The 64,175-nt window shown below is 35.3% G+C and overlaps 9 protein-coding genes, 1 long non-coding RNA gene and 1 other non-coding gene across 12 annotated transcripts; 8 read left to right on the top strand and 3 right to left on the bottom strand.

Moving 5' to 3' along the window:
* Nucleotides 1-4,114: 4,114 nt before the first annotated feature.
* LOC113762661 (AAA-ATPase At5g57480-like) lies at nt 4,115-6,177 on the top strand. Its single transcript, XM_027306210.1, has one exon. The coding sequence runs from the start codon at nt 4,448-4,450 to the stop codon at nt 6,032-6,034; it is 1,587 nt and encodes a 528-aa protein (XP_027162011.1). The 5' UTR covers nt 4,115-4,447; the 3' UTR covers nt 6,035-6,177.
* A 2,831-nt stretch (nt 6,178-9,008) lies between these two features.
* Nucleotides 9,009-9,807, top strand: LOC113761156. Its single transcript, XM_027304017.1, has one exon. The coding sequence runs from the start codon at nt 9,133-9,135 to the stop codon at nt 9,553-9,555; it is 423 nt and encodes a 140-aa protein (XP_027159818.1). The 5' UTR covers nt 9,009-9,132; the 3' UTR covers nt 9,556-9,807.
* Nucleotides 9,808-18,134: 8,327 nt separating this feature from the next.
* TRNAS-GCU lies at nt 18,135-18,216 on the bottom strand. Its single transcript has one exon. It is a non-coding gene; the product is annotated as a tRNA-Ser (tRNA).
* Nucleotides 18,217-19,388: 1,172 nt separating this feature from the next.
* On the top strand, nt 19,389-22,845 carry LOC113762127 (E3 ubiquitin-protein ligase RING1-like). Of its 2 annotated transcripts, none has more exons than XM_027305416.1 (2): nt 19,389-20,701; nt 21,508-22,502. In XM_027305416.1, exon 1 carries the CDS (start codon nt 19,555-19,557, stop codon nt 20,653-20,655), a length of 1,101 nt encoding a protein of 366 aa, XP_027161217.1. In that variant the 5' UTR covers nt 19,389-19,554; the 3' UTR covers nt 20,656-20,701; nt 21,508-22,502. The 2 variants fall into 2 exon arrangements, with proteins under 2 accessions (XP_027161217.1, XP_027161216.1); XM_027305415.1 differs by lacking the exon at nt 21,508-22,502 and adding an exon at nt 22,510-22,845 and having other exon boundaries at nt 19,390-20,701.
* Nucleotides 22,846-25,449: 2,604 nt separating this feature from the next.
* LOC113759433 lies at nt 25,450-25,716 on the top strand. The gene has a single exon (XM_027302009.1). It carries the CDS (start codon nt 25,450-25,452, stop codon nt 25,714-25,716), a length of 267 nt encoding a protein of 88 aa, XP_027157810.1.
* A 1,870-nt stretch (nt 25,717-27,586) lies between these two features.
* LOC113759434 (replication protein A 70 kDa DNA-binding subunit B-like) lies at nt 27,587-30,665 on the top strand. The gene is made up of 6 exons (XM_027302010.1): nt 27,587-27,665; nt 28,344-28,422; nt 28,508-28,640; nt 28,743-28,900; nt 28,976-29,096; nt 30,306-30,665. The coding sequence occupies exons 1-6, from the start codon at nt 27,587-27,589 to the stop codon at nt 30,663-30,665; spliced, it is 930 nt and encodes a 309-aa protein (XP_027157811.1).
* Nucleotides 30,666-32,652: 1,987 nt separating this feature from the next.
* Nucleotides 32,653-35,316, top strand: LOC113761660. Its single transcript, XM_027304738.1, has 3 exons — nt 32,653-32,936; nt 33,067-33,178; nt 33,697-35,316. Exon 3 carries the CDS (start codon nt 33,764-33,766, stop codon nt 34,907-34,909), a length of 1,146 nt encoding a protein of 381 aa, XP_027160539.1. The 5' UTR covers nt 32,653-32,936; nt 33,067-33,178; nt 33,697-33,763; the 3' UTR covers nt 34,910-35,316.
* Nucleotides 35,317-39,075: 3,759 nt separating this feature from the next.
* On the top strand, nt 39,076-39,752 carry LOC113763266. The gene has a single exon (XM_027307025.1). It carries the CDS (start codon nt 39,228-39,230, stop codon nt 39,489-39,491), a length of 264 nt encoding a protein of 87 aa, XP_027162826.1. The 5' UTR covers nt 39,076-39,227; the 3' UTR covers nt 39,492-39,752.
* Nucleotides 39,753-46,195: 6,443 nt separating this feature from the next.
* Nucleotides 46,196-46,708, top strand: LOC113759435 (VQ motif-containing protein 25-like). Its single transcript, XM_027302011.1, has one exon. It carries the CDS (start codon nt 46,196-46,198, stop codon nt 46,706-46,708), a length of 513 nt encoding a protein of 170 aa, XP_027157812.1.
* Nucleotides 46,709-52,292: 5,584 nt separating this feature from the next.
* On the bottom strand, nt 52,293-54,978 carry LOC113764069 (GTP 3',8-cyclase, mitochondrial-like). The gene is given in 7 exon segments (XM_027308116.1): nt 52,293-52,655; nt 53,505-53,602; nt 53,685-53,753; nt 53,854-54,045; nt 54,133-54,300; nt 54,484-54,695; nt 54,698-54,978. Coding segments are annotated over 6 exon segments (975 nt in total). The 5' UTR covers nt 54,948-54,978; the 3' UTR covers nt 52,293-52,655; nt 53,505-53,518.
* A 56-nt stretch (nt 54,979-55,034) lies between these two features.
* Nucleotides 55,035-58,341, bottom strand: LOC113764070. The gene is made up of 3 exons (XR_003467454.1): nt 58,142-58,341; nt 56,549-56,629; nt 55,035-55,098 (listed from the first exon to the last, which is right to left on the bottom strand). It is a non-coding gene; the product is annotated as an uncharacterized LOC113764070 (long non-coding RNA).
* Nucleotides 58,342-64,175: the final 5,834 nt, after the last annotated feature.

Below are 64,175 nucleotides of genomic sequence, written 5' to 3' on the forward strand. Positions count from 1 at the left end.
AAGATACTGTGAAGTTTCTGCTAATGTTTGCAGTCTCCTCTTAAAGAAAGAAAAAAAAAAAAAGAATCTACCAATGCAGGTAGTAAATCAAGTATACATAAGTATCTTCTAGTTATTATGCACACTGCAAAAAGAAAGTTGGCGCAGTGCAATCTCAATGAACAGTTCACGAATGGCCATGTTGAGGTTCATTATGGTACAAGGCTTGTAATTAATTACCCTAAACTTATATTGCTTCGGCCATCTCTCGCTATTAGCAGCCTATTCTGCGAACCACGACCGAATGGGTATCCATTTTCACATAGAAATAGACCAATGTGTGGGCTATAGGCTCAACATTTTCTCCTTGGGCTTTCCGGCAAGGGGCCTTTGTATTTCATGGAGGAATGCTAAAAGAGAGTATATGTTGTACTTGGCTCAACTGAAAATGATCCAAATGTATTCGAACTCGTTTGCTGCAATTTTTATTTTTTATTTTTTTAATTCTTCTCGAGTACCTATTCATTTATTTTAAGACATGAACTGGCAAATGCCTAAGAAAACTGTGAAAAAAAAAAAGTTGTAATACAACTATTTCATTCTAATAACAGAATTTTGCATCATTAAAAGGTGTCTTAAAGTAGAATGAGTTCAGCACTTTAATTTAGACTTTGCTCATGGGTGAAAATATTACAAGCCTTGTAAATCAGTCTCCTTTTGGAATTTCTCACTTACACTCCTTCTCCCGTACTACCCAACTCATTCCTCCCCTGTAACTCTTTCTCCTTAATGACCAAAATATAAAATTTTGGATTTTGCTTATTTTTCAGATTAGATAAGTGAAAACGCTAGTAGCATGATAAAGCTTTTGGCCTCTAACAACCCAAAAACAAGAAACAAGAGACTAAAACTGTAGATTTCACCTGATTCAAAACCAAAAAGGGGAAAAAAAAAAAAAGCAGATGAGCACACGCATACATAAATTGTCATTGAAAGAGAATCCAAAGCTTCATTTTGTAGGCCTTTGTTAATTGCTTTTGTCAAATGCTTTTTCTTTTCCTCTTTCATATAAAGCTATAATTCAGACAGAATTGATGCTTCTTTCTTTTGCCCACCCCTTACCCCATCTTTTGGCATCCACAACTAACTTGGTAAAGAAGACTCCTAAAGCCTTTGACTAGTAGCTCATAGAAAGATGGTAGCAACATGAGCTCAAGAAGGGAAAACCACAAAAAAAAGGTACACCATTTTATGTTTATGATTCATTGCTAACAGTAAAAAGCAGAATGATCATGAATATTTGTCAATGCTATAAGCAAGAAACAACAAAGAATCCATGTTACTTCATGATTGCACAGTCTTGGAAAAAGAATCACATTTAGAATTACAAAGGGTTTTCGACTTGAACAATGAAAAAAATGTCTTTTAATGAAGGTATTCTTGGGAGTGAGAATAATGTTTTCCATTGGCTAAAGTGTTAGGCCCAAAAAAGCAAAAGGCAAAACCTGATAAGTTAATAGTGAAGAAGATATGGATAGGACCAGTGGTAAATTAACCAGATGATTCATGGATGATTTGTAAAGGGATTGCAAGTAGAAGAAAAAAAATGTAGAAGACTACTTAGCTGTAATTAAGATTACCTTCACCAAAACAATAATCATATTAAGAATACCAAGCTAGATATTGCATTATAAACCCTCTTAATGGGTTTAATATCCTTTTACATTTCTCATCATCAAATAATCAAACCAACAATAGACATAAATTCCCATGGCAGAAGAATAAGATGTGGGATGCAACCTTTATGTCGTTATTGGTGACATAGATCAGGCACGATAATGGAAGAACACGAGGCATTTGAATTTTTGACATTCCACGTGAGTCTCCTTTTGTCTTTATTCTTATTCTCAAGAAATTTTGATTTCCCATTGGGCGGACCACCTCTAATTTTTTCACCTAAACCAACTATGCTTGTAGCTTTTGTTACATGTCAACAGAAAGCACTGTTCTTTTCTGTTGTGGGTATTAGAATTTCAACCATTTATAATGTAAAAGTGAAAGAGCTAAAAAGGAAAAAGAATATTTAATTTTTGGGCAATTCTTGCTGAAATGTTCCTTTCCAAACCATGTAAAAAAAATTCGATTGCAAAAGATATGTCTTTTTAGGTTAAGCAAATAAATACAACTTTGCTAGAAGGATTAGTAAAGATGAAAAAAAATAAAAAGCTAAAGATGGCTCTTCCTCCAACTGCAAGAAAAAGAGTGAAAAGAGGAAAGAAAATAAACGAATGTTGTAACTTTATTGGGAGGCGCATAACATTTTATAAAGCTTTGGCTGCAGGGAATTTCTTGGGACAATTAGTGCCTCATGTTTCTTCCAAATAATGGGCCATCCAAACAAATCACATATATTTGTTTTTCTTCCACTATTATTTCCTCCTACTTAATTAACTTTTACGCAACAAAATAGTTACTACCTACTTAATAGTTGATTAAACCTCAAAATCTTCGACAGCAATAAATGAAGAGATGAAAACTTATGATAAGTACTGCAGCCACTATTTTAACAACAAATAGTCCTGATGCATAAGGGTCGTCAGAAATATGATTAGGAGTGAGGAAGTAGTCAGTAGATTGTTCATTTTCTCATGATGACCAATTGATGAGTACTTTAGAAAATGAAGAATACCTGGAGACCCAAGATTCTGACTGCACAGTTGTCTTGCCTGTAAAGACTACCCGACGGATAAAGATAAGAATAAGAAACAAAAGCATTTATCGAAAGCAAAAGGTGCCCAGCTGCTTATGTCCCATTGCGGGAGCGGTTATCTCCTCACACACAGACACAGACACATAGACATTGTTAAACCAAACACTACTGCAGTGTAAGATTAGGTTTGATAGAATAAGATTAAGGGTTTGTTTGATAACATAAAAGATTACGATAAATAAATCTAAATAAAACACTTCCTGGTGAGGTCATGGTTGAGCATTGAAGCTACATCATTTCATTTATCAAATGTTTAGAGGGCAAGTACTAAAATCAAATTTATTTCATGGTTGAAATGAAGCTACGCCACAGCTCTTTGCAGACTGACTCAAATTTGTTTCATTGAGGGATGAAAGAGTTGAATAGATTTGAATCTTATACCACTTTTTCTACATCAAAAATTTCATGCACGACAATATTGAACCCTTTTCTAGTTGTGCGTACTCACAGAAGAAATGGTTGACAAGCAAGTTGTAAAAATGCTCAAACTACTTTCTCAAAAATCCAAGATTTGTGCAGCAATTGATGTGAAATCAAGAATAACGCACGTATACAACATGTGTTTGAATTTGTCCACCGATCTGACAAAAGGTAAAGCATTATCTAGACAATTTAGAGTGCACGTATATTTCCAGACCCAAGAGAACAAGTGAGTAATTATCCACATGTCTCGAACATTGCATGTCTCTCCTCACCTTCTTCAGTTCTTTGAGCAAATCTTCATTAATTTAGTGTTTGTCGTGAAGCAAATCCCCTCAGCTGCTGTAACGTCCAAGATGGGCTCCTCATTTTCCTGGCAAATTTCATGTCTGTCATTCCTGTTGGGACTAATGATCGTACATTAGATAAGGACTAAAACGGATAAGACGTGGTGGTGTCCATCATTCATGCTTTTTACTAAACTCAACACACCTTATGCCCAAGGCTGCTTAGCTTAGTTCGACCAATAAGTAGCTGAGAAACAGTCTTAAAAATTTAAGGAGTGTGCCATATTTCAATGTTGTGATAAGTGGAAAAGGTATTCTAAAATGCCACCAAAAGTCTTTCCTAAAGAGACAATTAGTGCAGAAAACTTGCCATTGAGATTGAAATCAACATCTATGATGTCACGCGTCAACAATAGTCACAAATTACCATAGAGTTTCATTTTAGGTGACCAAGCACTACAAAAAAAATTCCGCTTGAGGATGACGAAATAAGAGACTAGTAAACAAATGCCAACAACCACAATATTAATTTTGCAAATCAAAGGTGAAGAAACCTAATTAATTATAGGCATGATATAGTGAGCTGAAACAGCAACTATAACTTCAGTTGTTTACTAAACAAAGTTGGACTTAAGAGTCATTCCACTTTTTGTATCTATTCACTCAACAAAAAGACATTCAAGGGCACAAAGTATGGTGTGACTCCAATTCAGCTTCAGCTACATGAAAGAAAAGAAAAGACGCAGACCATTCTGCTTTCTTTTTTGCTTTATCTTTACTGCTGCTTTTCTCAACCCTTAAACAGTGTCTTTCAGACTTCTGTCTTTGGCTCCATCCCACCATATCCTAATCCATTCCGCCACAAACAATCCCTCTACGATATCATGCAAACTCCAGCGCTTTTCTTTGTCTTTTCTCTTTGCATATAAAACCCGCCATCCAACTCCATCAACAAACAAAGACAAAACCTCAATTCCATCAGAAAATTAATATGGAGATATTGTCACAGTTGTGGTCTCTGCTAGGCCTTCTGACAGTCCTCCAAAACATTCTTCCAACCCAACTCCTCTCGTTCCTGCACTCATTCTATGAATCTCTCCAAGATTTCTTCAGCCCACATGCCTACTTTGAAATCCCAGAATTCAATGGCTATTGTGGAGTTGACGTTAATGATCTCTACCGCCATGTTAACCTTTATCTAAACTCTGTTTACTCCTCTTCCTCTTGTCGCCGTCTAAGCCTTTCAAGATCAAAATCTTCCAACCGCATTGCCTTTACTGTTGCACCAAATCATACAGTCCACGACTCTTTCGACGGCCACCATCTCTCTTGGACTCACCATGTCGAGACCATCCAAGATTCCCTCGAAGAAAAGAGAAGCTTCACTCTCCAGCTTCCCAAGCGCCATCGCCTCACTCTCCTTTCCCCCTACCTCCAGCACGTCACCACAAAAGCTGAGGAGTTCGAAAGAGTTTCAAGAGAGCGGAGACTCTTTACCAACAATGGACATGGCTCGTATGAATCCGGCTGGTCATCCGTTCCCTTTCGCCACCCCTCCACATTTGAGACACTAGCACTCGAGCCAGAGCTAAAAGATCAACTCATGGATGACCTAAAAGCATTTTCTGAAGGAAAGGAGTTCTATCAGAAAATTGGACGTGCATGGAAACGCGGCTACTTGTTACACGGTCCTCCAGGGTCCGGAAAATCCAGCCTCATTGCAGCGATGGCAAATTTCTTATGCTATGATGTGTATGATCTTGAACTTAGCAAAGTCTCAGACAACTCTGAGCTGAGGGCTTTGCTCATTCAAACAACCAATCGTTCAATAATCGTCATTGAAGACATAGACTGCTCGATTGACCTCACCGGTGACCGGCTAGCAAAGACTAGGGGAGAATCATCCATCCACAACCACAAAAAGGGTCCTCCTAGCAGACATGATCATCGCGGCTGCAGTGACAGTGGAGGTGGAGATGACGGGCGGGTGACTTTATCAGGACTCTTGAACTTCACGGATGGACTGTGGTCTTGTTGCGGAGAAGAGAAAGTGATTGTTTTCACCACAAACCACAGGGACAACGTCGATCCGGCGCTTGTTAGATGTGGGCGCATGGACGTGCATGTTAGCCTTGGCACGTGCGGCATGCATGCGTTCAAGGCCTTGGTGAAGAACTATCTGGGGGTGGACTCAAATGCGTCCTTTGATGTTGCGGAGAGCTGTATAAGATCAGGTGGGGCCCTCACGCCAGCTCAGATTGCTGAAATCTTGTTGAGGAATAGGAGGGATGCTGACGTGGCGGTCAAAGCTGCGATATCTGCCATGCAAGCAAAGATTTTGGGTGTTGAAGGAGCAGGAGATCACCATGGGGGTGGTGAATATGATGACCTGGCAAAATCACTGGAAAGTTTTGACCGGAGGCTGATGGGTTCGCCGGATAACTGGGAGGGCTCACCGGAAAAGCTTGTAGGGAAGAAGAGGAAAGATGGATATAGTTGTTCTTGGGAGAGGAAGGTCAACTTGCTTGTGAGACTTAAATCTTTGACTAAATCTGATTCTGGAAGAAGGGGTGTATGAACTTGTAATTTGGCTATGTGCTGACTGATTCGCTGCATCATTCCTGAGCTGAATATCGTTTTTGTTTAATTAGTTGTACTTTTGAGGCTTATTTTATGTTCTTGAAAAGTTCGACTAGTCTTATGTACGTGGGACTGAATTCCTTTTCTTGGCTTACTTTTACTACAATTTTTTGGTTGTCACACGCACGCATATATATATATATGTGTACATATATTGAGGCATATTTTATGTTCTTGAAAATTTTGGACTTTTATATTTAAGAAAAAAAAAAAGATGACTATTATTAGAGATTGCTAGAAATCATCCGGCACGAATTGCTCTATAAAATCTGGTGGAGAATCCGATGAAAAATCCATAACGTTAGATGTTTTAACATGAAAAACTAATTCTTGTTTGCAGTCCTGGGAACCCATTTTAGCATGGAAAGCTAATCCTAGGAATCTTTTGGACTTTTTAATCCAAAATCATTGTTTAATCAAATTCGTGAGTTAGGCTTGCAACTCGTGCAAATTCGTGAGATAGTAAAATTTGAAGGAAACAAAAGAAATCCGTCTGTGTTATATGTAACAGGTTGTTGTACTGAAAGACTGGGGTCATGTTTCAATTCAGAGTGATTCCAACGTTGGAGTGCAACTCATTTTGCAATGTTTAGGTTCGAATCCGTGAAAGACTTTCGAAAATGGACGGACTATTATAAAGTTCAAATCGCATGAATCATCATATATGTAAGAACAAGAATTTCAGTTGATGAGGAATTGAATTGAAAGAGACGTATGTTAAATCACCAGAGTTGATGCTTCGTCATCTCCTTGTGGAATCAATTGAGAATTGAGGATGTTATGGTGTGCACTTGCTTCTTAATTTGTTAATATATAAAATGGTCAGTGATCAAATACAATCGTATGTGGTTAGACTTTAACATATTCCCTTATTATTAAGAAGGGAACTGAAATCTTCTTGTTTGGATCGTAAGTTTCTGATCTTTTTGTAGAAAGATATGTTATAACGATGATGTAATGTAATATCTGTGACATAAAAAAAATGTGTCGAAGAAATTGTTACGTAAAATCTATCATCAGTTTATTGCACTTTTGCACAGGTGGTGGATAAAATTCTAATCAACGAAATTGAACTCTGTCTGGACATCACTTTTGAGTCTTGCAGCAAACTATTGATGATGTCTTATTTCGATGACATAAATATTCTTTCATATATACTTTCCGCATAAGAAAAGTAACCAAAAGAAGAATCTAGTAAATTATCACCAGCTGCAATACTGCATTTGCATCCAATTCTATCTGCATCAATGCTCGATCGCCCTCCTCCTTCTCCCTCAAACCTTCTTCCCTTATTATTCTTTTATTTTGCAATTTCTTGGTGATGTGACTTTCAATTTGTTGTATACCGCTGTTGCTATTCCACTTTAGATTTAGTCAAATGAATAATTTTGAAGAGTTGGAATAATAAAAAATCTAGTGACTCAAGCAACTTTTTGGACCTACCCATCCCCTGTACAAGCCCAGTTATAGGAGTAGCGTAAATTATTGCCCTTAGACACAAAAAAAAAAAAACCATGACCTAAAGTGTTTCAGCAGCTGATTTGGAACTTCATTGAAACAGATTGTGGCTTTTAGTCATAGCTAGAGGAGCATGTTAATCTGGCCAAGAACTGTCAAAAACCTTTTGAATATGGTGTCCAGTTAGCGTAAGAATTCCTCTAGATATTGTCAAATACAAGCAATCGAGGGACACTCAGAAAAGACGTCCATAGATTCATATTCTACAAGTGGCCTCATCAACGTAACCCCGGTTTCTTAGTCTTCCGTGATGCACGGTAGGTACGTACATGGCATCTTCCAGCTTAATAGTGTTATAGACTCGAAGGAAGAAACCAATTATAGGGTCAACTTTTGTTAGTCAGTCCATAATTCATTCAGAACCCTTTGTTTTAAGCAAGAGCCCAAGTAGAATTGTTTATGTCGATATAAATCTCTATGTTAATTTATCAATTTTCAACGAATCGGTGAAGAACGCTAGTGGGACAGTTACGGCAGCCCATATCGTTTTCGAGAAGCCAACCGTTATTTCAATGCACTGATGAAGAAGAACCGCAACCAAATGGAATTTTTATTGTTCACCCCGCTTGCCATCTCCTTGTATTCTCTTTCTTTTGTCCATGCCATAATGAAGGAGAGTGCGGGGCAAGAACGATTATCAGATCAATTGTACCCGAATCCTGTGACATTTTTTTAACGTTTTGTGATTTTAATTAAATTGCTTGAGTGTTCTTATTCCTTATAATAATAATAGAGGTGTGATATTTTGTTACTATTTATGTGAATTCCATGCATAATAATTATGTGTCTAGTTCACATAAAATTAAACTCCGTATAAAAAATGTTACAATGTTCAAAATAATTGTCAGAGTGCCCCTGATCCCAGTGAAGAACACTTACGGGACAATTAGGGCACATCCCTAATAGTTACCCTTCTTTGTATTCTCTTTCTTCTGGAAGACAATAGGGGAGTATCCCTCTCCCGGATGATGGCACTAAAGTGATTTTATTTTATTTTTAACGAATTGCATTGTTCATTATACCCCAAAAAAAAAATCATTTCCATCACAAATATAATTCAAATTTAAATGTAAAATTTAAATTATATATATATATCATATATTCAATCATAATAATATATACATCGTAAATTAGTGTATATAAGATTTACTCCCGTAAGAGTCCCTTCAACAAATAAGTAGAGGAAAAAAAAAGTTTGGAAGACAGACAATTGGCAAGTAACATAGCAATGGAACATGTCCTGTTTTGACCAACAATTGACAAGAAGCTCCCACCAAACAAAACCACGTGCCCGAAACGTCGGTCCGTGAAGCAAAGACGTGGTTCGAAATCAAATGCGTCTCCTTTTCAACAGTCTCGCGAAAATATCTCGATTCAATTAAACAAAAATGATTTAAAAAATTCCTCTTTGTTTCTCCCAATTATAAATCCGGCTCCCACAACTCACCGCTTCACACAAGAACACGCACTAACACACGCGAGAAAACACACACTTGGCCTCACAGAGAGAACCGAGAGATGGGGGTGGTGATAATCGACGGCTCAACAGTCCGAGACTTCGTCACCAACGAAGCCGAGTTCAACAAGAGCGCCGACGAGAAATTCGCGGCCTTAGACTTGAACAACGACGGCGTTTTATCCCGCTCAGAGTTGCGGAAAGCCTTCGAGTCATTTCGGCTCCTGGAAACCCACTTCGGAGTCGACGTGGCCACGCCGCCGGAGGAGCTGACTAAGCTGTACGAATCGATTTTTGAGAAGTTCGATTGCGATAACAGCGGGACGATCGATCGGGAAGAGTTTAGGAACGAAATGAAGAAAATTATGTTGGCCATAGCTGATGGGCTCGGCACCTGCCCTATTCAGATGGCTCTTGAAGATGACGATGATAGCTTCCTCAAACAAGCTGCTGATCTCGAGGCGTCCAAGGTTAATTCTGGTTGATGTAATACGGGTACTTCATCGAACAGAAGAAATAAGAAGGCGAGGCCCGTTGGGATTTTCTTGGCCTTGCTGCTTGTATATTTTGTCTCAAATTAAGTGTAAATTCTGTACGATGTAATAAGGCAGCAATACAACCTTGTAACATGGATTTATGCGCTATACTTTGAGCATAAGATTGAACAATGTGTGGAGCATTTGAGAACCCGATATATGATTTATAAACATTTTGAGAGTTCATTGTTGAGTTCTTAATACTAGGATGCATTCAAATTATGTGTCCATATTAGTCATATGCTTGAAGGGTAGATGATTTGCGGTACTAGTTCATCTCCGTCCTCAACTGTGTATTGCGTCCTATGAGTTGATGCAGTAGGCTTGTATGCAAAGGTTCAATCAGGAATTTGTCTACAAGAGCCACTGCAAAGCTTTAACCTGAAAATTGAAGGCATGAACCATCCATGTGCATTAACATGAGATCTTTAGCAAAACATTAAACCTGATAGGTTATCCAACGCAGAATTACAATGTCGATTTTTTTAACTGTCACAAGTCCTAACAGAATCCACATTCGGCTCAATCTGAGACTTTCGCAGAACAATGATCTGAAACTGGATATCTGAATGATTAAGATGATACATCAACTTCATTTAGTACATGGAGATCACAGACTATTCAGTTGTGGCCCTGTGGAACAATCAGAGATTAGCTATAGAGTCTAGGAAGCAATCATTTAAAACAGGAAACTAAGCAAGAATGCCATATGCACCTCATCAGTTCAATTTGCAGGGTGACCATAAAACATCTTCAAGTGCAAAATCCTTCAACAGAGTCAATTTAACGAATTACACAATAACGAAGGGCAGGAAGTAGTAAGACTTTGGCATTTGCATAACTCCCCATGCATTACTCTCCTTTATCCATAGTTTTACCTCAAATAGCAAATACCCAGCTGACGCATTGATCATCGGGTATTCGCAAGGAACTACACAATTAATAAATGCAGAGAATCCAACTATACTGAAGACAATTTAATAATTCAGCAACCAAACGACAGCAATCCTTTCCACAAACAAGCAAATTTGATGTACAAATAGTAAAACAGATGGCAAATGATGAACCTGAACGTGTTCACACTCTCAGTGTGAACACGTGTGAGATCAACGGCTTTTATGCATCTTAAAATTGCTGTTGGAATATTCATATGCTTGATATGAAATCAATCTCTACCTTACGATCAAGATATTTCCAAAACACAACTGAAACATGACACAGAAGATCATTTAATAAATTCATTTGAGCACTCCATTCTTTATAAAATGTTAAAGCTTAACAAGCTAGGGTTTCAAGGACAACACAGTGCTTGTCAAGCATGATGTAGCACCAAAATATAAATTAGAAGACAAAGTGACCAAATTCTAAATCGAGAGTTTAGCCATCCAACACTTCCCATAAACCAAAACCATGGCGCCACCTGCTCCATGTGTTGGTAAAGATGGCCATTGAAATGCATGCTACCCATCAGAACTTTCCTCCTATAAGCACCCATGAAATATCACTTGGCACAGCCAAGGTGTAACCTACTTCCAAGTTCCAACCAGGCACCTAAGTTTTAAAGGTATTTTGGATGTAAGATAGCCCTTGTCCATTCCAAAGGACAAGGAACCAAGCTTTTTCTGAATAATCTAAAATAATCAGTTTTGCATTCAGAACATTCCAAGACCCTAATGGCAACAAGCATCAAACTTTGTGTAATAAATACCTAAAATTAGTCTTCTTAACCTGCATGTGCATTCAATCAGAACCAGCTATGGAAAACTGTTTCAATCTACCTGAACAAGGTTGAGAAAATTGAAAAGATTACAATGTTGGGACATCTGAATGCATAAGCCTGAAAAAAATCAATAGCCCATGCCAGAATCTCCGCCCCATTTTCGTTATCGGCAACGTACAGCACTGAAAACGCTATCAAGAAAGCGATTCAGAGACTCTAATTTGTTGCCTCTTCATTCCCAAACAACAACCATTTTCCACGAAAAAAAATACAGAAAGAAATTAAAACAAAAAACTAGTGCATCAATCTTGGAATGTTTTACTCATTTACTCCAAGGAAACCCAATTTTCTTAACCAATAATGGTTCTACCTAACATCCAAACTCAATTACTGGAACAAATTCATAAAAATTGTGAAAGATCCAAAGAAAAGCAATTGCAGAAAACATTTAAAAGCTCATGACCGATGAACTAAAATACGTATCTGATCGTCGGAAATTGCTTCCGATGCGAGCGTGAAGATCTGGAAATGAACTTTGCGAAGGGTTTTAAACTTGGGAGAACTGAGGAATTACGCTGCCTTGGCAAATCTAGGCGCTCGGCTGGCCTCCAAAAGAAAACCCTACTGGGCCTACTCATGTATTCCTGTAGGCCGTGTTTGGCCCAATTCATAAAATGAGAAAGCAGAGGATATCTTACCAGAACTTCAACTCCAAGTGGCAGGGGATTAGTCGGCCCGGACACTCCTGTGTCTGTGCCGACAAAATATATACTCCCTCCGTCCCGTTTTATTAGTCTTGTTTTCCTTTTTCGTCTGTCCCAAATTGTAGTCCACTTTCTCATTAAGAAATGTAGTAATCTTTCAAATTGTCTAAAATACCCTTATTAAATATCTTGTTATTAATACATTGTTATTAAATACTAACCCACTACATTGAATACATTGAGCTTTTCCAATACATAGATAAAGGGAAAATACCGGTTTTCATCCCCAAACTTTGGGCACAAGACACATTTCGTCCCTCATCTTTCGGGCTTGACACATTTGGTGTCTGAATTAACAATTTTTGACCAAATGTCATCCTCAGACGGCAATTTAGCCAACCTTTAACGGACCGTTAAGTAAATGTGACTATTTGAAGCAAAATCAGGTGAAAAATGACGTTGTCTTCACTTTCCCTTTTTCTTTCACTTCAACAACTTCCTCTGCAAATTTCCAAGACTAAGCTCCTACTGCAAATTTCTCTGAGAGTAAACCCCCTCTTCCAATTATAAATATATAATTATAATTATATAATACATATAAATATTACTTATACTAATATTTTATATAATTATAATGTATATTAGATATTAAATCTAATCATTATATAAATTTATATTCATAATAATAAATATAATTATAATTATCTAATTTATTAATATTATATACACATATATATTATAAGGGATAATTTCAGAAACCTCCCCTAAATTAGCTTATGGAAAAATGGGAAAATGGATAATTTATGGAGAAAAGTCGTAAAGGGCTGGTGTTTTATTGGAGAACTGGTTTATTTTTATTTTATTCGATAAATAAATTTGTTTATGAAAAAATGGGTACTCTGTTCTTATAATAGAGGAAAGCCATAAAGAGCTGAAGTTTTATTCGAAAACGAGTTTATTTTTATTTTATTCGATAAATAAATTTATTTATGAAAAAATGGGTACTCTGTTCTTATAATGGAGGAAAACCCTAAAGAGCTAGTCTTTTATGGAAAAGTGATACTTTATAGAAAGTGACCGCGATTTGGTTTATGAAATTATCCAAAAAAAAATTAGAATGAATTTGTTTATTTAATTAAATAATTATTATATATATATTTATATAATGCATTATATAATTATACTAATATTATTATAAAATATATAATTATAACTATATTATATATAAATATTAATTATACTAATATATTATATGATTATAAAGTATATTATATATTAATTATAATTTTTAGTATATATTAGAATATTTATAATAATAAATATAAATATAATTATATAATATATTATTACTATACACACATATATATTATAAATATATGCACATACAATATATATTTATAAATATATATATATAAAAATATATTATAGTTATTACCCTAAATATATTAGAGTTATTAGGGTATAGTTATTATAGTTATTATAGTTATTACCCTAAATATATTATAGTTATTAGGGTATATACCCTAATAATATATTTATATATATTTATAAATGTATATTATATGTGCATATATTTTAATATATATGTGTATATAGTAATAATATATTATATAATTATATTTATATTTATTATGATAAATATACTAAAAATTATAATTAATATATAATATACTTTATACTCATAAAATATATTAGTATAATTATATAATGCATTATGTAAATATATATAATAATTATTTAATTAAATAAACAAATTCATTCTAAATTGTTTTTTCGGATAATTTCATAAACCAAATCGCGGTCACTTTCTGTAAAGTATCGCTTTCCCATAAAAGACTAGCTCTTTAGGGCTTTCCTCTATTATAAGAACAGAGTACCCATTTTTTCATAAATAAATTTATTTATCGAATAAAATAAAAATAAACTCGTTTTCCAATAAAACTTTAGCTCTTTATGGTTTTCCTCTATTATAAGAACAGAGTACCCATTTTTTCATAAACAAATTTATTTATCAGATAAAATAAAAATAAACCAGTTCTCCAATAAAACACCAGTTCTTTATGACTTTTCTCCATAAATTATCCATTTTCCCATTTTTCCATAAGCTAATTTAGGGGAGGTTTATGAAATTATCCCTTATAATATATATGTGTATATAATATCAATAAATTATATAATTATAATTATATTTATTATTATGAATATAAGGTTATATAATGATTAAATTTAATATCTAATATACATTATAATTATATAAAATATTAGTATAAGTAATATTTATATGTATTATATAATTATAATTATATATTTATAATTGGAAGAGGGGGTTTACTCTCAGAGAAATTTGCAGTAGGAGCTTAGTCTTGGAAATTTGCAGAGGAAATGAACACAACGTCATTTCCCACTTGATTTTGCTTCGGTTAGCCACATTTACTTAACGGTCCGTTAAATGTTGGTTAAATTACCGTTTGAGGATGACATTTGATCAAAATTTGTTAATTCAGACACCAAATGTGTCATGCCCAAAAGATGAGGGACGAAATGTGTCTAGTGCCTAAAGTTTGGGGATGAAAACCGGTATTTTCCCCATAGATAAATGAAAAGTCTATCTTAGCATAAGGGTATTTTAGGAAATTATTAATCTAAATTTATGTTTCCAACCAAATTAATTACACTTTCTTAATCTGTGTGAAAAAAAAATCAAGACTAACAAAACGGGACGGAGGGAGTATATATATAGATGGGAGAGTTAATAGAAAGTTACCCAACCAAATAATTGGATGAGGTGTAGGGACTTAGATGAGCTCAATCAAGTCCAACATTCTAATGTTAAAACTTGTTTGGTTATTTTAACCAAATTGAAATTTGTTCAAACTCAACTTGTTTATTCGTTGAATCGAGTTTGAATGAGTTTTTTTTTTTATTGAATTTGAATATTATTCAATATAAAATGTTGTTCAAACTTAGTTTGATTAGTTGGCGAACCAAATTAGAACAAATTCTTATCAAGTCGAGTTCAATTCAAATATCAAGTAGTTTGGTTCATCCTTTAGTAGCTTGGTAAGATTGAAATATGCTAGCTGGAATTGACCGAGTAATTAAAGGAATACAAACCCTTTTAATTCTGAAAGTTGTTATGGCAAGGGATAAAGGAATCAATTTATGAATTATGTTGAAAATTTTGTTGCTTTTGAAATTCATTTGATTTCTCAATTTGTATAATGATGATTTTGGGATCGCAAAACCTTATCAATTGTTCCACTAATTTCTAGGTGTAACTTTAGAATGAGAGGGTCTGGAATTAGTCCCACTTAAAGAGTTGTATGGGTCTATATCCCTTTACATGGTTACCCTCAAACTTACAAAAAATGAAGATATTTATTTAATGGACGAAGATGATTTAGAATTTGACTGTTAAGAGAAGAAAGGAAATTTTGGGCGATTAAATAATCTTTCCTTTTTTCCCCTACCACTAAAGCACTTAAAACTTGAAAGGAATAATATCTTTCTTTTAATACCTAAAGATTTAGCATACATCTTAAAAGCTTGGAGACTTGAATCACTGTCTAAATTTTTTTTTTTTTTTTTGGGACTCCCATATATCAGAAATTGAAGTTATTTTTCTTCTTTTTAGGGATTATTTGGGTCAAAGTTTGAAGTTTAACCTAAGAATCATTTCTTGTAAGGCACCATTAACTAGTCATTTTGCCAATTTACTCAATTAATATGTGAGTCTTCCACTACCAGATTGGGTCAAATCAAGGAGAAGGACAACCGCAACACCTCTGCCTGGCCGAGGCAAAGAAGCCTGCCAATTCAGACCCAGTTTCGCTCAAGTTAGGTAACTTGTTGTATCATGTAATTATGAATCAGTTGGGTTATAGCCCAGATGGCCAGGAGTTATCCTTAAGCTGCTCTCGCTGTTAAAATTAGGATTTCAAATTGGTTGTTGTTTTCACTGTTTATATGCGGTTTGAATTAGCTGTTTTTGAAATATTTTGCTATTACATTTTATTGTAGATATTTTTTGTGCTGTTTTTGAAGGGGTTTTTGGAATATATTTTAAGGTATCTTTTAAAATTTAAAAGAATTTTAAAGTCTTTTTTAAAAATTAATACTATGGCTTACAACCACACTACCCCCTCCCTCTTCCCCCTCCTCCCTCTTTCTTCTCTCTCTCCTTCATCCTCCCCTCCCCTCTTCCTCGTTGCAATCTAGTCGAGGCCAGATAGGGTAGGAGGAGAAGAGAGGGGGTAGGGATGGTAGAAAAGGGAAAGAGAGGAGGAAAAGGGAAGGAGAAGAAAGAAGAAGGAAGGAGAGGGAGAAAGGAAGAGGAAGGACTATGGTGGCAGTGGCAGTGACGTTGGGGGGTAGTGGGCGGTTGTAATAGGTGAAAGATGTTGTAAAATTTATATGTTTTTAAATTCTTTTTTATATATTTGTGAGTTGCTTTTGATATATTTTATGGATGAGTTGTATTTGGAGTTGCTTTTATATGTGTATTATTATAGCATTGTATTTGAAAACTAATTTTTGAAAAATAGCTCAATCCAAACGCAACACCATGGGTTATTTGTAGTATTATTTTGATGCACTTCATTTGTACTCATCCTAACATTGTGGATTTTGGTTGGATTTGATTACAGGTTTATTTCTCCACTTTTTGACTACCATGGATCCATTAGACTTGTATAGATGGAGGGACCTTGGTATTAGTCTTATCCCCAGCACCAAACTATACACGTCAATGTCAGTACAAGTTGGCTCAATTGACAAGGATGAATCACTTCTTCATAAGAGTTTGTTTGGATAGAAAGATTTGCAAAAAAAAAAAAAATTCAAATTTTGTTCTACTTACATCATCAACACAATTTCCAATCATCTTTTTATCTTACATATATCACATCAAAAAAAATGTTACAGTAATTATTTCAAATAACCTCCTATCCAAACAAGTGTGTTTTAGTTCCGTTATCGGTGTAAAAGTTGCATTGGTCGGTTATCTGTAGGAACCTATGTAAGCAGCTTATGATATCGAAAACATGTTTTTTGTCTTATAATAGTGATTGTAACGGAATCCATACGTACTTCTTCCTGCCAAAAGAAAAAGAAAATACACATCAATAATTTCTTGTTAAACTTCAACACCGAGGAGCTATACAATGCTTCAACTTTAAAACCACTCAATCAAAATCAAAAGTTAAGAAGCTGTTTGAAAAAAAAAATCAAATCTATGATTATGAGTTAGAAATTTTAGAGAAAAGAATGTTATTCCAAAAAGACCTCTAGGCCTTATACGAAGAATGAAATATATTTTAACCGTAAAAAGCTTTTTTTTTTTTTTTTTTTTTAGCTTAACGGCACATCTAGCCTAACCTAACCTACTCCTACTCCTAAGGGGAGGGGAAACCTACTCTATGGGATGGTCCAACTGAGCCGGGGGAACCTAATGGGGACTGAACCACCATCAAACCAGACGGGTGCACCACACACCCGTATGGATTTAGAACAAACCTCATATTGAGGGACATTGATGGGAGGCAAGGTTTGAACCCTTGACCTCCCACCCCACAATTAATGTGGTGGCCAACTCCACTAAAGGAAGTTGGTTAACTGTAAAAAGCTTAAGAACACCTAAAATTAGGCTTCAAATCAAATACTCAAAATTATTTTGGATTTTATAAAACTTCATTTAACTTAACTTTTGTCGTGCAATTGCAAAAGTCACTGTCATCCACAGTCCACACAGAGACACAGCTCTTACGATTTGTATATGACTTGTGCAAAAACTTTACTCAAAAGCATGAAAGTAATGTAAAACTACTTTTTATCCCATGATAGTGATTCATGGCCAATTATACAGGATGATGATAACACTTTCCAACTATCTGTGTCTACTATTTCCCAAAAGAACCAGGACCTCAATTTCATGCATCAAAACGTAATACTCCTCATTCCGTAATTATGCTTTAACTCAATTTATTTGATCAGCATCCTGCAGATTCTTCCATTAGCTATTAACTTTCTACTAAACAAACAAAATCCCACCAAAAATAAAAGTAGATTCACTTTTGTGTACACTGCAAAAAGTGGGAAAAAGAAATCGTCGCCTGAGAGATTCGAACTCTCGCGGGGAAACCCCATGTACTTAGCAGGCACACGCCTTAACCACTCGGCCAAAGCGACGCTGTTTATCTTTCTTTTCATTGTTATTTACTTCTCTAAAACAGATTGTTTTTCAGTGTCGAACTGTCAACTCATGAAGTTGACTCGTCCAACCAAAATAACCTACAGTACAGCGCACGACAAACTGATGGACCCCACTTTCCAAAATATAGTGATGGACCCTACCTTTGTCACATGTTTCAGTCCGCTCTTCTTTAATCGGATTGTTTGAGCGGTCACTAATTAAAATTCTCAAAAAATGTTGGACACATTTGTGGAAATTATTCTTGGTTAAAGTCTTTACCGTGGAATACTTGAATTTTGTAGGTAAAGATTGAAAGTTGGGAAAAGAAATAAGTGACACTTAATGTGATACACAGTGTATTACACACTCAAATGTATTAAATCTGTCATTTAACAATTCAGGGCTCGTTTGATAAACTGCAAATTAAAGCCTGAAATCTGAAAATTAGTGTTGAAAGTATTAAGTTACTAAATTGTTCAAGTTATACATGTTTGATAACTAATTGGATTATGACACTGAATTGAAATATTGCACAAATATTATGTTTCTATTTTTAAAAAAATTGCCTTTATTTGTGTATGTGGAGAAAAAAATGTATGCGTGTGTGAGAAAGAGAATAATGAAATAATAAAAAATGGTGTTTAAGTGCGTATATTTGTATAGAAGAGGCTGTGTGTGCATGCATTTATGTCTGTGTGTGTATTATGTATATGAAAGGTGTAGTATGTGTAATCAATTTAAAAGATTAAGTGAAAAATTTTCACTTAAAATTATATATACTAATTAATTAGTGCTTATATGCCCCAACGGGTAGTTTGATGGTAACCTCTTTGGGTCTTTAGTCAGAGGTTATCAGTTTGACTCCCGCTGGTTATCGTGTGGTACATTTTTTGGATGAACTCTGTATTATCGTAGGAGGAATAGTCCAGCGTAAGTTAGATATCTTTTGTGTCAAAAAAAAAATTAGTGCTTAATATATCAAAGGGTAAAACATTTTATTATGAATCCAAAAAAGCTACGTGTGAATTAATTTTCAGCAATAGACTTATCAGACGGACCCTAAAACCAGATGTACAGGCAAATGGCTCAAGGGGGAAGAGACCCCCTTATGAATGAATTAATTTTCAGCAATGAGTTATCAAACGGACCCTAGATCTAAGAACAAATGGCTCATGAGGGAAGAGACCCCTTTACTTGTTTTTTCCGTTTTATATCTTTAACTTGGTTTCACCGCTTCCCTCTCACTTGAGAATAAAGTACCAAAAAATTCCTTTACCCGGTAAAATAAATCCTCCTGAATTTTTTTAATTCCCCGCGACTCACGCCAAAAAAAAATGTCAATATCCCCACCCACCACCACCACCACCAATAACAACAGCACTGCCGCCACCGTCGCCGGAGCTACCAACTCCACCACCGTCCACCACCAGACTTACTGGTGCCATGAATGTGACATGAGTGTCCTCCTCGAACCTCTCTGCTCCTCCACCCCTTCCACCACCTCCACCACCACTTTTCCACCTATCTGCCCTCACTGCCGCCATGACTTTCTTGAACAAATGGACTCCTTCACCCCTTCTCCCCATCCCAACCCCACCAATCTCTACCCAAATCCCCTATCATTCTTTGAACCCTTTTCCCCAATGGATCCCATAAGCCCCTCCGAAGACACCTTCCTCCTGGAAAGCCCATATCTCCACCGCCTCATCCACCACCTCATGACCAACGCCAACAACATCCCCAACCAAACCAACCCCACCCCACCTCAATTCAACTCCCCAGCTTCCAAACATGCTATAGAATCCCTCAGCCATGTAATTGTAGACTCTGCATTTCTTGATTTAGATCCCTCTTTAGTCTGCCCAGTCTGTAAAGACCAGTTTCATGTATCTTCTGAGGCAAAAGTATTGCCTTGTAATCATACTTATCATGCTGATTGCATTGTCCCCTGGCTCGAGATGAATAATTCGTGCCCGGTTTGTAGGTATAGGCTCCCTAGCGAGTCTGATGAGAGGAAAAAGAATGAGGCAGTACGGGGGAGGGAGACTTTTATTGGGGCGGCGAGGTTGGATGAGTTGTTGGATGATGAGCAAGATTTATTCGGGTTTACTAGTATTTTGAGGAATGTTGTGAGGAGGCAACAGTATAACAATGGAAATGATGATGAGGAGTATAGTAGCAGTTGGAATAGGAGGGTTCAGTGGGATAATGACGTTTTGTTATCGCCAACGCAGATTGGGGAGGCTGAGGGTGTTGGTGTGGGTGGTGGAATTGGGGCTCATGTAGAGAGGGCTAATAGTGCGGAGACAGTGTCCAGTTGGCCGAGGTGGCCAACGGAGGGCGGTGCTAGCGGGAGTGGAAGTGGAGATGGGGAGATTGGTGTTGGTGTGGCTGGTGGAGAGGCAGTGATAAAGGGGGATGCTGTGAGGTCTTGAGTTTTGGGAAGTCTTTATTCAAGCCATTCTGCATAGAAGATTAGAGGTAAAATTGATTCTTTTGTTGGGTGCTCAAACGTAAATTGGTGATTTGTGTTTAAATGTGTTAAGTGATGTTGGTGATATGTGTTTAAATGAGTTAAATGTGTTAAGTGATGTTGGTGATATGTGTTTAAATGTGTTAAGTGATGTTGATTCCTGGATTTTTTGTCCTGTCAGGTATTATTGTTAATGGAAACATTGCCTGGTATTAAGTGACTGTGGACGTTTTATTCGTGTGAATTGCCAAAATGGATAGACTGTTGAATTCAAGTCAATGTCGAAATTGGTTCATTTCTTCATTTAAAGCTTTAGATCTGTTTCATATATTTTTTTGAGGTTTTGGCCTCTGTTTTGTCATGGCATTATTGGGAAGTCTTTTGTACAGATTATCACATGTGCCAATTATCTGGCCACTAGAATACATACTCCAAAACCCATTGTCTTCGATTATGTGAAAGGAGAAAAGTAAACATTATTCTAGGCTATCATCAAGCTTCAAATTTACCAGTAGCAACTGATGTTACTGCTTACGATTGCAATGTTGCTTAGGATGAAGATGATTGATGCCCACTTAAATGACTAGGAGTCAAGAGCATACTGTTGCTTGTATTGGAGTGGCCTTGTAATTATGCAGCTTTATCATATAATTGGATTTTGCATGTTAGATTAATTACTAATGCTTTTGTTTGTGCTTGGGACTTTGTGGTCTTAGTAAAAACATTCCCAGACAGCACTCATTGTGTTTCTGCTTATAACTTTCCCGTTGTTCACTTGGTAATTCTCTAATTATGGCTGTCTTGAACTTGGTAGATAAGCTTAAAAAAGACAAATGATCAAAATCTGAAATTTTTTCGTGTGTCAGCCCCATTTGCAGGTACTGCGCTCTTCAACATGTCCTGTGCTTATAGAACTAGGGATAACTTTTTTACTCTACAATTATAAGCTTGAATTTTGCTATTATGTAGTAGTAAATTCTGGTTGTGTTTGCAGCATTTCTCTTTAACATGTTGTCTTTGTTGAAAGTAAGGCACTCTTTGACCTTTTGATTTGGATAACATGATTCTGCATGGCACATAAGTTGCAAGCACATAGTAGTAAATTCTAAATGCACATAGTATATTGTTTCCGGGGTGCTGCATTTAGGAGTTGTAATCTGGCTCTGGCTGAATTTATGGATGAGAAACTATTTTCTTTTTCTTTTTGTAACTTTCCTCTTTACAACTGTCTCCAAGCAGTGTTGTTTGGTATGTCTGGGTCACAGGTTGAGTTGCTTGCAGCCAATCAGGTTTTAATCCCGTTTTATCTGTTACAATTTCGGCATTTATACTTAGTTTCTCTTGATATTTTTTTTATGACACTGCTTGTAAAATTCCATGAGCTGCGGGTATCGTCCACATTATACTGGCAACAAGTTTTATGCCTGTGTACGGCTTCATTGTACTGTGGTGAAGGACTTGATGCATTAGCTTTGGTACCAGCACCTCATCATAACTTTATTGCTACTTTAGGGTGTATTGATGCTTCTGCAAATATGGAAGATTCCTGCGATGATCAGTTACTCTAACGATCTAATTATTCTTTAGTTCTGGTGGTCTATGTGGATGCTTTCATGTTTACTTGAAATCAGTTTGCTCCCAGAAAAGCAATAATGTGATCTTGGGAAGGTCTTTGACATGCGTGCATTGCTACCAGTGAGCCACAAACTTTGTGTTTGTGGAATTTGTTTTTATCTATCTAATTTTCATGTTTTTGCAGATTGTTTCAAGCAGCAATAAGGCTTCCCTTCTAACATAATTTGAATTTTATCTGCAGATTATGTATAGGCTATAGCTCTTAGGTGCCGGCATGTAAATTGCCTCGCCATGTCTAAATGACATTGAAGGATGAGGCTTCTTTGCAATAATGTGATGTCAAGTGTATAGAGCTCCTCTTATTTTCACCTCCTGATACAGAGTTGACAGGAGTCAAAGTATTGGTTGTAATAAACTTGTATGCACCAATTATTCCTGAAACTTTGATTTATTTTCTTTCAAACCGAGATAGAGCAGGATTTGATGTTAAAATTTAGGACAGTTACATTTCATCATTTAAAAAGCTATTCAAGTTTTGGTTGGTAAGGCTATGGTGACCTTTCTATCCCTCTCCCTATTTCCTCTTGCCTTAGTTCTTCACCATGGCCAAATGTCATCTCCAGAATGCTTGCGATTGCCAAGTATGACGCTTACCTGCACATTTTAAATTTGTTATCTTTCTGGGTAGCCCTTGTTCTTAAGCATGTTTTGGCAGTTGCTTTATCTGTTTCACTCTTATAACTTGGCATTATCCCCTCCTAGTGTGGAATGAATCACAGGTTTTAACCATGGTATAACTTGATGGCTACATTGCTTATACCTAGAAGAGCATGTCAATGATGCATGTGGTTTTAAAGATCAAAGGTTGGCTCCTGCCTTAAACTCTGTCCTTATTGGACCAGAATTTGACTCACTTCTGGCATTTGCAGCACATATTCCCCTTTCCAAAAGAGAATATCTGATGTTTTAAGCTTTGTGATTTGTCCATCATGACGTGGAAAATATGAAGAATTGGATCCTATGACAGCAAAAAAATCTTGCATTCTTGATTTGCTGCTTGCCTTTCCCTTTCGTGCAGCATTGGATTTCACAAATCTTTTCGTTTATCTCATCTCGTTTGTTGGTTGCGTGAAGAAGCCTTTCAACATCTTGGTTCTTCTTTTGTTATGTAAGATTCTTTGACATGGCATATGTATGTTGGACATATCTTTCAGGATGCCATTGCAACGATGAAATAGATGTATTATAATCCTGCTTAAGAACAAAACGGAAAATTTTATTATGGTTTTCAATACATATTCAAGGGACCTCTTTTCTGAACTCAAATTTACTGCAAAAAAGTGGAACAACTTTGAACTGATTGCGTTGGCCAAAAGTAATTCAGACCTGACATGATTTGCTCTCCTAACTAAACTATGTTAAGATCTCAAATAGTTCGTGTTGGAAAAAATGTCAATTTAGTTCACTTCCCCAAGCAAATGAGTTGAGGAAAATGTAACGTTTAACTAATGCAAAAAGCAAAAAAGTGTAAATAGTTTGTTACCCTAAACAAACTGGTGTGTAAAGGATGCAATACAATCTAATACAAAGTAAATTGTACTGGATACAAAAGAATAAAGTTCTAACAGAGACATCTTTGATACAAAGCCTACCACATTTTTTCAATTTTTGGTAGGAAAAAGTTTGAATATATTTGGCTCTAATCACCGCCGTGAGTCAGGATTTGCCCTTTGTACCATATATTGTTTACAAGGGTTGGGTGGGTTTGGCATCAGGGCATATCTTTGGGATTGTAAGCCCCTTATAACGGTTTTATAGATTGCTTACCAATACAGTTTTCATATTGACAACGACATTCAAACACTCGATCTTTTGTGATGAAGTGCTTCATCCTTATTAACTGGATCAACTTGTGTTGGCTATCATTTTGCTAATTGCGAGTTGTGCCTGTAATTAATTCAGTTGATACAAGAGTAAGAGGTAGAAATTATAACGTAAAATTGCAGCAAAAGCCCCATAATTAACATGGTTCTGTTTTGTTAACTTTAGGAGGAAAAGCATGAAAACCTTTACCATCTAAGGTGAATCATGGACGCTATCTTTAATTTAATTTCTAGAAGAACTATTTTAACATGACACCTAGAACTATCAACCCAAGTCGCTAAAATTGCAAAGAAAGGAATGAGAACACAAATAAAAATAATCATAAACTGAGATATCAAAAAGGAAATTAAACTATCCACTACACAAGCCGCCTTGAATAATTCTGACTAGTCTGAACTTACATAATTTTTTAGCCATTTTAAATTTATACCCCTTTTTATACTCATGATTTGAGCAATGACGTTTCACCAAATCCTTCTCTTTTTTTTTTTTCAAAGAAAGAACTAAGAGAAAAGGGGAATGAGTAATGGTGTCCCTAACTTGCGAGTTTGCCGTCATTGTCAGGGCTTTTTACGTGTTGCCTTGAAAATTATTCAATACACACAACACGTAATATTGACATTTGACCATATTCTGAAACTTTATTATTTTATGCCCTATAATTGCAGTCAATCTTTTAGCACGAGAGTTTCTCAATAAACGTATTATTCATTAGGCAAATCAGAGTTAAAAAAAAAAAAAAAGAGAGAGAGGGAAAATGGTTAAACATGTAAAGTCGTTTGGATTGTTATTTTCTAAGACAAAATTTTAATGCTCTCCGTAAATATATTTTTCAATTACTTTTTGCACTTCATATACATCAAATCCCTGTAGTACACTTTTATCTACTAAAACTTCAACAAAAAAAAAAAAAAGAAATCCAAATTCTCACAAATTCTAGCTCTTAATCATTAAAAGCCAGTCATAATGATACACTTAAATCGATCAGGAATTTATACAACAAATGTACAAGGATAAGTGGTCAATGCCTCTGGTTGATTATCTCCAATATTAGCAAGTCCTACAAGTCACAACTAGGGTGCATATTACCAGGCAGACAGGAAAGTTCCTGTCTCCTGTGTCCCGGCCTCTAGTCAAAGAGGTACTACGCCACTTCATTTTTCTTCCTCGACGCTGCATGTATAAAAGGAGGTTTTGCATGAGGCTCATCTCAACTTATTTAACAATATTCTTTCTTTCGATCATAAGTCGTTTACACTTCTGATCAAAACCCTTTTCTTCTCGATCATTTTTAGCCATGGAAATCGTAGAAAACTTGGGAGATGTATTGTTTAAAGTGGGCTTGTTTGTTTTAGTTCAAGCTCTAGTGTATCTTATTTTATCCCAGTCTTCCAACGTCTTCTCCAACACACAAAGGTCCTTTAGTTTCAAGCCTGCGCGGTCGATCAGCATTCGGCGGATGGCGGCAGCTTTGGCGGATATCCCGGCCGGAGGAGAGTCGTCTCCTACTGCTAATTATGGAAGATCTCTCACCAGACAGAAGTCAACCTTGCAGGAATATTAGTCTGATTGATTATTCTGGAGGAGTAGAATAGTTTTCCATAAAACTTTATGCCTAGATTTTGGGGGTGATTTCACGATTATTATTATTAGTATTTTGATTTTGGTGTTTTTAGCCTTCTAGGTTTTGCTTTGTTCCTTGAGAGTAGTTGAAACACAACTCTTTTGATTCTTTTGTAAATATGGATTTCTGTTGGTCTCAACAATAAATAATTTGCTTTTCTTTTTTGGGACTTTGAAGTTTACTGTTATTGGATTTAAAGTAACAGAAAAGGTTTTTGGCTACTTCAATATATATTTTTTTGGTGGAAATATCATGTTACTGAGGGATCGATTTTAAAAGATGGATTAGTTATTTGATATTTTGATCATTGGTGAAAGTCATACATTGCCATATTTGCTTGGATACAAAATTATCTGAAATATTTACATTATAAATATATTTTTCAATTCCCTTTTTTGTATTTCAATTACGTTTTTATTTCACATATATCATATCATAAAAAGTGCTACAGTAATTATTCTAAATAATATTTCAAATAATATCCTATCCAAAGGCATAGATTTTCACAATTTAAGAGGGGTAGACCAAACAATACTATATAATAAGGCAAAATGGTTTAACTTTGTTCGGATAGAGTATTATTCCAAATAATTATTTAGAATAATTACTGTAATATTTTTTGTGATATGATGTATGTGAGATAAAAAGATGATTCAGAATATAAAAAGGTAGATTGGGAAATGTGTTTATGATGCAAGCGAAATTTTTTTTTGAAAAAATTATCTATCAAATAATTTGTTTCCGATCACCATTCTATAATTGATGAAACTTTTAGGCAATCCTAAACTGATCCAAAAGTTGACAAGGTTTGCCTAACTTGATAGAGGAGGAGTTGGTGCTTAGTTTACAGAAAAATTGCGTAATATGGTCCAATATAATATCTACCTTGTTTATAAGAAGGAGCAAGGTTTAGTGTTTTCCTTTCCTTATGCCATGTGGCTTCTTAATTATCTGACAAGTGGCAACGTACAATGTTTCTTGCAAATTGTCTAAAGCTTTCTCTTGTCCGAAGCCTTATATTTCTTTCTTTTGGCATTGAACCGTTCCTTTCTCAATTCTCGTTAGTGCTCCCCTTATCTTTTGCTATAGGCTTCTTAATTCTCTAACAAGTGGCAAAGTCAAATATTCCTTGCAACTTGACCGAAGCTTTTTCCTTCTGTGCATTGCACTGTTTCTTTCTCAGTCAGATTGCCGTTGAAACCTTTTCCTCCTTTCTCTCTACCACATGGCTATTCTGAGCAAAAATTCGGCGCACCTATTCTGAGCAAGTCCAATTCCTAACGCCTATACTATCAAACCCAGCAGGTCAGCAACCCTCTCAAGCATGTAAAAAGTTTGGATTTTTTCATGATTTGGGAGATGGGCTTTGTGAGTTCCTTCTTCAAGCCAGTGGGTCAATTGCTACTCCTGCAGACGTTTGATTTGCTGATCACTCACATGGTGTTTGTACTTCAGAGGAGGAAAATTGGGAGCAAGTGAACTACTTAACCCATTTCTGTATCAATTTCATGTTGCCCAATTGTTGGACACTCACGTGATAATTGTACTTTAAAGGAGTGAAATTGGGGATTTTTTGTTAGATTAGGTATGGCATTCTATTCTCATTAGCTTTGCTATTCAATTTTCCGCTCAAATCATGCTTTTTATTCAATTCTCATCAGCCGTACGATTATAATGAGAAATATCTGTTTAGATGTGATTTTCCCCTTATTCCAGTTATGATAAGAAATAGGTTTCCTATTCACTTAGCCTGTACCTTTTCCAGTGACTTATGAAATCAAAAAAATGGAATAGACGTATTTATCAGTGCATGGTGCTGGCTCCTCTGCCTTATGAACTGCAAGAAGAAGCCTCCGAGTCTTTACATCTTGTTCTCTGGAGTCTCTTTGGTGAGAAAAAATCTTCCCCTTTTTTTTGGCAAATTTTCCACGTATAAATAATACATAGATTAATAAATTCTAATATACATATATGCTTCAATTGATAGGTTCCTTTTGCTGCGGTTCCTCTAAGGAATCCTTTAACTTGAAGGTCAGTTTGTTGTCTTTCTTAAATCTATGAATAGCTTTTCTTCATTTATGTGACTATATTTTCATAAGTAAAATTTCACTTTTCCCTTTTCTTTTTAGTAGTTTTTTTTTCAGTTTCTGCTTCATTTATTTTAAGTTTATTGGTGCTATTTGTTTTGTGTGATCTTTTGTGAAACAAATGATTGCTTATTTGAGAAGGTGATTTTGTTAATATTGACAGTTATACTTTTTCTGCAAATAAAGCACAATAAATAAAGGAGAAAATTGGTAAAACCTTAAAGCTTGATGCAAACATTCTTCATCATCCACTCCAAACTCCAGTGATTGATGACATTTTTAAGAGTCCAATGAGCCTGTTGATGACTACAACCCTTTGGTAATCTTCTTTTGTGTCCTGTTGCAACCCTTTGACAATTGTGCGGCTGCAACCCATTCAGCTACCCATTCACCTAAAAAAATAAGCCAAAAATGAAGATACCAATCATTGGCTTTTAAATTGCTCTATTACTTAATGAAAACTATCGCTTTTATTATTAGACTTATCTCTGACAACCAAGCCTGGGAGTGACCTTCTGATTAATCCTCCCACTTCTGAAGCAAATGCACTCAAAGAATGGTACGTATGTTCTTTGATCATTTAAGTTAAACTTTTCTAGATCCCTTTGATAAATTATAGTCTGTTACATTAATTTTTTGGATAGGTATAATGCAAATAAAGAAGAAATTGCAGAGTTGATACAACAAATGACATACAAAGATTCATCTAAGCTGTTGCCACCTCCAAGTGCTAATGACATGATTAGTGTAGCCAATGCACTTAACACACTCAAAGATGTATCTTCCCTTTTCATTTATATCCTGATTTATATCTTTTAGGCATCCAAAATAATGCAAGACTCAGGTGTTCTTCTTTCTGTTCACAAAAACATCTATTAGGTGAAAACAGCTTGGATAACAGGAAAAATCAGTTTGATCCCTGGGCAACAAAAATTCTGGTTTGAAGCATGTGAGAACTGCCAAAAGGCTATCAATGTTGACGTAGGATGGGTTATGAGATGCTCATCTTGCAAAGAAGAGAGTAAAGTTGTAGCAAGGTAATTACCAAATTAAGTTTCCTTCTCTTGTAATGAAAAATTAGAATATAATATTTTATTTCCAATGTGTAATAGGACCCGAATTGGGATTACTGTGGATGATGGTACAGGCTCCATAAACATTGTTATCTTTGACCTTGATGCTGAAAAGCTTATCCCATTTACAGCTCTTCAATTCTGGGAAGCTCATAATGAGGTAAGCTAACAATCTTGGCAACAAAAATTTTTGCTACAAGTTTAACTCTTGCATGATAATATAACTACTAGCTTAATACATCTTACTTAATGTTGTCGATTCTTTTTCCCTTCATAGATTTCTTCATTTTTCCCTTCAACTACCATGAACTTCATGTGCCTATATTTCTGCTGCCCATTATAGTTTTCTATATTTCTGCTGACTTGAAAGTTTCCTATATCATGTGGACTATATTTCTGGTGGAATTGCCAGTTTCATTTTTGTTTTTCATTTTTTGGTTGTTTTTATGTGTGATACTCAGCCAGTTGGTTTGCCTGCTAATTTGAACTTTCATGCTTGTAGCCTTTTCTATTAGTTACTGAGGCCACAAACTGTCAAATTCTTACTATTGTATGAGGATAATTTATTAGTAATTTAGTTGTAAGAAACCTATAAAGCAAAAGAAGGGTGGTGGTATTCAGGGGAAAACAATGATAGCTGTCAATGGGTACATTTTTCTGGATAAGGTTCTGAGATTTGAGTCCAATTGAGCTATCCTGTAAATGGGATATCGAGTTACCTCTTCCAGCCCCTTCTTTGTCAGATTTGATTAGTTTTAAGTAAATAAGTAAATAGAAATTTTGTGCACAATTGAAACTGTATATTTGATACTAATAAAGTTTGTGCACGATTGGACAATTAGAGCATTGGACATTCTTCGCATGACAGATCCAATCTCAATCGAATTGGAACTGCATGTCCAAAATGAGTCAAATAATTTCAACAGACTCAGAATAGTCTGATGAGTAGGCACAAGTAATGACTACCGAATAATCTGATTTTTATGCTTCTTTTCTTGGGTATAAATACTGCTCTCACCATGTAAAAGTGTAATGATTGTAGGAAACAAAAGATTATTTGTCTTTGCCATCATTCACAGTAATTCCATAATGTCTTGGGTACAATATGTTTTGTTTCCTTCCATAACTTATGATTGGGATCTAATTCTTTTTACACAACATGAAGTTATTCAGAATTTGAATATCATTGCCCAAGTCAAAATCTACAATAAGAACTTCTACTTCCAAACAAATAGCTAATATTTCAGGATACACTTGCTAATTATTTATACTTTAAAACAAAAAATTGCAGGAGCTTAACTTTCTGCTGAACTAACATCTGCAATCGGAAAGCATTCGATTGTGTGTTTCATTCGCTACTATGAGGTAGATTATCAAGGCCAAGAAAGAAGGCAAGTATAATATTGTCAAGGCATACACTACTGAGGAATCAGTTCACATTCCAATGGCAATCACGACTGTAGAAACGAATGAAAAAATTCCAGACCTTCATGCTACTGTCCTGCAGTCTGCTAAAAAAAATGAAATTTTCAGTCCATCAACCAAAAAATTGCTTGATACCATCGCTAAATCTTCTGCTACTGCAAACAAAGTGCCACCCCCAGTGACCATAGCAAAAAGGACCTTGGTTTTTGGAACTGTGCCTTTTGAAATTGGTTTGAATTCTGCTGAAGCTAATACATCTACCTCGCTGCCCACCAATGCACCTGGAAGTCCCTTGAAGAAGTAGCGTGATAATGAACTCTGAACTTCCTTGAAGCCTTTTAAATTGCTAATTTTGCTAATGTTGAAGCACTTTACAGCTAAATTACTAATCTTGCATCTTTTGACATAATATTGAAATCTATTAAGAAATTGTTCTTTTGTGCACCTTAATGGATCTCAATATGTGATCTTTTGTAATTGCAACCTATCATTGCACTTTATATTAAGCATTCAGCAAGTCATCTCCTATCTCTGTAAGACTAACTTGCACTCGAAGATATCAAACTGTTTGTAACACTACTTGCCAATCTTTTGTCATCTTCTCTTATCTTTTGCAATGCTAATGGTTTTTTGGTTTTGTTTAGTCGTATATTGTTAGATGCATGCTTGATTGGTAATTTATAATTTTAAGAATGCTATTTCATAAACATTACTGTTAATCTTATTTTATACGAAAATATATGACAATAGATTATAGGGGGCCTAGGTTGTGCTTAGCATAACCGATAACCTCCTAGTAACCAAAGAAAGCGTTGCATCCGGCCAAATCGGCATTGGCAGCTGCCATATTGCACATTTATCAGCGCCTCAACTCCAACAGCCCTAGTCTGCCATATTCCAAAAAACTAATTATTAACTAAAGCGGGCTAGTCTTGATTGGGGAACGAGGTTCGTCTACCCTTCGATTGAAGTCTTTTGAAGAGAATAATCAGGAGATTAATTTTTTTATTCAAAAATTGTAATCCTCATAATATTTGATATAATACATTTGATATTTATCAAGTTTTCTTGTCTTTTATTTTAGATAATGAAATTTGTGCTTATACTATTAGTTTTGAATAAATGACCACTATATAAAATTTAAGTTTGCACATGTATCATGAATGTAACAGTAATAGTATATACATTGTTAATATACTTATATACTCATAAAAAAGGGATAATTTCAGAAACCTCCCTTGAGATTTTCAACAATTTCATTGACCACCTTTAAGGTTTACAAAATTACACTAATCTCCCATAAGGCTAAGGTTTTGGCAACAAAATCAGTCCAAGTCAGAAAAAATACCATTAAGAAAGTACTTTGAGAAGAGAGATAAAATTTTTATTCCATAAATGTCCTTTATACTTGTGTACAACTTGTATTGTAAATACATAAAAATATATTAATAAAAGTGAGGAACCAAAAATAAGTAACAATTGGCTTTCTCTACAAAGTTTGACCAACAGCTAGTGCATTGTATTACAACGGCTATTTTTCTTGTATTTGCCATTTTGCATGTGGCAATAAGAAGTATTAAGATGGATCTCATTTTCACTTGATGCAGCAAAAATTGAGGTGGAAAAATATTGATTTTGTGTGGATTTCACAAGTTGAAGGTGAAGTATAGGTGCAGAAACTATAGCTTTGTCAAGTTACAAGGGGGAAATCATGAAATTTACCTATATCCTTTAGCACCAATAATAAATATTGCAAGTGTAATTGCAAGGCAATTATGAAGATTTTTTAGAGTGAAAAAATCCAAACAAATATCAATTTGGTGTATCAATTTCTGAGAGTGAACAAATTTTTGAGACATCAATTGACACCATTTTGTAAGTGCAGGTTACTATTTATAATTAAAAAAAATTTCAACAGTTATTTTCGTGAATTAGTTACTAACAATTAACTAGTGTCCTAATTACTTAATTGTCAAATATTAACTTTCAATAAGACATAATATCTTAGCGTATATGAGTAATTTTCTCCTATGTGGTGTAAGCAATTGGACCCACAATGCTGCCAAGTGAGGTTAGTGTTATTTTGTAAATCTCAGGAGACGAATGAAATTGTTAGAAATCTCATGAGAGATTTTTGAAATGGGATTTCTGAAATTATCCCTAAAGAAAATTACCTAAGTTATTTGTGTTTTATCTTTTCTAGCAACTTTTTTTTTGTTCTGGGACAATTTGGTCATTTCAGTGCGCGGTGGTGTCTCTCTGTTCAGCCTCTCAGCAATTGGCGTTTGTCAAGTACTCCATATCCCTTGTGTATCCCAACCTCCTCCTGCGGCTTCTCCTCGTCCTTCCGCCGCTGCCTCCTCCTACTCCTCTTTAATCCCTTATTCCCCACCCGAATCCGCCTGGCGTCAGGCCTTTCTCTCGCTGTTTTTGTCTCCGTTGCTTTCTTCCCTCTCCTCTGTTTCACTATTTCTCTCTCCCTCCTGTGATGCTGAAATCGGTTGATCTATAGCATATATTTGATCATTGGTTGTGACGAAAATATTCTGTCAGAGATATGAATCAAAGGAACCAGGTAAGCACATACTAAAGCCTTCCTTTTCTTGTACTTCTAATCATCTGTACCTTGCTTTATCTCCAAAATTTTTGGTCGGTTTACTGATTAAGATACAATTTTTATTAACCTATTTAAATCTTTGGTGCAGCCATGATGGGAACCCAGACAAACCAAAACCAATTACCAGGCAGCTGTGTTTTTGTGACCGACAAATAAACGCAGAAAAACCCCCCGTTAGCAGAATCACAGGACCGATTCAGGTACCATCATCAGTTGAACTGGAAGTTCAATAAATGGCTACAAACATATTGTAGAATATTGGGTGGAATTTCTAGGCTTAATGGAGTGAAAAATTTGTTAACTTTTATACCGTGTTACAGAATATTATTGAGTTGCTTTTGAATCCACTTCACCTAATAGCAGAAGTAATCACCAGTTGAAAGTAATGATTAATGTTATGAATGACTGTTCAATTTTATGGGTGAAAGTAGCAACCTAGAAGTTCTGATTGTATTAAGCATATTATGGAATTTTGTGCTTTCCGAATGTATCAGCTTCTTTAGTACTAGTTTATGTGTTTTGCCTTTGAATTCTTGCCTATAAAGATCATATTTTCTGAAAACTAATTCCTCTCTTGTTTGCATTGTCATAGCTTAGTTTAGCTGAGTTTGAGAGTAAGCATGTTTATGGAGGGTTAATTCTTCGCTAGAAGTAGGTGAAATTGATTTTTTTTTCTTGTATAGCACCTGATGAAATGTTTCAATGAATTTCTCATCAGAGTTCATTTCTTTCGCAACACATCCTACCACTTGGCAAGATAATCGTAGGAGAAGATTTCAATCATTATGATGCCCAAAATCTCCATTGTCCTCCTCCGACTTCTCTCAGGCACCTGTGCAGCCACTCTTGTCAGATTCCTCATCCTTGGCTCTATCTTTTTTGTGGGTCCTACTTCTGCTCGTAAACCTCACATCGTCAATTTCCAATCACATAATCTTTTCCCTGAGTCATTCAAGTGGGACCCGAGAGCCCAACACTTCATAGTCGGATCCCTCCGCCACCCAACCCTCCTCTCAGTATCTGATGCTGGCGTGGCTGAAACCATCATCTCAGATTCTTTCCTCCCTCCTAACTCCTCCTTTGTGGGCCTCTCTCTTGACCGCCAGCGCTACCGCATCCTCGTTTGTGTCCACCGCCCCTCCTCCCCTGCCTACAATGCCCTCGCTGCCTACGACCTCTCTTCTGGCCGCCGCCTCTTCCTAACCCCTCTCCTCAGCGATCCAGACGTGAAATCTGACTCAGATGAATCCTCCGACGTTGCAAATGACGTTGCCGTTGATTTCTCTGGGAATGCTTATGTCACCAACTCTGGGGCTGACATCATTTGGAAAGTCAATGTCGACGGGGAAGCTTCCGTGTTTTCGCGGTCTAATGTCTTCAAATCTTATCCAGTGGACCTTACCACATCCTATCACAAGTGTGGTTTAAATGGTGTGGTTTTCAACTCGAAGGGGTATTTATTAGTGGTTCAATCAAATAGTGGTAAATTGTATAAAGTTGACATTGACGACGGAAGTGCATGGAGGGTGATTTTGAACAAGGACTTAATGGGAGGTGATGGACTTGCAGTTAGAAGTGACGGGGTTTTGTTGGTGGTTAGTCAAGAGAAGCTGTACTTTGTCAAGAGTGAAGATAGTTGGGGTGAAGGAGTACTGTTTGATGAAACTGGCCTTGAGGTTGAGAAGCAGGCCAGTGCAGTTACAGTGGGAGAGGAGGATAGGGTATATGTGTTATATGGGCATGTTAATGATGGTTTGATGGGAAGTGTGGAGAGGGATGAGTTTAGTATAGTGGAGGTTGAGTCAGAAAAGGAAAGTAAAGAAGAGAAAATTTGGTTGTATGTGCTGATCGGTTTGGGATTGGCTTATTTCATGTTTTGGAGATTCCAAATGAAACAGCTTGTCCAAAACATGAACAAGAAAACCAATTGAATTTTGTGGTTTTCTAACACACCCCCGCTTTCTCTTTCTGGTGGTTGTGACTAATGTGATTTCTGAATTTTGTAAAACTATGCAATTTTGAATGGGCAGACGAATACCACGGTTTTCATCACACTGACGCAGCAACCATTATTCTTACTTCAGACAGAGAAAAAACAAGATTTGATATTTAATCTTAGGTGATTTCAAGGCATTGTATAAAAAGCTGTAGAAGTTTTGTTGATATGGCTATTTCTGATCCTTTTCCCTATTTCCTCTTACCTTAGTTCTCCACTATCGGCAAATGGCATCAGACAGAAGTTTTGCCATTGTCAAATATGACCTACCAGCTTGCATATAATTGTTTTCTGGCTTGTTGGTAGTTATTTCTTATGAAGCATGTCTTGCCTGTTGCTTTATTGATTTTACTTTTGTAGCTTGTGACCGTCTCCTCCTAGTATATATGGAATGAAGCGCAGGTTGTAACGCTGGTACAACTCTATGTTTAAAATCGTTGGCTCTAGATGTGAAGTCATTTTTTTTGGGGGCCAGAATTTGACTTCTGGCATTTGCATCACATATTCTCCTCTCAAGAAAATAAGATAGCAGATGTTTTAAGCTCTTGTGACTTGGACATCAACTCTTTGACACCACGCCAAGAATTGAATCCTGTGACAGCAGGAACCTTGCATGCTCAAGTTTGCCTGTTTGCCTTCCCCTTGGTGCAAAGGGGGCTCTGCTTTCGTTATCCAGAATTCGAAGACATGGCATTTACAAGTTGGGCTGACCCTTTCAGCATTCCTATGAAGAAATAGATCGACTATAGTTTCTTATTTGAAATGAAAAAAGAAAAATTACCCTATGGGTTCTAGTACATGTTCTAGGGAGCTATTTTCTAAAACTCAATTGACTGCGTAGCATGGGAACAACTTCGGATTGCATGTGTTGACTCAAACAACACTAGCATAATTACATGCTTTACAAATTTTTCTACAATTACTACAGTAAGTTGCAATAAAATTTTAAACAAATATCCAAAAAAACTCATTTGTCAAACTGAGCCATAGTTCGTACGTATAAGAGCATAAACAGCTTGTTTTTTTGTTGGATAATTTTCGTTAGCTTATTTCCAATAAATATTTTGTTGCCAAAAACATGACCGGTAATTAATGCGAAAAACAAAAGATTAGAAACCTGTTTTGTTGGGGTTTGCCTTCATTAAAAAAAAAAAAAAAAAAAAAACCCTGTTTTGTTGTACGAAAAGTGGAGTGTGACGGATGTAAAAGAATAAAAGTTGCAAGGCAAAAGATAAAGCATAGAGTTGGAGGAAAAATAGAAGTTCTAACAGATAAACTGTTGGAAAATTGGCATTATACATCCTTTCAGTTTTCCATTCGTGCACGTATTGCGTTTCCCGAAGGAGTCAGTTCACACTTTGCTCGAATTAAGGGAGAGAGAGCACGCGTACGGCGTACACTACAACAAAAATCGCCTTGTTGACATGGTTCACTTTGTCGGCTAATAAAACTTTATCGTTTACTTTTGGAAGAAAAACGTGAGAATAAAATATGTTTCTTACACACAAAAAACTTTTAAAGCTTCTCATTCTCAACTATGGAATTCTGTAGCTCATAAGGTTCTCGAATTAGAGAGAATTGTAATTTTGGTCCTAAATGTTTGGGGTATGAGCGTTTTCAATCCCTAAAGTTTGGATGAAAGCAAATCTAGTCCCAGGTGTTTTAATTTTTATGTATCTTTAGTCCCAGTCACTACTGATTTTTACTAATTACTACTAGAATCATGTCATCCGCTAGCAATTAATTTTTGAAACAAATTAAAAATTTTTTATGGAATATCGTTGACCATAATCTATGATAAAAGATGACTAGTTAGTTACTCATGTGTGGTCACGTCAATAATTAGTCTTTAACATAATTTTTTTTATTAACCAAATTTTTGCTTTTGTGGGCTAGAGACTAATTACTCACGTATTGGCATGTCAGTAATTAGTCCTATTGGCATGTCAGTAATTAGTCCTGTTGTAGTACAAATTATGGACAGCAACACTTTTTCAAGTTTTTAAATTCTTTATAAAAAATCAATTGCCAATATGTAACAACACATGACCGGTTTTCGGTAGCAATTCATAAAAATCATTTAATAAGACTAAATGTGCTTAGAGATTAAAACATTTGGAACTATATTTGATTTTTTCAAAATTTTAGGGACTAAAAGCGCACATGCCCGGAATATTTGGAATAAAAAAAATGTAATTCTCTCATTCAAATTATGTCAGTAAACATTTTTTTTTTTTTCTATTAAAGGAGGAGCAGAATTTCAAATGTAAGGAGAGGGGTAAGGGATTAGAACCCGGACCTCTAATTCTTGAGGTCTCCACTTTTACCATTAAACCAAAGTCTCGTAAACTTAATCAGTAAAAGTATTACCTAAACAATTTACATACTACCATTGACCTTTTTGGTGATACTACAGTAGGACATTCTTGGCAAACTAACAGGTTCCACGACAAGAAACCTAAAATGAAGGGATGCTAAGTTGCCACGAACAGTGCTGCAATATGAACTTTCAACTTTTTTGCCATTTTAAATTGAAGGGATATTTTCAAAAACCTTTCTTGAGATTTCTCACTTTAAAAATTACAATTACCTCCTTAATTTGACACTTTGGTAATTAAAACTTAACATAGGGTAAAAAATTTAATAAATGTGCTAAAATGCCCTTGTCTTATAAAGTTCAATTTATTCTCCTAAACAATTGTAAAGTAATTTGGCACAATTATGAAAGGAATGGGTATCAAAATTTTCATGTTATTATTTTTTATTTGATAACCAATTATAATAATAAATCTATTGCTAAATTAGGCTACTTTTCATTGTGGTTTAAAATAGAGAAGAAAGTGCTATCTTGATTTTTTAAAAAGTTGTGGTCTAGTTCAATGGTGGAACTAGTTTGATAATGATTTTGGGCCATTTGTTTTCAGTTATTATTGATTTATTCTTGATTTTGATACAAAAAAATAAAAGTTGCAAAAAAATTGAATGATATCAAAAGTTAGGATTAATCTTTTATGTTAGTAAAAATGGGATGATATTAAAAGTTAAGATTAATCTTTTATGCACTAACAATACAGTGATTTTTTTACACTAGCAGCCTTGAATGTATGCCACACATGTGTGATTTAAATTTCAATTTTGAATTCATGTTATATGGCATAGATCTAAATTTATTTGTGTAAAAAAAAATATTTACATTAACAGTGTATAAAAATTATCGTAAAAGTTATCAAAAAAGTGTTACTAATTTAACGTTTGATCAGGATAGTGGTTAGGGACAATAATGATAGTTCTTCGGATTTTCTAATGAAATATAAGAGAAATGGATAACAAGAAAAATGGGAAAAAAATTGTAAAACCCATTTTTTTAGTATAAATATGGCAACAACGGAGTTTTATTAAAATATTAAGATTAATATTGTCATTTTAAATAGACAAATTAAGTAGGTATAATTTTTGAAACTTCAGAGGATGCTAAGTGAAATTATTAGAAAACTCGGGAGAGGTTTCTACAATTATCCCTAAATTGAAATCCTCTTTTATGCTTATGATACGAGCGACGATGCCTCTAAAGTCTCCGTCAATATCAAGCTGCTTACGTTACGTGTTGCCTTTGAACCATGTCAAGCTGACAATTATTCAAATCATCGATGGTGCAGGACACGTATGAATGACATTTGACCATATCCCAAACTCAAAATATTGCTTTAAATCAAGTCTGGGATATGGCCCTTTGCATAGTGACATGTATTATTCGAGTTGTCTGACTCCAAAGTTGCCAAGTTGATAATCCAATTACCCTGAAAGCAAAAGGGTCTATCAGAAAGGTGAAATCTAGAAAGTGCCTTTAATCAAGTCTCTTGTTGCTTGCAAATTCAAGCACTTAATCACGAAAAGTCAAATCATAATGGTATACTTTCCTACGATATTTGTGAAGTTATTGCGAATAATTCCAAAACTACAAGGATTGACACCTTGAGTTGATCATCTCCCTTGTCCCAAATTATCACGTGTTTCAAGTTTCTTAGTTCACACTTCTAGACAGGAAAGTTCCTGCTCGTAGTACCTTCCTCGGTCCCAACCAGTCAAAGCGGCCGGCCATCTTATTTTCTTCCTCTGGTCCTCATATATAAAAAGATGAGCTTTTGCACGAAACTTATCTCAACTTCTCAACTTCATTTTCTTTCGTTCATCGGTTTGTATACGCTTCTGATCAAAACCCTTTTCATCTTGATCTTTCTTGCTCAATTTTAGCCATGGAAATCGTAGAAAACTTGGGAGATATTCTGTTCAAGGTGGGCTTGTTTGTTTTAGTTCAGGCTCTAGTATATCTTGTTCTATCTCAGTCTTCCAACGTGTTCTCAAAAACACAAAGGTCCTTCAGTTTCAAGCCAGCTCGGTCCATCAGCATCCAGCGCATGGCCGCGGCTTTGGCTGATATGCCGGCCGGAGGCGAGTCGTCACCCACTGTAAATGATGGAAGATCTCTCACCAGACAGAGGTCAACCGCGCAGGATTGATTATAAGAGTTTTATAGCTTTGCATAAAACATTATGCCAAGATTTTGTTGATGAATTCGTGATTATTTTTTTGAACTTTGGTGTGCTTAGGTATTGGTTTGTTCTGTGAGTTAAGACACTATTCTCATTGTATTTTTGTATATATTATTGATCTTCATTTGTTCTCAACAACAACATTACAATTTGCTTTTAGTTTGAAAGTTTGAAGGTTTGTCATATGGTACTGGTACTTATTACCTGTATGAAATAAAGAGAAAAGGAATTGGGCTGCTTCAATATTTTTGTTTTATTTTTTTAGATATGTTATTTTACTACGAGATCGATTGGTTCAGCAAGTATTTAAATATGATTGAACGGAAAGTCTTTCACATTTTTATAAGGCTGCGATTGGTCATATCCCATAGGGGTATTGAATATTTGTCAAACTTCACATAACTTTGCAGAGGAGGAGCTGTCTTCTGTGGAGAAATTGCATACTTTAATGTAGTCCCGTGTAGTTAACAATTTGTGGCAACTTGACCAAATTGGCGTTGGCAAATGGCATATTTGCACAAGCAGAGACTTGTACATGTCGTAGAGAATGACTAACAGAACAGAAAAAATACGTCATAAATATTGATCAACGTTATTGAGCAGTGGCAATGGTCTTCTGTTACATACTAATGTGTAACAATCGTGTTACACACTCTCATGTATTGTATTGATGCGTGTTCTTTTTAAGAGTTTAACTCTAATTGAAGGTGTTATTATCATAGTTTATAATGTACCGGCACCAATCCATTAGAATATGTAACATGAAAGCTACACCCTAATACGTAACAAAAAAATTCATTGCCTCAGTAGGTGATATATCTTTAGTTCGTCACACGACAAATTGACATATTACATTTTGCATGTAGAAAAAAACATGAAAATATCTTCAGAATGAGGTTAAATTAGAGAGGATTAAGTTAATTTACCCAGGACCATCTACCATTTAAAGTAAAGAAATTATACAATTAGTGGTAGAACTAGAAAGCTAGAGTCAGGGATTCAATTTCTGATACCACATCAAATGTAATCATATTAAATTTCCAACTAAATGGTGTTTATATTAAACATACTTTTGTTTAACGTTATTTTTATAATTCTTTGACATCTAAGTTGTATTATAATGTAGTGGTAGTTTAAGAATATCAAAAGAGTTTATTGTTGGATTTACATCAATAACTAGCTTTAATTAGATCCAACACTGTAGTGAAGTGTAAGAATTAAGAATTTTTAATTTATTAAGAGAGGGCAATGTAAATAAGAAAGAGACATTAAAAAATATATATATATAGAGAGAGAGAGGGCAATATAGATAAGAAAGAGAATTTCAAAAAATATTAGGGGCAAAGTAGATGAGCATGAAAATTTCAAGAGATGCAAATAAGAAGCAAGTTTTAAAATTTTCAAAAATATAAACCTAAAAGGAAAATTTCTCAAAGTTGAAGGGGCCAAGTTGCTCACCCTGAATTCCATTTGGCTTTAACATGGCAAAAAAAAATTGAAGTGCTCAAAGAAATACTGAGCCTGTTTGGACAGGAGTTTATTTGAAATAATTACTGTAGCAGTTTTTGTGATATAATATATGTAAGATTAAAAAAAAAGTGATTAGAAAAATAAAAAAATGCGTTAAAAATATATTTATGATGCAAGTAAATAACTTTTGTAGAAATAATGCCTATTCAAAACACCACCCCCAATATATATATATATATATATATATATATATATATATGCCCTGCCAGTCTTCCAGTGGGCTTGAATCTCCGAAAGGGATCAGGCTACAAGTGTGTGCCCAGTCCGTGCATACAAATCTACATTGTAAGACAGAAGTTTGGAGGCTTTCCCGGGCCTTGCATCCTGGGCCATTGTGGGAAGTCGGAACGATCAAGGCCATACTAGTTAATAGTGATACCTCTATTTTTATTTGTACAGTTAATCCAAATTCAATTACGGTATGTGTCTGCCATTTAGGCACCTGATACCATATGTGTCTTATTTAGTGGAGAATCAATCCAGTAAAGAATTAGATCCTTTCGTTCTTACCAGCGATTTAGAATTGGGTAATTAAATAAAATTCACTTATCATCTTAAAATTGAGTTCCAACTTTCAATTGTTTTGTCTCATCCTTCTCTAAGATTTCTCTTCTGACTTCTCTAAAATTGAGGCATCTCAACTGTAAGGTGAAACATTTTATTTTACAGAAATAAAGTCACCTACTTAGGAATGCCATCGAATCAATAAAATTACATTTATATGCTGCCTGAGTCCATGTCTGGCGGGGAGGAGGGCTGCACCTGTTCAAGACAAACGATGTTGCCACCATGCAATAAGATTTGGAGAAAGGGATGAATAGGAAGATTGAAAGTTTGTAAGTAGGGTATAGGTTTTGAAATTTTTGTAAATGGGGTTTGAGGTTATTGTTTACGAATTGAAATAAATGCTAAATTTATCGATAACTAACTAAATTACTCTCGCAACAACGTGCATTCGGTTGACTATAAACGTACATCTCAATGAATAAGACTGTATATTTTGATGAATATAGGTATACATCTTATAAATGTTCTCATTTAAATCGACACATGTGCAACTGTAATAAATGTGTACGTATAAGTGTTCGTGTTTACAACACATGAATATAAATTCGTAATTTTACATACAACAAAAAATATTTTTGTAGTTTATGAATAATAACCAATACCTTATTTTTAAATTTCCTAATACTTAAAACCTACTCATGAATTTCCACTCTTCCTGTTCCCTTTTTCAAAATTTTCCAAATATTAAATCTAGTGCTATTCTTGTTACAATGTTAAAATGCCCTTTCTCCAAAGTTCAGGAGTAGGTTTGCTATATTTGACTTGTGAAAAGTACACTTAACTTTTACTGCAAAACTTGCCCAAAAAGTTGTTTTCAAAACAAATGCACAGTTATGATCTTTAAGTTGTAAATTGGGTTTCGTACGTGTGTATTTTCACATAAAAGAATTTTCAAAAAAAATTATATAATAATGCACGAAATTGTTCACCTTACGTGTCTCTTCTTTTATTAGGAAAAAATTATGAATTTCTATTGAGATCAGAAATGAAGGTTTACAAGAGTAAAACCGCATGATACAATTCTATCTATGAACGCATATCAGTATCTATCTAGTGAAAACACTGAAATGGCAGACCCCATTCAAAGCCAACTTCCAAGTATCATTGAGTTTTTGGCATATTCCCCCAACCAAGTACAACATGATGAACATTATACCAACAGCTGTTGCCGGCTTAGCTTTGAAAAGGACCATGTTTCGAGCTTTCCAAATGTGATCTACCATGACAGCAAAGACAAGACTCTTAAATTGATGAACAAATGAGTTTCCAACCCAATGATGAGCCACCCATTGTAATTCTTCTTCCAAAGCGTATTGCCCCCTGAAAGTTCAATGAACAAATGGCCTGTACTGTCAGCAAACAGAACTGATGGTACTTGCACTCCCCAAATTTTGAGCCTATCCAGAGTTGTCAACATAGCAACCAAAGGATCGATGCAAGCAACCTTGGAATGTAGTGCTTACTCCATACCAATTTGTGCCAATACACCTTTGCTTCTTGCTGCCTCAGTGCTCGCATGGCAGATGCCACAGAGAACTGTCCAGTCTTGTTAGTGGGATTTTATCTTATAATTTGATTTTTAGATTGATAGGATTTAATCTTTTATATCAATTATCTATACGGAGAAACTTGCATATAAGCTCTCAACTATGCGAATGAATCTTATATCAATTATCTCTATGGAGAAACTTATTTATAAGCTCTCAACCATGCGAATGAACTTGGAATACCATGAAAGAATAGCACCATTTTCTAAATTTTATCAAATCTAAGTACTTGTCCATGCTGCGATAAACACAACTTTAGTTTAGTGGTCAAAATTGAGATCAATGAATTAGAGATCTTAAATTCAAGTCTCACATAGTGGATGTCCTCTAAATATATGTTAGAATCAGTCCCATCATTTGTGAGTCTAGATGTATTATTGTCGAGTTGTAATTTGTTTATATCATTCCCACCATTATGCTGTTCCTTGTCATCTTATTAAGGGGGCCAAAAAAAAAAAATGAGTTCTGGAGTCTGCCATATTCATCTAATTTCCTCCGATTAGCCAAAAGCCAATGGCACAATAGATTCCCTTCACTCAATTCATTCATGTGCCGCTTCACATGCCACGAATTGCGTTATTCATGTAAACATCAGCACAAGCCTGTGAAGTCAACCTGATGCTAATGCAGTTAAGGTGGCACCTGAGTGCATCTCTGCTTGTTGTCTTGTGTCTGTGGTGGGAGAAGGACAGCACGGCAAACTGAAGAGCAAGTTTGGTATTTTTAACTTGTGAAAAGTAAACTTACCTGTACATTATTGCCAATATATATAGTTCTAGCGTTAAGATTTGAGTTGTGTCCTCGTTACAAACCTAGCTTAGTTCGTTGCCAAGATTAGCCCAAAAGGTTGTTTTCAAGAATTGTACAAGCAAGATCTTAAGCTGTCAATTGGGTTTCACATGAAACTGTATTATAACACTTGTCTCACATTTTACAACTTGGTGATTTCTTTTGTGCATTATGCTAGTAAATCACATCTTGGTGGGGGGGTTTTTTAGCCCCAAATTCGTGTAATTCAGAAAAGCAGAATGGTGTAGATTATTTAGCTGGACTTTGCAGTAATGAGCAATCTGGCCATCATTAGCACACTTCACATGTCTGTACGGTACAAGAGTAATAATGGTATGCATGATCGATGAAGCAAACATTTTCCTTGAGAGAAGGCTAAAAGTTCGCAGAATTGTGTGAGGATTAATGGCGCTGTGATGAGTGGTTCTGATAAACATGTAAAAACCGTTGACAATTTTGTGGGTTGTCAATGGAGAATTGCAAAGATCTTTGGTGATGATGTAGTATTTTGATCATTTAAAAATTGTGTAGACCACTTTCATGCATGATCCCCCAGTCTGGAATTTTGTATAAAATTTTGCACTTTTATAACTTAAATGTAATGATATCATGAGTATATAATAGTTTTGTTCCCATATGATAGTATCAGTATTTTTGATATTTCAAGTTTTGAGCTGTTTCTAGGAAGCTCAAAAGAAGGTTTGGAAAACATTATTATGCCAACCAATGACTCCAATGCAAATGATGTCTTCAAAAGCAAATAGTTAAAAAAATGAAAAAAAATAATTACATTCTGATTTAACAATCAAAATTGCACAGAGAATTTTAGACCCCAAAAAATGTTATATTTTGGGATAACACAATCGCATGAAAGTACATGAGATATTACTAATTTGAAAAAGTCTACCAAAGCCGTGAAGTGAAGAAAGTCAAGTTCTCTATCTATCTAATAATTATCATTTATCAAGAAAGAAGTCCACTTTTTAAAAAAAATGAGCAATTAGGATGCAAGAGTTAAGAATTGACATGTCCTAATGAAAAATTGTCATTATTTTGAGAAATTGACTTTCTTAGAAAAAAGGGGCTCAAAGAAAAGTATCACTATGAAAATCAGTATCAAGTAATTTCCAACTTAACCAAAATATCAACACCTTTCTAGAAACCTGATGAAAAAATCTCTTTTAGTATTAGTTAAAGCTAGAGCATGAGGAAATTTCATATTTACAAAGTGCAATTGGAGCATTAATTTTTGATACTTACCCCTTATCAACTCCCAACGGAAAATTCAGTGTAAAACTGTTGTTGGTCCAAATAAAAGAACAAAAGAGGATACATTCATGGAAAACACTATAGAGCTAAATGACTGAAAGGTTTTCTTTTTTTTTTTTTTTTTTAAAAGGCTAAAAAACAAAGGTCTTGTTCTCGATTGCTTTAAATTTTACAAAATTTGATTATAAAAAATAATCAGAATCAGTAAAAGCTATTTTTTGGGTGATATATATTTTAATTTTTGTTGGTCATTAAAAATCTATAATGAAAATATAAAAGCAACCAAAAATATCACAAAAACTAATTATTCAAAATTAGAATATATATATAATCGGTTAAATAGTCAATGGAGAATAAGTCCAAAATTGATTACATGCATTACAAGAGTTGACTTTAGTCACTGTATACCTGTATTTCATTTGGAAATTATTGTGGTGCTAGATAATGAAAGCACCTACAATTATGTTTATCCAAGATAAACTACTTAGACAAAAGGATCATAAAGTACGAAATTCAACTCCATGACATGATATGTACGGAAACACACACTTGTCAACAACTTATCATACAAGTTCTTATCTATTCGCCCCGCGTGAATGGTCCAGTGGTAGCACTTTTCACCGGTGATCGAGGGGTCCCAAGATCGAGTCTCTGCTCTGCTGGATTCCTCCGTGCACATATCGTACTTGGGCTGAGTTAGGGTGTCTGGCCGGGTCGCAGGGGATTATTCGGATCCCGTAAGGATTGACCCGGACACCCCTGTGTAGATAAAAAAAAAAAAAGTTCTTATCTATTCTATCCAGGCTTTTCCCTTTTTATTACTCCCATTGGACATTAAAGTTTGCTAGTTGCTCATGATCAATCATCTGTATATGAACTATCCCCCAATTTCTTCTTCTTGGATATAGCCAAACTACGTCTCTTTCTTTCCACCCCTGCTTTCTTTTATTTTCGTTATTGTTGAGAAGAATGGAGAGGATCAAACCACAAACAAATGATGCATTATTCTCAGGCTTCTCAGCAAACTCTAAGCAGCTGGCCTTGCACAAGGATTCTCACATAATATCCAAGCTGAAGCCAAAAATACGAATAATTCACATAGTTGCACCTGAGGTTATAAAGACAGATGTTGAAAATTTTCGCGATCTCGTGCAAAGACTTACTGGAAAATCAGCTGAAGCGAAAGAAAGAATCAAGAAGGCACGTAGAGGACTTCCACCAAAAGGGATGATCAGCAGCAGTAGTAACTGCCCCAAGTTGTGGACTGACGTTCAGCTTCAGCCTCAGGCCAACCAAGGAATTCAATTCTTGCAAGGTACACCAAAGATAGAGAAGGAGATAGAGTATTTGTATAAAGGAGAGGGCATTTCACATGGGATTTTTCGTGGTTTTGGAGATATAGATATGAATTTGGTTCAAGATCTAAGTCAATTCCCTCTTCTGAGTCAAGTCTTCTCAATCACAAATCAACAACATGTTTAGTGGGATGCCACTTTGTTGATTAGAAGGCTTTTCTCATGTAAATGACAGCAGGTTTTCATGTCGTCAGTGTGCACAATCAAGTTTTTAAGAACTTTTTTTTTGTCATCTTTTCCCTCAAACGATTTAGCTATGTGGGCTTGGATTATATATATATATTTATTATTGGGTGGGAAAAGTTAGCAATGATGCTTTGGTTTTCTTTCTTCATTTTGTGAGATTAAATAAACCTAACTCATGAGTTCAGTTTAATGCTTGTCATGAACGTGACTAGTACAATCAGTTGTCTATTAGTCTTTGGTTTGGGAGATTTGTAATTTTAGTTTCATTGTCTGCTCTTGAGATAATTTTACATGTACAGATTTATTGTTTAGGGAATCTATTATTTTTAATGTATGACTGCTGATTGGAGACATATAAGGTTTGGTTGCATAATTGCTGTTTCATTGCCTACTGCTAGGAATGCTCTTCCTCATGTTTCACCATCTCAGCTGGTCTATACATATCATTTTCAGTTGCTGAAAACGAAATCCCAGCAAAATGGCAAGGCTGCATTAATCTTTCTTCTGAAGGAATTTTGTATCCACCAAAATGAGATGAAGGCAAGTACCTTTTAACTGCCAAAATTTCACCTGCATTTTACCAGTTAAGTTGGTGATATAAATTCCTAGAACAAAAGTAATTGAATCCAAAAATGACAGAATTTCAAATTACGTGAAAATTTTGTTCTATTAAATTGTAGAAGTCCTCCCTGAATTCTCAGCACGTTCTTTTTGACTTTAAATCACAGTACTGTTCTTACCATAACAAAGTAAAGAGAAAGAAAGACAGGTAAGTGGGAAACAATTCTGATAAAACATAAAAATGTCAAAGGAAGTAGATAACTATCAATAAAAATGAGTGCCCAAGAAACATTGGACTTGGATAATTTTTTTTTTTTTTTTTTTGGTGTTTTAAGGGAAGAGGGGACTTAGCAATGATGCTTTCATTTTGTGAGACTACATGCACCTAATTCATCAACTAATTTAGTGCTTCTCATTTACTACTTGTATACTAATTTTTATATATACTATTCTTTGGTTGGGGAGAATTGTACTTTCTAGTTTCATTGTCATGATTGTCTGCTGTAAAGATACTTGCAGATGCTCAGATTTATGGTCCAGGGAGTTTTTTTTGTTTTTAGTTTATGTCTATTGGCTGGAGAGATTTATGACCATAGTCCCATTGATGTTGATTTATGATCTAGGGAGTTTTTTGTTTCTAATTTATAACTATTGGTTGGAGAGGTTTATGACCATAGTCTCATTGATGCTGTTATATTACCTACTGTTATTAATGCCCTTACTCCTTTGTCACCATCTCAATTGGTCCATACATGTATATATCATCCTCAATTGTTGAAATAAATCAAAGTACATACCTCACTAATTTTTCAACTGCCAAACTTTCTCCTGCTCTCAACCAGCAAAAGTTGCAGCTATAAATTCAATGGAAGAAAAGTGCTCAAATCCAACAATGCAAGAAACTCAAATACATGAGAAAATAGCAAGACTTGTCATTTGAAGAAAGTAAATTAATATACTTGCTTTGCTGGGATCTTAAAAGTCCTCCAAACTTTGAATCATCCTGTTCTTACCATGAAAACAAGAATCTTCTGCTCACAAGAAAGACCAAGAACTCTTGAGTTTGCTAGAAAATTTTTTGCACCTATCGTAAGCAAATCCAGTAGTCCTCTGTGAAAGAAATTTTTTTTTTTTTTTTTTTTGATAAAAGTAAAAATGATCTTCCAAGAAAATGAAAAAAGTAAAAAAAAAAATTGTTGTTCTGTTCTGCTCAGAAAAGAAAAAAAAAAACGAAGAAACTATCCAAGTATTATATGATTATCATAAATCAGTCAATTTCATCGCCCAATTCTTGAGCCATTAAACTAAGCGGAGACTTGCAGCTAAAAGTCTGCATGCCAAAGTTACATGCAATTGAACAGAAATAATAAAGATTGATTTGTGCCAAATTGCTAAGTCTACTGCGGAAGCTGGTTTATTAATGCACAACTTGCAAGTTTAGAAAACCTTAAGTAACTGATATTTCTGTTGACCTTTCTATTCCTACTTGCTACTTGCAGCTTGCAAGCATGGTTCAGTGCATAAGATTTCCTCCATAAGATAGTACTAGTATACTACTTGGATAATGTGCTATCTTTAATTGATTTCTTCAAAAAATTTTATAGCAGTAAATGCTTTAAGTTACAGAAAGATACACATATAAAAGCAATGAAAAGGCCCTGCAAGGAGATAGTATAATCGATGGAAAGGATCTCTAACCAATCATTGGAAATTAACGTGTATGATCTTTGAAAGGGTGAAGTGCATTAGATGCCACTAAACTTTTTAAGAATTTTCATTTCACCCATTAAACTATTTTTGACGTCGAATAGTCCCTTGAAAACATAGCTATTAAGTTAGATGAAATTCAAACCAAGCGAGAGAGAAACGCGACTCCATCGATGAAGATCAATTAAGACCGCCACAAATTGTGGCAAATTTGTGGGAGGCAGGGATTGAACCCCTGACCTCCAGCATCACCTTTAATGGTGATGACCACCGGACCAAATAGCCAGTGGCCCCATTCCGAATGGTTACTTTGGACATTTTGCACAAAACCGATCAGCGGATTAAGTAGCTAGCCCATTTGCTGTTAGAACTACTAATTTCACACCAATTCTCGCCGAAAATTTAGAAATTTGGGAGTTTTTGGTAGCAGAATGGACTATACTTAATTGATTCGCAGTTGATTTGCACGAAATGTCCCAACTGTTTCCTCTAATTAAATGTGCCTCTAATTAATAAGTAATTAATTCAGAGTTGACTCCTATCTAATTTAACAAAATGGTCTAAATGAAGCACTTTTAGAGGTTCATTTGGTACAAAAATAGTCTAATGGACGGCATGAAAATTTAAGAAATTAAATGATTTCGGATGCACTTTACCCTAGCGAAAAAGCATGTGAGTGGAGTATTATTAATATGTGTGTGTGTCTATATATATATACATGTTTTTGGTTGGAGAAGGGATATGTTGAATGGTTCGAAGAAAAAAAGTGTAAGTAAGAAATTTCGGATTTGAACCCCTCACTTACACTAAAATAAAAGTGCAGTATCGTGTAAAATGCACTTTACCATAGTTGTGAATGAAAGAAAATGCAAATTAGCCAGCCTTCAACGTATGAAGTTGGTATGTTGAAGAGGATAGACAATCGAAAGAAGAAAAGAAAACCACTTGCATCAAAATTTAACTTCTTAACGCTGGACGCTGACTTGAAAGAAAATAGAGTAATGACTTGAGAGAAGAAAATAGTTTTGGACATAAAAGACAAAGACAGGTTGACATTCCGGCACTCGATGGAGTGTGTTTGGATTAGTGATATTTTCCGAAATATGTTACGTATTTGATAAATTTTATACCACCTAACGTTGATATGTTGAAATTTGTTATTAATTTTTATGATTAATTTCTCCTCTATTCTTACCAAATATTGTTTTAATTATCGGATTCTACTGATAGTCGATTAATTGTGCTAATTGTAGCGAATTATATGAGGCGTGATCAAAAAGAGCAATTTTTCAGCATTCTAAGAATTAATTTGATGGTGGTACGCTCGGAGCCTATTTTCAAGTCCAAATCGAACTCAGGGCAATTTTTGAAAGAAGATTTTGAAGACTTTAATTTTCACTCTTAGTTCTAGTATTGGATGAGGGAACTGGAATATATCTTTAGTAGTTACCTCTTTCTATTTCGAAAACAGGTTACGCTGTTGGTAATTGAGACCGACCAGGAAACAAAAAAAGAAAAAACAAAGGACTGACCGTTTGAATGGGAGTTGGCCAGCAATAATTTCGCGTGGTGTGACTCTTTGAAGTACAAGATACGACGTCACTTGCTTTTGCCCTTCGACTGGCCTTTTCGTTAGTTTTTAGGGAAAAAAAAGAACCATACGCAATTGTTATCAATGGATTCTTGTGGATTTCCCTCAATGATGCGTAGCCAAATTCTCTTTCTAGCCTGAGGATAACTTGAAGGCTTTGTTCTACAAACTGTGAGATCTAATCAATTACACTGTTTCTTTTATTTGTTGGTATTTATTCGTTCTTTGGTTTTAATATTTGTGACTATTATGTTATTCGAATATCAAAGGATCCGGTATTTGAATTGATTTAATAGTCGATTGCTAATTGAAGCGATTTAATTTGTAATTGTTAGATTGCTTTAATCCTGGTAGCAACTGGCATACTTAGGTTTGTGTTAGGGGAACGAATAATCTAACTTAAAAAGACTTTCATAGCGTATTGATTGGTTAGAATTAGACTCTTCTAATTATTCATACAATCAGAAAATTAAACTTCTATGGTCGTACCTAAAATTATTTCCTAATTAGAGAAATAGTCATCGGCCATATCTTGACTATTGACAAAATAAGGAAGAGTTGGCTTTTATGTTAGAACTAATTTATCAATAAATAATTGAATTCATCCTTACATTTATGACCGGTTTATGAACTTTGTCTGACAGTTATTCCTTTGGCTAGAGGTTTGCTATTAGTGATTCAATTTTATTTTATTTGTGTTATTTTGATTTTACTACTGAATTTAGTTGGTTAATTCCAAGTATCTCCAAAATCTCCACATACTTTGAACCCAAGGAGAAATGAATTTTCCTATGTGGATTCGACCCTATATTTTAATTGAGTAGGTATTTATTATTGCACTGATTCAACACCTATCAAATGTACAAACCCAAAAAAAAATATTTTTTTTATCAGATAACTTTGAAGCTGTATAACCTAAGAGTTTCTTTCAGTTGGCGTAGCAAACTGTTGACTTGAGATACTATGAATGTGGCTGGATTGAAGATAATTTGAAAGATTTTTTTTCAAAATAATTATTGTAGTATTTTTTTAAAATATAATGTTAGGTATGTGAGATAAATTGTTGTACACGTATTTGTGTGCTTAAATTCGACGCTCGGAATGCCAGGGAGAATACAAGTGCGTGACGATTTGAAGCTGTATAACGCATAATCACCTTAATACATGGTGAAACATAGGTTTCTTTTCATCAAATGGTACAACAGATGCCTTGCCCTGTGTCGTTTGAACGCAATTTCAGAACCTCAACCACTTAGAAACAAATTACATCCGGGCTCTCATGAATGGACTGTTTGAGCATATGCAACCCTCTAAGTTAGACACAATTTGCAAGCAAAAAACTCCAAATTTTTCATACGTCACAGTGAAACACCAGACACTAGGGAAAACCCTTGGCACAGGTAATTCCCTTGCAAAAAGTCAAAAAGAGGCAGAAAGTGAACTCACTTCTGAATACATTTCCTCCAGAGTTGTATTCATTGAGCAAATATAGGTTCAATTAGGATTTGCTTCTCCGGAATGACACCCTTATCAACATAAAGTATGAAATCCTTAAAAAAAAAAAAAAAAAGGCTGACCCAACTTAAATGAGATATAGTAGCTTCTTTACAGTCTAACATTCTTGCCAATACATTGTCTTCGTTTTGTTCCAGATCATAATCTCTCGTGCAAAAGAAAATTCATATTTTACTGAGCTCCTCAAGCAAGTAGAAAATAATGCAAAACAACAAGCCACAGGTTTCATTAGCCTGACAGAATAAACCTTGAACTGGATGAAAAGCAACACAGTGATGATATAGTGAATTTGGTGGAAGGAAGGAAGCAAAAACTCCTGGGAGTCATATCAATAACCTCCTTTTCTATCCAGTACAATGGCTAATGAACTGGCAATTACAGATTATTCAGCACACCATGCTTATTAAATGAAAGCATCATCACTATTTATACAACATAACTTACACCCCAAAGATCTGTCGTCGAGTATCGGTCTCATCTTTGTGGGTTACAAGGAGGTTGGACCGCCAAGATTCTGGAGAGAAAGGAAAGAGCATGTCAGGTTAAGTAACTATGCCTATACATGGCAATAGCAACGAGGGAGTAATTGGGATCAAAAAATGAAAGAAGATAAAGAGGAGAGAAAGATTAAAAGGTAAAACTCAAGGTATACTAAGAGGGTACCCAGACATTCATCATTAACAAAATTAAATAAAAGATGAACATTTCTGGAGCACAAAATAGCAGCTCAACACAAATGACAAAGCTGAAGTTATGAAAAAACAATTGAAAAGATACTAAACAATTGCTCCCTGGTGGATACCAAGTCATCATACTGTGTTTGACGTACAAATCATGCTTAACTGTTGCAGAACTAAGTAACTTGGCCGTTATTAGCTTTAAAAGACAATGTCACTGGACTTCTGCAGATTATCTTCTGTTCGGTTGAAAATCTCAATAATTAGTGACTCAGAAAGGAATTTATAGTGGAAAATGTGTGACGATTGCAAGGCAAGGAACACCCTGAATCAGATTCTAAGTATCAAAGGGACCCAAGCCCATAGCATAGGCTGATTATAATCTAGACATCCAGTACTGTTTGATATGTTCCAATCAAGCATAACAACTACAAATACTGCACTCAGAAGTTCAGAAGAACCAATAACAGTAACACCTAAGAATCACATTTCTCACCAATTGAACATAAGTGGTGCAGATAATTCCATACTGAAGGGGAAACAAATGAATTTAAGGGTGTAGATCTTAGTGAAAGAATAAAAGGTAAAAAAAAAATGATTAAATTTGAAGGGCGTAACTTTAAGCCAACTGAAATTGGTTATCAAAATTAAATACTGTAATAAGCAACATTAGTTAGCAGACATACAACTTCGCACAAGCTTAGCCACCAATGCGGATCATGGGTCTATTTGATGTCTTTGCAATATCAAACATGCCAGCATGAGAAGCCTTCTTTCTCTTAACCTGAATGAATAAGAACCCAATCAAATTAGTGAAAGTTACTTGAGCATATTGGTGTGCTCAGGAAAAAACAATAGGGTTGTACCGCAGCCCCAATAATCTCCTTGAGCTCATTATCCTCAACACCAAGACGAAGTGGATCCCTTAAGCTCACCTGAAAAGGAAACTCTCAGTGAGGAAATGATTCAAAATCAGCTCTGAACCCAAAAACGCACACTTTGAACCACTGTAGGCGAGGGAAGAAAGTAATTTACCTCTGAGGGACCAAAAAGGCATACTTTGAAATTCCCATCAGCCAAAAGTCTCAATCTGTTACATCCAGCACAAAAATGCTCAGTCATTGATGTAATAAAAGAAACTGAACCCTGATGGCCCTCAACCCTGAAATTCTTAGCAGTCTCAGTTGGATGGTCCTGAATTCTCTGAACCCCTGTAAATTGTTTAACCTGTTCAGTAATATTGGGAGATTTAGTTTATGAGCAACATTATCCAAAAACCCGAACAGGTTAGCTACTGCCTGAGTTCTACCTTACCACTCTGTCCAACATTTCAGAGTAGGGCACAAGTTTCTTGACGTTCCAAACATTTCCATCAAAAGGCATGAACTCAATAAACCGAACATTAATGGGCTTCTCACGCGTCAATTCTACAAAATCACAGATCTCATCATCATTGAACCCACGCATTACGACACAATTGACCTGAGACAATACAGAGAATATGTATCACACGAACTAATACACTTTTGAGTTTTTCTGGGAGAAGTACTGACAATCAACAGGGAGCAATCAAAAGCCCTTAAAACATGGAGCTATGGCCAGCATGGAAAAGGGCAGAAGAAAAAAAATCTGATGAGCAACTCAAATTTCGGAAGAAGATCTTACCTTGACAGGATTGTATCCCAAGTCGACTGCAGCATTAATTGACTCCATCACCCTTTCATATCCTTTACGCCGAGTCATAAATTCAAATTTTGCTGGTACCAATGTATCTAAGCTTATGTTTACCAAATTCAGTCCACATTCTTTCAGTTTTGGCAGTTTCCTTGCTAGTGTAATTCCATTGTGGTCATAGCCAAGGTTTAGTCCCTTCAGGTTGACAGCCGTGAGCAAATATCTTCAATATCCTTTCTGACAGTTGGCTCTCCACCAGTCAAACGAATTTTGTCAACTCCAGAACTGACAAAAAGATTCGCCAAACGAAGAATCTCATTTTGTGATAGAAGATGAGAATTTGGGGTTAATTCTACACCCTCAGCTGGCATACAGTACTGACACCGTAAGTTGCAACGTTCAGTCAAAGAGATCCTCAAATAAGTATGAAGCCTCCCAAATGAATCAATTAGCATATCCGATACACGATTCTCTTCCGTATGTCATCAGACAGTCTTTCATGCGAAGAAGCATACTTCTCCGCTAAGGATCCATCCATACCACTTCCAAATTCTGCCTTTCAACAACATTTGCAGATTGGAACAGAGATCTTGTTTTTCCACTTGCCTGTTAACAAAACTCAATCTTTAATGCACTAAGTAACAGCATGACAACTATAAAGCAGATCAACCAGTACATTGTGGAACTGCCAAACTTGCTAGTAAAACAATGATCAGGCAAAATGAATTCAGAATTTTCTGTAAGTGCTAAAAATAGCAGTTACTATGCCAAGTCTACAAACCGATAGCACTATAAACATATTTTCACGTCACAAAGAAACAAATCACATGCTCAAAGCTCCTCCTGATTTGCACAGAATGCAATCCAAAATCTCTACTTACGCATATTAGTTAGAATCAATTTCTGGTTTCTCTGATAGTCATCTTGACTTAATTCGCATCATTCAACTCAATAATACCACGATTGATGAACAAGTACAACCAATAAATAGCAGCACGGCCAAAATAGTGGGAATACTTAAATATTTCATGGACATGTCCTAAAAATATTTCAAGCAATACGGAAAACTTAAATAGTGGGAAGACAATTACAAGAGAAGCATTAGAAACAATGACTTTCCAAGTTATTTCCAGCTACACATATTACAGACTAGATTCTAGAAAATTCAGTTGGAAGCATCTCCTCCTAAAAATGAAATTAAATTTTGAATCCTAATTCTGTGCTTCTAATCCCCTAATTTTCTTTTTTTTCTTCCCTACTGGCAAAAGGGCTTCCAAAGCCAAAGGCTTTGTAAGGGTGCACCGAGCTCAAAAATTTCCAAAAGCTTGAATTTGAGTCATGATTTTTGAGATGAACAACTTGTTTTTTTTTTATCAAGCTTATCAATCAACAAAAGACTAATAGTCACTAACTATCCATTAAATCAAGTATTCTGCTGAGACAGCCATATGATATCACAGAATACAACTGCAGACGGATAATATCTTCTAGGAAATTTCCCTCTTCCAAATATAAATAAACAATTACATGCAGGAAAAGACCAACAAACACAAGGTATACCCATTTCAAACCAAAGCAAATCATAGACTGAATCACCACAATAAAAAAAACCCATAAAGAAAGCAACCTACCAAGCTGTATTTCTGGAGGCCCAGATACCAATTTTCTTTTTTTTCTTCCCTACTGGCAAAAGGGCTTCCAAAGCCAAAGGCTTTGTAAGGGTGCACCGAGCTCAAAAATTTCCAAAAGCTTGAATTTGAGTCATGATTTTTGAGATGAACAACTTGTTTTTTTTTTATCAAGCTTATCAATCAACAAAAGACTAATAGTCACTAACTATCCATTAAATCAAGTATTCTGTTGTGACAGCCATATGATATCACAGAATACAACTGCAGACGGATAATATCTTCTAGGAAATTTCCCTCTTCCAAATATAAATAAACAATTACATGCAGGAAAAGACCAACAAACACAAGGTATACCCATTTCAAACCAAAGCAAATCATAGACTGAATCACCACAATAAAAAAAACCCATAAAGAAAGCAACCTACCAAGCTGTATTTCTGGAGGCCCAGATACCAATTGAAGCTTCTCGAGGCGCAGAGCCACATCTTGTTACCAAATTAGTATTCCTGGTTAAGCAGGAAGAACAAATTAAAAAGGAAGAAAAAATACGAATCTTGAAAATTAGATTGGATGAAGCAGGTTGGAAAGATATTAAAAAGAAAGAAAAGTAGAATCTTGAATAGTAGATTTGGAACCATGCAAACATATACAACATTATCATGCAAAGGACTGTTCGAATCCACTGAGGGCCCAGTTGCCATTCTTTTTTTTTGTCGAACCCAGTTGCCATTCTCACATTGCTTCTTTTGGTGAGATGCGACTCCCATTATTTTTATGCTATCCAGGGACAGGATGCCAGATGAAATTTGGTGCTATCTTTAAAAGCGCTAGTTATAGCGGTGAAGCCGAAGCCCCACAGACAATAATTCATTGAGCTGGTTATTGTGATTGTCGGTAGGTTCGCACTATACTGGAAATGGTACGAAAGTACCCATATGGATAATAGCAGAAGATGACACGTTAGTTCATACAGGAGTTATGATTACCCACATGGATAATAGAAGCAGGTGTCTTTGTAAAACTGTAAAAGGCGTGTGCAGGCACAGCCCTTCTCTTGTGGTTGATTTTGAAGAGACAGCAGCAAAAGATTTGGAAATATTTGTACTTAAATTCCTTAGTCAAATTGCTTATCAGCCAAATTCTCTTTCATCTTATGCAGTTATTTCCAAGAATTCATCTTTCCTAAACTCCTTCCTCACCTATACCTCTTCACTTTTCAGCCTCATCCACAACCTGACTCTTTCCGGTTTCCACTACCTTCATATTTTCTCTCTATTTATTCTTTGCATCAAAATTTGGCGACAACTCATTATTCAAAAACTCTTCCTTTCTCTGTTTCTTCTTCTTTTTCTTGGACTCCATAGCTGGCCCATCAAAGTATTCAGCCTTCCCATCAATTTCTGGGGACAACCCAACCCATTATTCAAAACGTCATCTTGCTTTAGTTTCTTCTTCTTTTTGTTGTCTCTTTTTTTTCTTTTAAATTCTGGTGCAATAATCGCAGGCTCTGCTTTAGCTTCTTCTTGAGTTTGTTCATACTTTCTCTTGTACTTATTCTTTTGCTTCTTATCAGCTACTTTTTTTCGGGTTTTCCATGGCTTTTGGGGACTTGGGTTTTACTAATGACAGCTATTTTTTTGGCGATTTTGATTTTTGACCCAAAATTGCTGAAGCAGAAGCAAAACCCCTCTCTGTGTTTTTTCTTTAATCCAACATTTGTTCTCCTAATTCCCTTCTTAGACCTGCAGCCTCTATTTCTTCTTCATTTTTTCTCTGTTTTTAATGATTAAAGGTGGTAATCCTTCGTTATATGCAACTAAAAACTAATTTAAATTCGTTGACAGCAGACCAATGTCAAGCTAAAATGAATTTGGTTGAAAAAACAGTAAATAGCTTTTATTCAACGAAAAAACACAAAAAAAAAAAATCATTTACCCAAAAAAGAAAACCATGAACAAATCAAACTAGATGCATATCATGAATCAAACCAAAATGAAATCCGTAAATACCAACAATACCTCGATCTCGTGGGTCTTAATCCCGAACTTAATTTTTTAAAAATCTGTCCATACTTCTATTCCATTCGTGTGCTTGATAGGGAAAAAATTGATGGCAGCTAAAGGAACATGATGGTGGAGGCATTGAAGGAATTACCAGTAATATATTTTTTGTGTTTGGGATATAGGGGAGGCAATAACTGAGGGGTTGTGGTGACTCAGAATGGTTGGAGAAGCCAAAATCAAATTTGGAAAGCCGGATGTTACTATTAGTCTAATGGCGGGACCGGCGACAACTTTCTTCCGTGTTTTTCTTCGCTTCCTTGTTCAATCAATAGTAGGTTTTTTTTTTTAATAAATCTTATATACACTGACACTGACCGTGCATATATTATTATCACCGTTTAATTCATGATTGTTATGAAATAACAAAAATGTGGAAATAACAAAAATGTGGATGTTCCTTTGTATTCCCAAGGGGATTAATTCATGATTTTATGGCTACTTATGTATATAGGTTACAATTCATAAATCCATTCATGTTGCGGAGAAACCGTTTCATAGGTTTCTTCATATTATTGTAGTAGTGGATGTTTAATAAGATTTATGTACCTTTATTTTTGTAGTGCCTATATATAGAGGTACATTGAGACCCTTTGAGTGGACTTTTGTATCTTATTGGAATATAAGAATATCACTCTCCATTTTTCTACTTCTTTCTCCAATATTTCACTTGATATTATAGTAGCTTATTTTATTAGTTTTACAACACGTTATCAGCACGAAAACTCTACTTTTGAGCAAAAGGTGAAAACGGAGGCGCTACTTTGAACAAAAGTAAAGCACAAGATTTTGCCGAAATTCTGCCCGTATTTCTTCAAGTGACTTTTGAGGTAAATTTCTAAGTCAAAATCTTATTCCAATTTCTTATGGCTAATCTTACAAAACAAGAGTTTGTACCTCTTGATATTTCTGGAAAAAATTATTTATCATGGGTATTGGATGTTGAAATCCATCTTGAGGCAATGGATCTTGGTAATACTATTGTGGAAAAAAATGAATCCTCAAACCAAGACCGTGCCAAAGCTATGATTTTTCTTCGTCATCATTTAGATGAAGGATTAAAATCAGAATATCTTACTGTTAAAGATCCTCTTGTCCTTTGGCGAGATTTGAAAGAAAGATTCGACCACCTGAAGTTGGTCGTTCTTCCAAAAGCCCGATATGATTGGCTTCACTTACGGCTGCAAGATTTTAAATCTGTCAACGAATATAATTCAGCTATGTTCAGAATCACTTCTCAATTATCATTATGTGGCGAAAAAGTCACTGATGAAGATATGTTAGAGAAAACATTTTCTACTTTTCATGTCTCTAACATGCTCCTGCAGCAGCAATATCGAGAGAAGGGGTTTAAAAAATATTCTGAACTTATTGCATGTCTTCTCTTGGCTGAACAAAATAATGAATTGTTGCTGAAAAATCATGAGTCCCGACTAACTGGTGCAAGTCCATTCCCTGAAGCGAATGCGACCCAATTTCAAAATTCTGGTCGAGGTCGTGGACGTGGCCGTAGAGGTGGCCGTGGAGGAGGCCGCGGACGTGGCCGTGGCCGTGAACGTGATCGTAGTAAATTTGTGCCCCGTGAAAATTTTAACCGTGGCAAGCAACAAAATGTTTTCCAAAAGAGGGAAAATAACTACGATCAGAAAAATGGAGAAAAAAAAGTTTATGAAGAAAAATGCTACCGGTGTGGTATGGAAGGTCATTGGTCTCGTACCTGTCGTACGGCCGAACATCTTGTTGACCTCTATCAAGCATCATTGAAAAAGAAAGACAAAGGTGTTGAGACAAATTTCATTGATAAAAAAAATGACTATGATGATGGTGATGATGCTGACATGACACACCTCGATGTTACTGATTTTTTTGAACATCCTGAAGATGTCAACAAATATCTCATGATTATTTAGATATTTTATGATGCTTTATATCTTTCATGTAATTTCCTTTCCATTGAATATTTATTTTCGCATCTTTATTAATATTTATTTTTGTTTGAAATTTTCTTCCTGAAGAAGAAATGGATGTCAAATATTTGGGATTAAATAATGGTGATTATGATATTTGTCTCATTGATAGTGCTACTACGCACACCATATTGAAAAATAAAAAATAATTTTCTTGTTTGAAAATGGGAGAGACAAATGTTAATACCATTAGTGGTAGTGCAAAATTGATTGAAGGCTCCGGAAGAGCCACTATATTTCTCCCTGAAGGGACTAAAATTATTGTAAATAATGCACTATTCTCTCCCAAGTCTCGAAGAAACTTATTGAGTTTTAAAGATATCCGCGAAAATGGATATCATATCGAGACAATGACTGAGACAAATGGTGAATTTTTATTAATCACAAGTATCATTTATGGGAAAAAATGCGAAGTAGAAAAATTACCTTCTTTTTCTTCTGGGTTATATTATGCACAAATTAGTGCAATTGAAATTCATCACCTAGTAGACCAGAAGTCTACTCATCCCGATGATTTTATAATTTGGCATGATCGTCTCGGACATCCTGGATCTATAATGATGAGACGAATAATTGAGAATTCACATGGCCACTCATTGAAAAATAAAAAAGTATTAAAAGCCAATGAATTCTCTTGTGTTGCTTGTTCTCAAAGGAAATTAATTATTAGACCATCACAAGTTAAAGTTGGGACTGAATCCCCTGCATTTCTAGAACGAATTCATGGTGATATATGTGGGCCTGTAGATCTACCATGTGGACCATTTCGATATTTTATGGTGTTAATTGATGCATCAACTAGATGGTCACATGTATGTTTATTATCTACTTGCAACTTGGCATTTGCGAGATTGCTTGCTCAAATAATTAAATTGCGAGCACAATTTCCAGATTTTTCAATAAAGAAAATTCGTCTAGATAATGCTGGTGAATATTCGTCACATGCTTTTGACGATTATTGTATGTCCATTGGAATAACTGTTGAACATCCTGTAGCCTATATTCACACACAAAATGGTCTAGCCGAATCACTTATTAAACGGCTACAATTAATTGCTAGACCATTGTTGATGAGGTCTAAGTTTCCTTCATCTGCTTGGGGACATGCTATTTTACATGCAACAATACTTGTGAGAATTAGGCCGACAAATTATCATACTTATTCTCCCCTACAATTAACTTTTGGTTATGAGCCGAATATTTCTCATTTACGAATATTTGGTTGTGCGGTGTATGTTCCAATTGCACCGCCCCAACGTCGTAAATTGAGCCCACAAAGAAGATTGGGGATATATGTCGGATATGAATCACCTTCAATCATTAAGTATATGGAACCATTAACAGGTGATTTATTTACTGCGAGATTTGCAGATTGTCATTTTGACGAGTCACATTTTCCGACATTAGGGGGAGATAAAAATCAACCGAAAAAGGAAATTACTTGGAAAATATCATTGAATTTCCTTGATTCTCGTACTAAAGAATGTGAATTAGAAATTCAAAGGATTATATATTTGCAAAAAATTGCAAATCAATTACCGGATGCATTTAATGACTCCAAAAGAGTTACTAAATCACATATTCCTGCTGAAAATGCTTCGATTAAAATTGATGTCCCTGAAGGACAAATCACAAGTGCTAATGAGTCTAAAGCACGCCTGAAGCGTGGGAGATCTCTTGGTTCCAAAGATAAAAGTCCTCGAAAGAAAAGAGGAGTAGATGAATCAACAATTACTGACAAAATTCAACCTCCTGAAGAGGTCGCTCCTAAAGAGCCAATTCTTGAAGAGAATGAAATTATAGAAAATTCAATAAATTTTGTCACTTCAAGGAAAAGTTGGAACCGAAAAGAAATAATTATTGATAATATTTTCGCATATAATATAGCACTTGATATTATGGCAGAGGACGAGGATCATGAGCCTAGATCGGTTGATGAATGTCGAGGTAGAAATGATTGGCCAAAATGAAAAGATGCGATCCAATCTGAATTGGACTCACTGGCTAAAAGAAAAGTTTTTGAACCTGTAGTCCAAACACCTGAAGGTGTAAAGCCAGTAGGATATAAATGGGTATTTGTGAGAAAAAGAAATGAGAAAAATGAAATTGTGAGATATAAAGCAAGACTTGTAGCCCAAGGATTTTCACAAAGGCCTGGATTTGATTATGATGAAACGTATTCACCTGTAGTGGATGCTATCACATTTAGATATCTTATGAGTTTTGCAGTACATGAAAAATTAGATATGCGTCTAATGGACGTCGTTACTGCATATTTATATGGGAATCTTGAAAATGATATTTATATAAGAATTCCCGAAGGATTCAACATGCCTGAAGCATGCAAATCAAATCCTAAAAATATTTATTCTATTAAATTACAAAGGTCTCTGTATGGGCTCAAACAATCTGGACGTATGTGGTATAACCGTCTCAATGAATGTCTGACAAAAGAAGGTTATACCAATGATCCAATATGTCCATGTGTTTTTATCAAGAAAAATGGATCAAATTTTGTGATAATTGCGGTATATGTGGATGATCTAAATTTAATTGGAACTCCTGAAGAGATTCAAAATAGTGTTGAATATTTGAAGAAAGAATTTGAGATCAAAGATTTTGGAAAGACAAAATTCTGCCTTGGTTTACAAATTGAGCATTTGAAAGGTGGAATTTTTGTCCACCAAACTGCTTATACCCGGAAGGTATTAAAGCGATTTTATATGAACAAAGCACATACATTGAGTACCCCAATGGTTGTCAGATCATTAGATCCTAATAAGGATCCTTTTAGACCACGAGAGGAAAATGAAGAGATACTTGGTCCTGAAGTACCATATCTCAGTGCAATTGGTGCACTAATGTATCTTGCTAATTGTACAAGACCTGATATATCATTTGCAGTAAATTTATTAGCAAGATTTAGTTCCTCGCCCACAAGAAGACATTGGAATGGTATTAAACATATTTTTCGCTATCTCCAAGGAACAATAGATCTTGGTTTATTTTATTCAAATAAATCCAAACCTGAATTGGTTGGTTATGCTGATGCTGGGTATTTATCCGACCCGCATAAAGCAAGGTCTCAGACTGGTTATTTATTTACATATGGAGGCACAGCCATTTCTTGGCGATCTACAAAGCAATCACTAGCCGCCACTTCATCGAATCATGCTGAAATAATAGCAATTCATGAAGCCAGTCGAGAATGTATTTGGTTAAGATCAATGACCCACTATATCCGGAAGAATTGTGGGTTATCCTCCGGAAAAGAAAATCCTCCAACTATATTATATGAAGATAATGCAGCTTGTATAGCTCAATTGAAAGGAGGATATATTAAAGGAGATAGGACGAAACATATTTCACCAAAATTCTTTTTTACTCATGATTTGCAAAAGAATGGTGAAATTGATGTGCAACAAATCCGATCAGATAATAATCTGGCCGATTTATTTACCAAGGCATTACCAACTGCGACATTTGAGAAATTGGTGAAGAGTATTGGAATGCAACGATTAAAAGATCTCAAATGACGTTTGCATCAGGGGAGAAATTATTACACAAGAATAGTGTACTCTTTTTCCTTCACTAGGGTTTTTGGTCCCACTGGATTTTTCCCTAGTAAGGTTTTAACGAGGCATATTCTTTGTGTAATGGACATCCAAGGGGGAGTGTTATGAAATAACAAAAATGTGGATGTCCCTTTGTATTCCCAAGGGGATTAATTCATGATTTTATGGCTACTTATGTATATAAGTTACAATTCATAAATCCATTCATGTAGTGGAGAAACCGTTTCATAGGTTTCTTCATATTATTGTAGTAGTGGATGTTTAATAAGATTTATGTACCTTTAATTTTGTAGTGCCTATATATAGAGGTACATTGAGACCCTTTGGGAGGACTTTTGTATCTTATTGGAATATAAGAATATTACTCTCCATTTCTCTACTTCTTTCTCTACTTCTTTCTCCAATATTTCACTTGATATTATAGTAGCTTATTTGATTAGTTTTATAACA

This window comes from Coffea eugenioides, chromosome 2, assembly GCF_003713205.1.
Source record: "Coffea eugenioides isolate CCC68of chromosome 2, Ceug_1.0, whole genome shotgun sequence".
NCBI classification, from domain to species: Eukaryota; Viridiplantae; Streptophyta; class Magnoliopsida; order Gentianales; family Rubiaceae; genus Coffea; species Coffea eugenioides.

Coding starts and splice junctions, on each gene's coding strand:
- LOC113761660 (XM_027304738.1), top strand. CDS start 33,764: ATGATGCCCAAAATCTCCATTGTCCTCCTCCGACTTCTCTCAGGCACC.
- LOC113762127 (XM_027305416.1), top strand. CDS start 19,555: ATGTCAATATCCCCACCCACCACCACCACCACCAATAACAACAGCACT.
- LOC113759433 (XM_027302009.1), top strand. CDS start 25,450: ATGGAAATCGTAGAAAACTTGGGAGATGTATTGTTTAAAGTGGGCTTG.
- LOC113759435 (XM_027302011.1), top strand. CDS start 46,196: ATGGAGAGGATCAAACCACAAACAAATGATGCATTATTCTCAGGCTTC.
- LOC113762661 (XM_027306210.1), top strand. CDS start 4,448: ATGGAGATATTGTCACAGTTGTGGTCTCTGCTAGGCCTTCTGACAGTC.
- LOC113763266 (XM_027307025.1), top strand. CDS start 39,228: ATGGAAATCGTAGAAAACTTGGGAGATATTCTGTTCAAGGTGGGCTTG.
- LOC113759434 (XM_027302010.1), top strand. CDS start 27,587: ATGGTGCTGGCTCCTCTGCCTTATGAACTGCAAGAAGAAGCCTCCGAG. Junction 28,423..28,507: donor GCAAATGCACTCAAAGAATG/GTACGTATGTTC, acceptor TTTTTTGGATAG/GTATAATGCAAATAAAGAAG. Junction 28,901..28,975: donor GAGAGTAAAGTTGTAGCAAG/GTAATTACCAAA, acceptor AATGTGTAATAG/GACCCGAATTGGGATTACTG.
- LOC113761156 (XM_027304017.1), top strand. CDS start 9,133: ATGGGGGTGGTGATAATCGACGGCTCAACAGTCCGAGACTTCGTCACC.